Below are 70,717 nucleotides of genomic sequence, written 5' to 3' on the forward strand. Positions count from 1 at the left end.
CAAGAGAACAGCCCAGCACCCAGGAGCCCTCCACCCCGGCCATGCCCTCACATGTAACCACATGAGAGGATAGCTGGCAACAACCGTTGGGAGCTCTTAGTGAAGAACAACTGGGGACACGGTGGTGGTGGCGGCAGTGGCAGCATGCTGGCCCACAGGACAGAAGCCAGAACCATGCTCTTGTGCTCTCCATTTTCCTAGACAGGGCCGCTGCCCTCTGGACCTGTGCAGGTGGAAGTGGTGCAGTTAAGAGCTGATTAACCCTGATTAAAGTCCGCCCTTTGCCTGCTTGGAACTGTGCCCTAAGTTCAGAATCCAAGCAGGGGCGAAAGGCAGGCAGAGCACGGCACGTCCTGCCAACTGTTGGGGCTGTGCATGGCTCACCATTCCCTGTGGACCAGCTGCAGTGGCACAGCACATGGGAGGGGCTCTGAGAGGCTAGGTTTTAAGATGACTGGTTTGCTTGGCCCGCCATGACCAAGTGCCCAGGCTGGGCTTAAACACAGAACTATCCTCTCTGGGTTTGGAGCCAGCAGTCCAAGTTCAAGGTGTGGGCAGGTTTGCTTCTTCGGCTGTGAGGGAGCACGTGCTCCGGCCTCTCTCAGCTTCTGCCGTGGGCTGGCTGTTTGTGGTGCTGCTGGGCTTGTAGAAGAATCACCATCTCTGCCTTCACGCTCACAAGGTGTTCTGCACATGTGTGCATGTCCAAACGTCCCGGTCCTAGTGGACCAGGGCCAACCCTATGCTCTCATTTTAACTTGATCACCTCTGTAAAGACCTGATCTCCTTCTGGGGTCCCAGGACTTAGAACTTCAACACGTGGATTTGGGGGCACAATTCACCCTATGACAAAGAGGGACCTTAACAGGCCTGCTCCCAAGAGCGCTGCTCAGAACATGGCAGGGCCTTAAAGCCGTGCCACCGGACACGCTGCTCAGGCTGTTGGTCCGTCTGTATCGCAGAGACCTGCGGGGGCAGCAGGGTGCAGGGAAGGACAGAGGATGCTGCGGTGTGGACCATCTAAGGCACTGCTCGTGGCCAGTGGGGCTCAGCTGGCCGCCCTTTGTTAAGTCAGCTGCTGAGGAAGCTCCCTTTGCTTTAGACGTAAGGGGACCATCGGAGCCATAGCATTTGTACCCTCGCTGGGCACTGAGCTGAGGCCACCCTCGCGCCTCTTGACCCTATGTCATCTCCTGTGGCTTCAGTTATCTCCTGCAGGAATGACAGGGCTCCCACGTGCTGGGGCAGCAAGTTCATGCGTCACACAACCTTTGCCAGTTGTTCTAGCCTCTGTCCTCTCACTTTGCTGCTGACCACCCTCACACTGTGTGTAAAGGACTGAAAAGACCATCTACCTCAGGCAGTGAACCTTATGGGCAGCATGTGATTCCTGAAATGGGAAGCCCAGCCTGCAGGTTGGCAGCCCCTTGGAGGGAGGGAGTGAGCTGGTGCAGCTCTGACTGGGTGTACCTCTCTAAAGAAAAAACACCAGCAGACCAGGAACACGCTGGTGCTGCTCCCTGAGTGAGAAGTCAGGTGCTATCGTCAAGCCGCAGGCTCAGTGGGGTCCTGCCCTCGGTGACCCTGCTACGTCCCCGTGCGTCTTATGTTACTATGGCCATCCCAGTGGATGGCTGAGCTCTACAACACTCTCCATGGCACTCAGCTGGACCCCGGGAACTGTGTCTCCCAAATGCCCTGGCCGCCAGGGCTCAGGTCAGGGCTGCCACGGCAGCACCTGCTGAGTCTGAGGGGAGAAGGCCCAGTGGCTGGGCAGTCCCCTGCAGCCCCCCAACTGGGTAGCACCACCCCTCCCACCTCTTGCCCCTCCAAACCATCCAGCAATTTTTAACCTAATTCTCTGCATCAAATTTCTCTCTGTTTATAATTCGCACAGTGGCTGGCATTCCTTAGTCAGCTTGTGCTGCTATAACAGAAAGCCCCTGGCTGGGCAGCTCAACGAACATTTATTTTTCTCAGTCTGTAGCCTGGATGCAAGATCAGAGTGCTGGCATGGCCCAGTTCTGGGGAGGTCCCTCGGGCTGTGACCTCACGTAGGGGAGGAGAGAGAGCCAGCACACCTGATCAGGGCCCTGATCCCTCCTGGGGGCCCACCCTCATGACCTCACCTGAGCTGAATCACTTCCTAAAGCCCCACTTGCTACTACCTCCCCTTGGGGGTTTGGACGTCCATATGTGAATGTGGGAGGAACAGACACGCAGTGCACAGCAGTTCCAGGCTGAGATGTTTCGATTCAAACTGAGCTAGTGTCCTAGCACTTCATTCCCTTTCTGGGAAAACTTTCGTTTTCCTTTGAGTTAATAACTGCCTGTCTTTTCACTGGTCAATTTCCCATGTTGCTATCATTAATCCATATCCAAACTCTCCAACAGAAGCATAAGTCTCCTCTAGATATGCCCCAGCCCCACAGCACTCAGCTGTTGTTTGAGCCTCTGCCTCCTTGCTGCAAAGTGAACAGCTGGCCCTCCAGTCTTGCTGCCCAGATGTCCTGGTGTCTCCCATCTCGCAAACTCTGGGACTTATACAAACCTTTCCTCTCTTATTCCCGGGTTCTAGGCTCCCTGTGGGCTGCTTTACCTTGTGTTATCTTGGCAACACCACCACTTGCTTTCAGGTCTCTGCACCACCAGGGAGAAGCCAGGGGTTTGTCTCTCAGAGCCCCTCCCCTGTATGAGTGAGGGTTAAGGTCTGCCCAGGACAGAGTCACAGGAGACGAGGAGGGAGAAAGAGGAGCGAAGCCATTACTCTCTGGCGGTGTGCTCTTGGGTGTGGTGGCCGACAGGAAGTTCCTAGTGGCCTCCTGTGGGCCCTTCAGCCACCTGCTTGGCCTGAGGCAGCTGCTGGGCAGCCCTGGAGTGAATCAACCCAAACCCTGTCTATGCAGCTGCTGCAAAGGTTGATCCCCACCCCCTCTTGTTAAGAAAGACCAGGAAGAGACAGTGTCTTTTCACATGGCAGGGACAGCAGCACACCTTCACTGTCCTGTCTCAGCGTTCCGTCAACCACCCTGCTGTCATTTCTAGTCACATGCATTTGAAGAGAATGTCTGCTCTGCTCTTACTGGGTGAACTGTTGTATAAATGTCAAATAGATCAGCTCAGTTCATAGGGCTTCACGTCTTCTGTGTCCTTACAAAGATTCCATACTCGTTCTGTCATTAGGAGAGATGTGTTGAGATATCCCAGGCTAACTGTGTGCCTGGGTTCTCCTGGTGGTTCTACCATCTCTGCTTCGTCCTGTTGACACTCTGTTGTCAGGTCCTCTCCTGGGGACCAGAATCCTTATCATGAAGTGCCCTTGTTTAGACCTGCTCAATAACCTCTGCTCTGCAGTCAACTTTGCTATTAAAACAGACTCTCCTCTCTTTTTCCTCCTAACCGACTTGTGTCTTCACATGTAAACTGTCTTTTTTTCTACACGTCCTTTCATAACCAATGTGACAGTCTCTGTTGTTTATTGAAGGTGTTTATACTATTTACATTTAATCTGAATATTGAATGGTTGCATTTGAATCTACCATCTACTATTTGTTTTCTATTTTCCAATATGTTCCCTGTTCCTTTTTTTCTTCTTTTCTGCCATCTTTTGGATTGAGTTTTTAAAAATTCTATCCTCCTCACCCTTTGTTGGATCATTAGCCAGATCTCCTTAATTGTGTTATTTAGTGGTTGCTTTAGTGTTGCAGTATGAACCTTCCTTCCGTCACAGTTCATACTGTAGGGATGTCACCAAAGGGACGCCTACTTGTCATCAAACATTTTACCCCTATGTCCTATGAACCAAGAATGTGTAATCAATTTTGTTTTTCATAGTCAATCTTCTTTTGAAGAGATTTAAATAATGAGAAAGCATGCTCACATTGGTCCATGTCTGGCCCTCCTCCCTTGGGTAGACCCAGATTTCAAAGTGCTTCATATTCTTTCTGCTTCAAGAACTCATTTCAACATTCCTTGCAGTGAGGGTCTACTGCTGATGAATTCTTTCAGCTCTCATATGTCCCAAAAAGGCTTTACAGAGCCTTACCATTGTGATCACAGAATATGGTGAATGCTGCTGCCAAGTGCCATCCAACAAAAAGGCAGGATCTTCATTCAATATGGGAAACAGCGTGTTGAACCTTAGTCACAGTGTGTGATAAGTTTCACCTTGTTCAGTGCAGTCAGTTGGGTGTGAACTACGGTTGAGAGAAGGTGTGTTTGAAAGTGTGCCCTAAATCATCCTTCATCATGACAGTGCTCCGTGTCACACATCGTTTCTGGTATGGCAATTTCTGTCAAATAAAAACAGAACTGTGTGTCCTCATTCACCTTATTCACTGGATCTGGCACCGTGCGTCTTCTGGCTCTTCCCCAAAGTCAAAATGATTCAGGACATTGAGGCAGCTACGGCAGTTCAACTAAAGCCACTGTCAAAAGAGGACTTCCAGAACTGCCTCAGAAAGTGGCAAGAATGATGGGGTAAGTGTGTTTGAAGCAAGGGGGAAGGGCATTTTGAGGGGGATTAATGGCAATGTGTCTTTACTATAATAAATTACTATTTTTTTATTTAAACATTCACCGTATTGTTTGATCACACACCTTATATTTCTGTTTGAGTAAAGAATTCTAGGTTGGCAATTTTTTCTTTCCTTGTTTTGCAGACGTTGCCCCACTGTCTTCCCACTGGTCTTGTTTCTAAGGAGAAACCGGCTCTCCCACGTGCCTTTGCTCCTTGTGTGAAATGTGTCTTTTCTTCTTTGCCTGCGTTTCTTTTTGTCACTCGTTTAAGCCTTGATTGCAACATGCCCGGTGAGGTTCCCATCATGGCTCCTGTGCTTGGAGTTCACTGAGCTCCTTGAGTCTGTGGGCTCACAGTTTCTGTCAAGTTTGGGAAAGCATTTCTCTAAATAATTTTTCTGTTTGTCCTTTTCCTTGGAGACTCCAATGACATGTATATTAGGCGACTTGAAGTCCCACAGCTCATTGATGCTTGGTTCAATTTTTTTGTCTTTTTTATTTTGTTTTGAGTTGTTTGTACTGCGTTATCTTCAAGTTCACTTGCCGTCCCTTCTGTGATGGCAAATCCACCTTTACTCTCAACCAGTGCATTTTGTGTTTCAAACATGGTAGTTTTCATGCTAGAATTCAGATTTGTCTCATAAAAGGTATCTCTCATGTCTCTACTGAACGTGTTCAATCTCGGCCCCAGCTGGCTTTCTGAACAAGGTAATTCAGTCATATTGCATAACGAATACCCTCTACTAATTCCATCACCCGAGTCATTTCTGGATCTGTTTTGATTATTATAGATCACCTTTTCCTGCTTTTTTGCATCCCAGTGATTTCTTTCTTTCTTTTTTTCCCTAAGATTTTATTGGGGAAGGGGAACAGGACTTTATTGGGGAACAGTGTGTACTTCCAGGACTTTTTTTCCAAAAAGTCAAGTTGTCCTTTCAATCTTAGTTGGGGAGGGCGCAACTCAGCTCCAGGTCCAGTCACCATTGTTAGTTGCAGGGGGCACAGCCCACCATCCCTTGTGGGAGTTGAACTGGCGACCTTGTGGTTGAGAGGATGCTCTCCAACTAACTGAACCATCCAGGAGCTCAGCGGCAGCTCAGCTCAAGGTGCCGTGTTCAATCTTAGTTGCAGGGGGCGCAGCCCATCATCCCTTGCGGGACTCGAGGAATCGAACTGGCAACCTTGTGGTTGAGAGCCCACTGGCCCACGTGGGAATCGAACTGGCAGCCTTCGGAGTTAGGAGCACGGAGCTCCAACTACCAGAGCCACCGGACCAGCCCCCCTAGTGATTTCTGATTGGATGCTACACATTGTGAATTCTACCCTGTTGGCTACTGGAGAATTTTGCATTCTTGTGAATATTCTGAAACTTTGTTTTGGGCTGTAGGTAAGCTACTTCTAAGCAGTTTGGCCATTCTTCCTACTTTTGCTTTAAAGATTTGTTCAACTCAACCAGAGCAGTGCTTCGTCTATTTCCTCACTACTGAGACAAGACCCGTCAGAATTTTCCACCAGGAGAGGGGGTGAATCCAGTCTCTGTTGCTGCATTTTGACTGGAAGCCAGATTTTGAACTCTTTCGCTTTCATTATGTTTAAAAGAATTAGTCAAAACCCATGCAGCTCTTGACAACATTATGTGGCAGAGACCTGCCCCACTGTCAGTGCTGCTGTGTGTGCTGTCCTCCCCAGCAGACATCGAGCTGGGGGCTGTGCAGCTCAGGCCTGCCCCACACAGGGGCAGACGCTGTTATTTAACTTCATTTTCACAAGGGAACATACTCTGTATGATTTAAATATTTTGAAATTCATAGAGATTTACTCTCTCGCCAAGCATAAGTCTATTTTGTCAACTGCTTCGTGTGCACTTCAAATGGCAATTAAGTCCCTTTGGTAAATGGTGTTGTCCCAATTTTCTACATAATTATGTTGCCCTGGTGGGTCTATCGATTACTGAGGGAATGGATTTGTTTATCTCTCCTTTTAATCTGTCACTGTTTGCTTTCTGCCTTTTAAGCTCTGTTATTAGGGTTACTGTGTCTTCCAGTTGGATCAAACCCTTTATCATGGCGCCACGTTTGTCTGTGACACGGTAATTCTCCTTGTCTTAAAGGTCACTTAGTGTGACGTTATTCTTGCCACATTAGCTTTCTTATCTTATGTTTGCATGTTACATGTTTCCCACTCTCTTACTTTCAATATGTTTAAACAGCATATATATCTATATATATCTATATATAGTTAGGTAGTTTCTATTTGGTGTAGTATCATTTTAGTCTATATCTAATGGAATTACTAGTGTGGTTGGATTTAAGTTTACCATTGGCGATTTGTTTTCCATTTGTGTTATCTGTACTTTCTTTTTCCTTACTTTCTGCTTAGTTTGGATAAAATTACTACTTAAAAACATCCCATTTTATCTCTGCTATTGGCTTATTAGTTCTACCTCTCGGTTTTCATTGGGGAGCTTACAATGCATGTGTTTAACTCATCTCGGCCCATCTCCAGATAATAGTAGTCCTCTGTGCCAACCACTACTTCCACGCGTTCTGTGATAACATTTTCTTTTTATCCAGCTACTTGTAAGATTTTCTCTTCATCAGTCGCTTTCAGAGCTCTATAATGTGCCTTCTGTATTTTTGTTATAGTTATTCTGCTTGTGACCTATCGAACTTCTTGGATATCGGAGTTTATAGATTTGGAAAAATTCTGGCCACTATTTTGCCAAGTAATTTTTGTCCTAATCTCCCCTTTTCTGGGACTCTAATCACATGTGATGAAACACTGATACTTTTTTTGGCCTGTGCTGCACTGGGTCCACATGTTGCTGTGAGCCGCGGCTCCCTGCTGCTTCCTCCGTAACCCCGCCCCGTGCTGGGCGATGGTGGACGGCCTGCATCTTTCTGTGTGCACTTACTAGACTTCACCAAGTGACAATGGAGGGATGGAAATGAAGCAGGGATCAGTCAAAAACAGTCTTGGCTGATGTGGTCACCTCGTCAGAGCAGGTCCAGTTCCTTGGACATCCTGTGGATTACACTGGACCCTCCCAGTGTTGAGGGGGCATTTGTCCCCATTCCAATGCACTTATGTGGATATGCATTTGCCTTCTCTGCCCTTGGTATTTCCATCACACTGTCTGTGGATCTAAGGAGTGACTGACTCACCGTCACCCAGCTCGTTCTACCGCAAAGGAAGCATGGCAGCCATGCTCTTGAACTCTCCACTCCTGCCAAGGACCTCACCTGGAAGCAGCTGGCATGACAGAATGGAGGACTAACTTCTGAAGTTTCAGGTGTGCTGCCTGCTTGGGGATGGTACCCTGTGAGGTGGGGGTGATGTCATTGCATATAGGATGTGCTTTGAATGATGGACTTCCCAGCAGGACATCTGTGACACCAGGGGCGGAAGCAGGAGTGGCTCTCCTTGCCCTCAGGCCCAGTAGCTATGTAGGGTGGCCTGTGCTTCATTTCACGTTCACACATTCTGTGTCACTTCCCAGGGCACACAGCCCTCCTGTGGAGCTCAGTATGGTGTGTGACTCACTCTGGCCCCAATGTGTTTACTCCTGCACAGGAGACTCAACACTAGTGCGTGGTTTGCATCTTCCACAGAGTTCCAGGAGAGGGGCTCGTGGTCAGAGAGGGACACAGGGAAGAGGCGGGCGGAGCTGCAGGTGACCTGCTGGAGGACATGTGAGCTGTGTGATCTGGTTGCTGACCCTGAACCTTCATGCCCCCGTCACCACTATTCAGATGAGCCCACGCTGCCCTGCGGCCCTCTTCATGGTCCCTCTTCTTTCTCTGCAACTTTGGGCTCTTCTGACTGAAAGGGCTGCATCCCCAAGGATGGAAAAGCTTCTGCGTGGAGACAGAATTGCCCATTGCACTCAAACTTCCTATGGTCACCAGCTACTTGGGGCCACTCCTGTGACTGAGCCAACAGGACAGGGGTGTCCCCAATGCTAGCAACATGTGGGGAATGGGGCGCTGACCCTCTGGGCTCCTCTTGGCACCTTCACAAGTAATATCGTGACTAATAAATGCAAGACAGATACTTTGGGATAAAAATTTGAATCCTCTCACTAAAGAACCCTGACCTTCCCAGGTGCTGGTCGGAGCCAAGGAAACGTGGAATGGGGATGGAAGACAGAAGTGTGGGCACGGCGGCACCCGCATAACTGCGTACAGAAAGGAGGACGGCGGGGACCACGCCGACAGGCCCAGCCCCTGGCGCATGTGCGTGTGACACCATGAGCCTGCACAGCAGTTTGCTCACCACTTACCTTCCCCGCCTCTCGGTGTCCACTGCTGTTCTAAATTGGGAAGATGAGTCCTGGCGAGTGGTGAACTGTTTTCATGTCGAACAACGTCCAGATGGCGGCGTGACTATAGTGGAAGGAATGACATCGCCCAGGGAAGGATGTGAAGATGCCACGTTTTGGGGAGAAGGTAAAAGCATGTGTTTGGGGTGTGATGATTGTATCATGTTAGGAGGACACAGCAGATGTCACTCACATATGGGAAGGGCTGACAATGGACACTGAGTAGCTGCAGATGGACAGCGCTGGTCACTGGTCAGCCGCTTGCTTTCAGTGCCCATTTCCATGTCCTACAGGCTGGCTCTTGGTTGGCTCAGCAGAGGGACAGGGGATGTTGCTGAGATGGGCAGCGGAGGGACAGAGATGTCCTTTTCTCCAGATGCTGAGGGGGGCTCTGGGTGCCCCCCAGCCCCACGTGCAGCTGCACCGCCACTGTTCCCGCACCACAACACCCACAGCTGTGGCGACATCGCCGTTCGTTTCACTGGGAAGTTGTGTCCAGCTTTGGGTGTGACATGTTCAGAGCCTGCCTTTCTTTAGTCCTTTTCTTTACTTAAGAGAAATTAAATACATTTAACCAGTTTCAAAGGCAATACCCATTACTCCACTAAAAAGGGCTGACACAAAGATGTAGGTAAAATGGCTGTTGCGTGAATGGTGCCACTGGTGCATGTCCGTGTCTCTGACCAGTGGGGTCAGACATGCACGGGTGGCAGCGGCTCCTCTGACTAATTTCAGTGAACAATGTCACTGAGTGTTCTGGACGCCGGAAGCCAGTGGCTGACCACCTGATCCCCACGTCCAGTGTGCGATCATGACCCACTAGCTGTCCTGGTTTTAGTGATTTAACAGGACTGCAGTGTGTTTGAGGGCTACGTGTGAGCACAGAGAAATGAGACGACTCACCAGGGAGGGGGCAGCCATGTAAGCTCGAGTTCTGGGAAATGTCAGCCACTGTCCACGTGACATCGGAACACTCCAGCCCTTCGCTGGGCTAACTACTGTGTTTTCCAAACACAGTGCTAGCAAAGCACTGAGAGGAATGTCACAGCCTTAGGAACATTCGTTGTCTTTCTAATAAAAACCACACGTAACAAACCTCAAGTACACACGACTGTACGTTTTATTTTATTCATTCCATTGCAAACCCAAAGTTCTTTACATGGCGTCCGACCCACGGCCCGCGTGTGGGGCGGGGCTGCACCTGCCATTTTGTCGTCATGTCCCACTAAAGGGACTGAACTGACATTCAAGGTCTGAACATCGCTAAGTCACTATGAGAGAGAAAGTGGGTTGAGGGGAGCAAACATCCATTCAATGTCTGCTTATCAGAGATTTTTCTCCTGAAAATGCATGGTGGCATTTCGTTCAAAAAACCCTTCATCACAGACCGGAGGGATATGGCCATGTGCTCGGGCCCTCCCCCAGAATATCCTAGTTTGTTCACCTCCTTCACTGGTTGCTGGTACGTTTTTCTCTTTGAAAATGAACCTTGATGCACTTTACGGTTATCAGGTTACCGTCAGCTACAAGGCTGTGTTTGAGTCTATTGTGCCCGGGTCACGGGGCCGGACTCGGCCTCAGTTTAGCCCATCGCTGTTTGCGTCCTGGCTGGCAGTGAGCAGCTGGCACGAGGCAGGGGTGACAGAACGGGACGGAAGGGCTTTCTGATGGGGGTCTACGGGTAGAGACACGTCACAGCCACCTCAGGAGGTCCGTAAACATTTTCTCCCTGTGCTTCTGGCCCGGTGGTCACTTTCAATAGAGATGCCCGAAATACGAAATCCCATTCATTTTAGAAATTCAGAAACATCTCTTTCCCTAAGGAACCCAGAGACTTTGCTTCAGGGCACAAAGGAGAGTCTGTGGCTACAACTGCCTCAGGACAGGTTTGAATCCCGTCCCAAGGAAATGAATCAAGGGGATTTCGGGAGGAGCCAAGGTAACACCGAGGTATCCCAAACCGGCCGGGCTTAGGGAGGGGACCCAAACCTCACGCTGCCAGAGGCGTGCTGTCCCGTCTCAGACCGATGCGACCCTCGTCACCGTGACAGGTGGGGAAGTCTGAATGAGGCTGTCCCCAGACACTCCAAGGTGGTCCCGGCTACCCCGGCCACCCGCTCCGCTGCTCCCCACCCCAGTTCCTCTGTGTAGGGTGCTGCTTTGCCCTAACTCGGTGCAGATGCAGGCAAAGGGTGCGGCATGTCACCGCAGGGCGCAGGCACATGACCCAATACCCACAACAATGACCCGGACTGCCAGCCCTCACCCCTAAGTCAGCCACCTGCGGCCAGCACTTCCCCTGGAGCTGACGCCACAGTGAAGGGGATGACGTCATAGCAAAACCGATACCAAGCTGGGAATGTTTATAAAAAAGGAAGGCTGACAAAGAGTAAGGATGGGAAAAAGCAGCTTGGGGCCCGTGCTTGTGGGGGCCCAAGCGGGAGGGGAGGGGCCTGGGAGAGAGGCCGGGAGGGTGAAGGCAAAACCACAGACAGCCCGCGTCTATCCAAAAAGGGCTGGTAAATAAATACCCTGGAAAGAAAATGAAGTAGAAAAAGAATTTTTTTTTTTTTTTTAAAAAGATGCTCCATGTTCCCTGAAGCTTCTAAATGAAGTTTATAAAATACTCATGAGCTCCCACAGAGATAGAAACATGTAAAAACCAAATGGCAGTCGGCCACGTGGCGACTCCAGGGCTTGGCAGACGGTTTGTGCTGCAAGTGGAACGCAGGACACGTCCCACTTTTCACGTGTGCGTGGAGGCCGCCACTCACCAGAGGGGCTGTGTGGAAGACGGAGATGGAACCCTAAAACCAGGACACCTCGGGGAAAAACAAGGGCCCCTGGTGTCCACCCAACCCCTGAATGCCCGCTGGAAGGGAGACCCTGGAGCCCAGCCAAGCCGGGCCAGGCACTCCCCACACGCAGGGTCTCGCTGTGAAGACTAGGTGCCCAGTGAACTCTCATGGGTGCCCCACAGGCCAGCACCTCACCCAGAAGCAAAGTGGAAACACCCCCAGTCTCTGGATCTTGGGCCTGGGACAGTGAACACGCAGCCTGTGTAGAGAGTGAAACCCGGAGGTGGTAACAGCAGATGTGGCTGGCGGCCACGTGGGGCAGGGTGGTGACCACTGGGAGCGGCCTCCTGATTCCAGCCCCTGCCGTGCTAGTCCAGTTTCTTCCGAGCAGCTGTGTTCCCAGCGTCCGAGTTTTCAGGGCTGAAGTCGGCACAGAAGCCATTGGGGGTGGGAGACAGGGGTGTCTGTGCACAGCTCTCAAAGGGCGGCCGGTCGGGGTACAGATACTCCTCTGCAAAGTCGGGGTACATTTCTGCAAACCTGCTGAAGTCGGCTGGAAAGACAAGGAGACTTGTGGTTACTGGGAACTTGGGGGCAGATGCCCGGAGCTTATGGCCCTTCCTTGGGTCCGCATGGGGGCCCCCACCCCCTCTGGCAGGCTTGGACCGAAGGCAACGACCTCGGAGGGGGGAAGACGAATGGGCAGGAAAATGGGCACTCCAGTTTTCTCCGCTGCACCCAAAATCACAGAGAAGCAAGGAGGTGGTGACTGCATCCTTTCAACTATTCCTCTTTGGGAATTTAAAGAAAGCGTGATTGTGAGTTCAGTGGTACATTCTGGGAACTTGGCGCGTGTGAGGGAGGCACCGCTCATCACACGGTCGGCTCAGGGACAGGACGGGGCATCAGGTGGTGACCGACACTGTGAGGGCAGGCGCTGGCAACGGGCTGAGCTCCGGGGAGACCAGGCGCGCATGGAGGCTCACCTCCGAGCTGTCACAGCACCTGAGTGGCGTCACGCCTCTGCATCCCCCAGTGGCCCGGGGCCCTGAGCTGGGGTGGAAAGAGTCCCTGGGCCCCCACTAGGGCACCTGAGAACAGGTGACACTGAGAAGCCTGGGTGCAGGAGCCTGCAGGCTTCGGGAAACTTGGAGTGGCTTTTACTGGAAAAGCCTGCCTTTGGTCAGCGCTCACTACAAACCTCCGCGACAACCCCCACCCCAGCAGGAGGCACGGCCTTCTTCAATGCAGACACGAGTGCACGCACACAGCTAAACCCACACACATACTCCTGTCTGACATTTAGACACAATTTTAAAACATGTCCAAACAAGACGTGAATGATGACCTTTCCTGAGCAAACGTCTACTGTTTCTGAGCGAGAACACACGTTCATTTGAAATGTGCACACTGGCTGGTGCGCTGAGCCTTCCGGGACCTTGCTGGCCTGCCCCCCCCCCCCCCAAGATGGGTTTCAGGTCCTGGCCCGAGGATCTGTGCTGTCCCACTTTGTGTGGCTACAGGTGATGATGCCAAACCTCCCCAGAGAGGGGCTACCTGGTAGTCAGATTGGCCCCCACACTGGGACCTGACCTGGGGCCCTGATGCAGATGCCCCACCTGGGCCTGGCAAGCCCACAGCCCCAGGATGGTGTCCACTGTGGGCTCTGCGTTATGCGGCTAGGCTTGTGTCACCCGCCTATGGAAATCAGATTTGAAACTGCCACCCATCCTGGCTAGGTTTCCGGAAGGGAAGAACATTCCTCCTGAGAATCTCTGTGTTGCTTGCAACCCAGGCGGCAGGCAGCAACTCCATGTGTGTCCCCACCCCTCCTGGGACGCTCCTGGGATCCTCCTGCACGAGTGAGTGTCCATCATCCCTGCGCCTGGGGCCACTCACCAAACGTGATGCTCCCCTTCTCTTCCTGATCGATGGCCTGGAAGAGGTCAGTCACGGCAAGTCCCGCCACCCCTAAGGCCGTCTTGAGGATGCTGGCCAGGGCGTCCTCGTCTATGCTGCCATTCTCCTGAGAGCCGTACATCTGTGAGGCAGAGGCTGGAGTCACCCCGCAGCCCCTCTCGCACTCCCTCGGCCCCCCCCAGCCCCACCTGTTTCCCCTTGGCCCCCCGTTGGCGTTGACAGCTTCCGGCAAGTGATGGAGACAGTCAATGCAGGACAGCACGTGCTGTCACCCTCGGTGCCAGCTCTCCTGTGAGGGAAAGCTTCCTCAGAGAAATGCTCTGACACACGCTCTGTCCCGTTGGGCACCGGTGGGCACCGTCCTCTCCCGGCGCCACCTCCTGCCGCAGCCTGTCACACCTGCCCCTCAGGCGGGAGCCTCGGCACACCGCCCGGGCTGCCCTCCCAGTCAGGGGGCTAGTGCAGTGGCTGTGCAGGGGGAGCCATGGGGCATGTGGCACTGAGCAGCCCGCCGAAGACCGGGAAGACCCTGTCCTGCGCCCTTCTTGTGAGCGAGGATGACTAATTCCTAGATGAAATCGACTTGAAGAGCTTCGGGCGTGGTTTCACACACAATGGCTGGTCTAAGCTCGGGTAAACCCAGCACTCAGGCGAACGGTTCAGTTTACCCCATAATCAGGGCTTTAAAGACGCATCACAGGCCTGATGTGACCCCTGCGTCACCGCCCCACCCATTAGACTCACGTGAATCCCACACTTGCCTGGAACGCCAGCTGCATGGTGTCCAGGGTCTGGGCCGGCCGGCAGACGACGGACAGCGCGACCACATACTCTCGCGGGTCCATCTCACCACTCCCACTCTGCAAAAGAGAGAGGCCCTCAGGGGCGGCCCAGCCAGCTCCCTGCGGGAGAGCTGGGGGTCTGCAGTGGCCTCTTGTGTTAATAAAGGACGGGCCCACTCAGATGTGAGGTTATGTGTCTGCAGGAGAAGAGCACTTCAGAGACCGCTCACAGCCGACGGGGTCACCGCACAGTACGGCGTTTCCGGCTGTTACAATTAATTTTCAGCCGATGAGACTGTCAGACAGAGCTGCTGAGGAAAGTATGTGTGCCACGACCGCCACCGCTAGGGCCTTCGTTAGAAAACCAGACCCGCCAACAGCACGGCTCGCACGTGGGCTCCGGGAAGCTAGGAGAGCGCGGCATCCACGTGAGTCCCGAACTGGGACGTGACACCAGCGCCCGGCAGCTGCGCACTCAGTGTGCGCTGGTTGGGAGGAAGGTTCTTGGCAATGCTGCCGGCTGCTGCAGTGACAGGATGGGCCGGTGGGGGGACAGGGTAAGGGCGCCTGCAGGGGAGGACATGGCAGGGTCACAGGCCAGCATCGCTGTGTGATGGCACCGGGCCTTACAGCGATCTGATTAAAACCCCCCAAACCACAGCCGTGTTTATCAGCAAACATTAATTGAAATGTGAAACGTTTATGTGCATTTAAAAGCACGGGAGAAAAGTCCCCAGAAGACAGCGTGGGCTGGTGTGAGGGGGCCAGGAGGGGTGCTCTCCCTGCTTCTATTTCCAGAATTGTCTACAGAATGCCTGTCATGAGGAAAACAATTTATACACGAAAGGCTGAGGGTTTTGCCATCAAACCCCTCTCCCCGCCCGTCGGGCGACAGCCCTACCTCGTCAAACAGGGAAAACATGTCGCCCAGCGTGTCTGAGACGGGGACTTCCAGGGACGCCGCAAACTCTGAGAGGCTGACCTTCCGTCCCCCGGCCATTCGAGCACTTTCCGCGTACCTGTCCAGGTCTTTTTCAAGTTTCTCTGGTTTTAGACTAAACAAGAAAAGAGGAAAAATTTTTGCAGTAAAATCACAGAATGCCAAAAACAGGAGGTTTACTGTTATGTTTAAGACCCAACAAAATATTAAATTATTTATAGACCAAGCAGCTAGTTTCCAAGAAGAGGCTTCTGATAACCTGGAGGCACACAGGGTGCTCTGTGGAGGCGTCTCCTCGCGGTCAGTCTGTAACAGGACGTCCTCCGGGTGGCGCCAGAGAGCTGGCACCAACAGAAGGGTTTTAAGACACTGACTCCTGTGTGGACTGAAGCTGGTTATTTGAAAAAGAAAATTCCCCCCACCTCCAGATAAGCACTCTATCTCTGTGACATCAGGGGGCCGTTGGGGGCCGCTGCGACCTCAGCGCAGTCACCAGCACCTGCACAGGGAAGGCCCTACGGGCTGCTGGTGGAAGTTTCCGGTCTAGCTCGCAGCTCCTGACTGAGCTGTCCTCTCACTGCTGCTGAACACAGCACACCTGCGTTGTCGCACGCGCCCACAGCGCTCAAGGGAGCGTCCTTTCTGACCACCTGCTCGAGAAGAGCCAGGGCACTCACCCCAGGCCCCTCACCAGCCTGGCAAATTCTAGGAGGCAGGTGTCCACGGGCAGACGAAGCTGTCCCTCCGCTAGGGCCAGCTGGCAATCCTCGAAGGTGTAGTCGGTCACGGAGACGCCCAGGGCCCTGCAGGAGAGACGGGCCCCTGTGAGCACCCCACTTCACAGGGCCTGCCTTCAAGGACTCTCCCGAGTCCGCTCTGAGGGCAGAAATCCAGGCAGAGGTGACAGAGACTGGCATGTCCTGCTCTGAGCCCCGTGGCACCCACACCACATGGCGATTTGTCCTTGAGAACGTGGGCATGTAAACAGGCGATCCCCTCTGTGGGATCTGAGACGCGTATCTGTACCATACACGGTGCTTGTGCTGAGATTTGAGGGTTTTATTTTGAGTCCCCATAAAACTTTAGTTAAAAGAAGAAACTGACGTGAATACAGGTGTGTCCAGGGTGGACATGCAAATCATGACTAGAACAAGTGTCCCAGGAACAGGGGTCCTCAGGGTGACACATGGAGGAGTAGCTGGAGGCACAGGCAGCTTTGCTCAGAAAGGCCCCTAGTGTGTCCACATCTTGGCGGAGGCCCCGCCGGTGCGAGGCTGGAGGGAACCAAACCAACCGTCCAGCATCAGAGGGAGCGGCATCTGTAACTTTTAAAAGCCGGAGTAAAGGGCCACATATATGAAGACGCCTAATGCAGGCAGACCCTTCTACGCCCATGGTCAGCGGCTCCTTATCCAGCCGGCAGGGGCCGCTCCTCTCTGTCCTGCCGGCCGTGGCTGCAGCAAAGGCAGCTTCTAGCAATTCCAACAGAGGCCGTGCAGGCAGTGGGGGAAATGCATGCTGCAGCACATCTTCCTTAACAAACCGGGAAAGGTTGGACAGGAGGGACACATAATGACACCGCGTGACCCCCACCTTCAAATCCCTCTGGGTCAGCAGGCATGCAGCCCCTGCCCCTCTTTTAACTGGAGGGCAGTCTGGGTTTCTCTGAGCTCTTTACCCAGGGGTAACGGGAAAAGCTCCTTCTCCCTGGTGGGGGCAGAGGCCTGCTCCCTCCAGCCCCCACTGCTGGAGTGGGGTCCCTCCCATCTGTCCCTCCCAAAGAAGGGGCGTCTGGGTGGGGCCTGGGCAGGACAGAACTGACCAACAAGGAAACCTGGAGGGAGGAGGGAGAGGAGATGACAGAGAGGCTCTGACAGGGGACAGGTGGGGCTCTAACCCACAAGTCCCTCCCCTGGGGCTCCCACACATGAAGAAGCCTTGAGTCACTGGGTGGGGAGGACTCTGATCGCAGAGCTGTAGAGGGACCACAGGTAAAGTCCACGTTAGCACTTAACATAAACGCCTAATAGCACGCTGCGCGTTTGGGCCTGAACGGAGACGACATGAGCCCAACACGGTGCTTGACAGAGAAGCTGAATTCTTGGCAGGTGACCAAGGGTAGCTTCTGTCACAGCTGGCACCGCCCTCAAGTCACGGGGACAGAGTCGGGATTCAGCCATTCTCAGAGCTGCACCAGCATTCATGAAAAAGCACCTTTCCTGACCGCTGAAGAAAACATTTCACGGCGGGAAACGTACCACGTACAGAAAACTAAACGGCCCCCATGGCTGAGTGGGCTGTCAGTCCCTTGGATGGTAGCTCCTGTTGCCATGACAATGCTGTGTGCAATCACACGAGGGGAAAGGACTCTGAAATCCTTCTCCACGGACGCTGGGGTTCCCCTCGGCACACTGAGCTGTGATTCTTTGGGACAGAAGTCACAGTCGTACCAGGAGCGTCGCACTGCCCGACAGGAGGGCAGGACTGCCCCACGGGAAGGCAGGACTGCCCCACGGGAAGATAGGACTGCCCCACGGGAAGGCAGGACAAGGCAGGACTGCCCCACGGGAAGGCAGGACTGCCCCACGGGAAGATAGGACTGCCCCACGGGAAGGCAGGACAAGGCAGGACTGCCCCACGGGAAGGCAGGACTGCCCCACGGGAAGGCAGGACAAGGCAGGACTGTCCCACGGGAAGGCAGGACAAGGCAGGACTGCCCCACGGGAAGGCAGGACAAGGCAGGACTGTCCCACGGGAAGGCAGGACAAGGCAGGACTGCCCCATGGGAAGGCAGGGCGAGGCCAGCTCCAGGGCCGCCCGCAAAGCCCTCAGGGACCCTGGGCCATCCCAGGCACATCTGAAGGTGGGACCAAGGACCAGGGAGGCGACAATGTCCGTGTTTCTGGAATTCTCCTGCAGCCGCTGAGGCAAGGGGGTGCTCCATGGGTTATCTGTCCTTTCCATCGACTCTGTCATGCTTCTCCCCTATTACTATGTGCAGTTTCTTTAGGACGCATGTCTTTAAAAATGGTAACGATTAACTTATTTGAACGTGTACTAAAAATATTTACACCTGACCTGTTGCGCCTGCAAGTCCATGGACATTATTTCTTTATCAAGAGGTTGAACAAGGATGTCACGATTTCCCCTAAGTTGAGGGTCATGTGCATCCTGGTGGCCGGTATGTGGCACACAGAGGCTGGGGGAGAAGGGACCCCAGAGGGTGGGTCAGGGGAGGGGCGCATTCCGCTAGACTGTGCCCAGAGCCACCCTTCTGAGGAGTCTGCACAGACCGGACAGACAGCTCAGCGACAGCACCTGGTAAACTGCCTGCGGCCGTGTACACCACTCCATGGTGACACTGTCAGAGCCTCCTCCTGGCACCAAGGTGGCCAAAGTCTGAGTAGAAAAGAGAGGACAGAGGGAGGGGATGGGACATGGAGGGACGAAGGCTGGAGGGGAGGGGTGTGAGCTAACGCTGCCACCACCTGGAACAAGCGTGGCGGGGGAAGAGGAGGGGACAGGAAAACAGGAGGTGGCCATGTGCGTAGCAGTAGCTGTAGTGCACTGGCTGGGTACCGGCCAAGGTATGTGCAAGGCTGAGGGTGCAAACCACTTAACTCAGAAGATGGGGCAACAATATCAACAATCACGAAGGGGGTGAACACTGAAGCTTCGGGAGGCGCCCACCCAGGCCAGTGCCCTCACTGACAGCTCTGCTGCCGGCCACCACGGCGCCCACACACGCAGCACAGGGGTGCCTGGTGGCTGTGAGCACATCCGAAGTTTGGGAAAGTGAGTGATGATTAAGATTCTTCCAAATGCTGAGAAGCAGAAATGTCACCTGACAGAAACAGGAGACGTAAGGTACGTGCCTAGTCGGCAGTCACTGCGTGTTCGCTGGTTTCTGTGAGAACCCTTTGCCCCAACACCTATGGAGGTGGAGGGAGCAGGGTCCGGCAGACCCTCGCCTGCTATGGGGGAGGAAGAGCTCACTCACTCTGCCATGACGCGTCGCACGTTGTTGGCGTACAGAGCTGGGTCCTTCCTCTCCTCCTCTGAGGGGCTGTACACTGGGAGGAACTGAGCACAGAGAGGGAGGTTACTCCCACGCGGACCGACCGCAGACACCCACCTCACCAGCGCCACCTACGTGACAACTGAGTCTGACAAAACTAAGACCTGTCAAAGCACTTTCCATCGAATCATCTTTCAAGTGGTCACACGTGCACACACGTGTGTGAAAACTCATGCACACGTGTGTGAAAACTCACAACCCAATGCCCTCACCAGGAGCGCCCGTTCCCCGATGGGAGCTCTCAGGTTGTTTTTTCTCAGGCTGTTTTTACTGTGTTTCCCCGAAAATAAGCACTGTGTTCACGATTTCACACAGGGGCTTGGTCTTTACACACAGAGAATTACATGTGTGTGTCCCTTTGTGAAGTTCTCACTTGGTGCTGCGGACAGCACAACAGATCATTTCTATGTCAGAAACAGACTCATATTAGCTCTCTGATGTTGCTGCATTTTGAGATCATAATAAATTGTCTCCTGGACATGTGTCTGAGTGAGTGACACTCACACAGCGTTTTAAATGACTAAGTCCTACTGTGCAGGAAAGGAAACCACCACCACTGAGCCCTTTTCTTTAATGTGGACATTTGAGGATACAGGGACTTCCTGAAATCCCGCCTATGCTCGTCGTACAATGCTAGCCTCTCACTCACCACTACATGTAAGAGAACCGTGTGAATCGCGCCAGGTCTTCATGTCAGCCTCGCCCTCCGAAGGGTAACACCAGGGAGGTGGTCTAGAGCGACTTCACAGTCAGACAGTTGCTTTTCAGCTCTCAATTAAATCAGAGACCAGGCCTGACCTGGGAGGCTGGAGCAGCACGGGCTTGTCCTCAGGGCGCGGCCGCCAACAGACAAGCCACAGAAAACGTCCTAAGCGGCAGGTCTGTCACCCTGGGACTCGGGCCAAGGCCCTTTCAACTCAGCCCTGTGTATTACGTAGCTGATGTTCTCCTGTAGACTGGCTCATTTGGAAATTCAGTACTCCTCTCAATATTTATCGAAGGTAACAAATTGTCTCATTAAATACTTAACTTATATATGACTCATCTTTAATTTTCAGGTGCAGGAGTAGCCTATTTAAGAAAATAAACTCCTTTTTAAGAGTTTTTAAGATAATGAACTCTAGCTTTTAAGAAAATAAACCCTTTTTAAGAAAATAAACTCTAGTCCTCATCCACACCTAAACTTACGAGCTGAATGAATATGACTGTATTTAATCTACTGTGTTTCCCTGAAAATAAGACCAAGCCGGACCATCAGCTCTAATGCATCTTTTGGAGCAAAAATTAATGTAAGACCCGGTCTTATTTTACTATAAGACCGGGTATAATATAATATAACATAATATAATATAATATAAATATAATATTGGCTCTTATATTAATTTTTGCTCCAGAAGACACATTAGAACTGACTGTCCAGCTAGGTCTGATTTTCGGGGAAACAGGGAAGCTGAGGGGATGGGTGCTGTGACTTTGTCTGCGACATCCAACAGGATAAAAACCGGGAGGCAGGCTATGTGAGTATTAATCTGACCAAGTATTAAAGAGAGGATGACGGTATGATAACTTTAGCAGTATGAATTCAGCAGTACTAGTAGCAGGTAAAAATAAAAGCCAAAAAATTAATTCATTGTGTATATGCCAATTTTGTACGCCCTTAAGCTATGCTAACCATAATGTAAAAAAATGACAGGTTTATCTTCCTTGTTGATTTAAAAAATCCTGTCTGAATGGATTCAAAATCATACAACAGACGCAGTGATTGATGCAAAAGCCCTGGAAGCACCTCTAAGGAGCCATGAAAAATGGAAAGAGTTCAAAGCAAGACAGATGACGTAACATCGTATTTACACAGACCTCGATGTACCATTGTATCTATATAGACCCTAAGCAACACTGCATAATATTGTATCTATAAAGGTAGACACACCTGCATAACACTGTATCTATAACATTGTATAATACATTGCAATTGCACAGACCCCCACATAACAATGTCTGACAGCACGTCCATAGACCTTGATCCATTGTATTACACTGTCTCTATAACACCCCCAACAAAACACTGGGCAACACTGTATCCATACAAACCTCAATTTCCAATTGATTGTGAAACTGACACAGTGTGAGCCACAGGATTTCCAACCTTAAGAATGAATAGATTAAAAGCACTGGTTAAAACATTCCGTCTAGTTAAATTATTTCCAATTCTGGAGCAGAATCTCCAGAGCCCTTCCCCTGCAGAGGGCACCACTGGGCAGTTAATTCTCCTTCAGGAGATGGATGCTTTCCCCAGCCTGAACCCGAACCTTAACCCAGCAATAAATGGCAAGGCTACTTTTATTCAACAGTGGTTTTCACTGTTCTTATGAAATACACCCACACCTGTGGCTCTGGCTTGCCTTGTGCAAACCACCATTTTCCAAGTTTGTCCTCCAGCTCAGGAAACCCTGTCCACCTGACAGCGGTCCCTGCCCTGGTCATTCCCTGGCGGTGCAGACTGGACAGGCCTGAATCATGCCACCCCCAGACTCCCTCTAGGAGCTCAGCAAGAGCTCCTCTTTCTTTCCCAGGGGTCCCCTGGTCAAGGATGGGATTGTCACCACCGAGCTAACAGACACCAGCCGGAAGAGAAGGGTTCTCATGGTTACCTTCCCACTGGGGTTGGAGACAATTAACTGAAGTGCTGGAACCCGGGGTGAGGACGGCTGGGTTTGTACACTGGTTCTCACAGTGGGTTGAGCCTAACTGCTGGCAACCAGCAGCGGGTCACGCGCTGAGGTTTCACATTTGCTAACGGAACCAAGTGCTTTCCCAGAGGACAGGACTAGGGGACAGCTTGGTCTGACTTACGCTCCAGGGCCTTGCCACGTCCACGTGATAGTGTCCTGGGGGTGAGAAAGGAACAGGTGAAGCGCCACTGGGAGTTGGATGTAGAAATTCCCACAGATGCCACACGGGCACCTCCTTCCATAGGTGTACCTGCCCTTGTGTGGTCCTCATCCCGGCCCGCCTCTGACCCAACACGCTGGCCTTCCCATCCCCCCAAGTCCACTCTGGGGCAGGGGAGAAGGTGGGTGCTCTCTTCCCACAGCTCCAAGGTCACTTCCGGTGTCCACCTAAGTTCCAGCCCCATTCCTTTCTGCCCTTCCCCCCTCAAGGTACCCCTGGCAGCTCCAGCCTACACCGTGGAGCCTGCTCTGTCGGCGACACCCGCCTGCCCGTCGTCATCACCCAGCCACATTCCAACCCCACACCCACCTGCACTCACTCCCAAATGCCTTTGCTCCAACTCTCGGTCAGAGACGCTCTCCAGCAGGTTGGCCCCAGGCTTGGGACGGGGTGGAACTGTCTCCTGCACACCCCCAACCCCATGTGAGCCCAGGGCCCGGGGGGCAGTTCAGACCCTCTCCATCCACAGCCCCAGCAGCTGCACTGGCCACCTAGGTGGGGACGTTAGATGGCACGCCCTGCTTCTATCCTGACACGGGTTACCCACACGGGCTTCTTTCTTCTGCAAGTCCTGACCCCCTCTCACAGGCTCCGGGAAACCCACCGCACGGGCTTCCCCATCACCCAGGAGGCCCCGCTCGCTTCTCTGACACGTAAGTTGAATGTTTCTGGAAAAACTAGTAATGGCATCTTGCTTAAAATACGTTGATGGAACAGACTTAAAAAGTGGAAAACAGAATCCTACACACTGATGACAGATTCTTATTCTCAGAGACCGGCCAACGAACGCACGTCTCCCAAGTTTCATTTGTGCTGTGAGCATAATTGATCTGTCAGTCTGCGTGGCGACCAGTTCTGACTGACATGTATTTACTGGCCGCTCAGAGCCCGTACTGAGCCTGTCCAAACCTGCAGGCGCAGGGTCCAGTGTGCAGACCTGGGACCCATGGGGCTGGCCCAGAAGTAGGCAGGCCAGACTGCCTCGTGCCCACCCATGTCACACGTAATTCTGCTACCGTCTGTACCAGCAACTCCAGACCCCACTATGTTCTGACCTGCGAGTTTCTTTTATTGCCGTCACAAAAGCATGCTGTGATAGAGAGAAGCTCCATGTAACAAACAGATCTGCCTCATGTCGTCCACGGAGAACCACTCCAGGGCACCCAGCACCCAGGCAGGCACCAGGGACACGAGTGCGTGTGGACCTCTCTCGGCTACAAGAGCGTCCATCGAGGCACAAGGCCGCCCACCTGGATGGAGTCACAGCAGAAGTGGGACGCAGCTGGCATGGAAAGAGCGCCCACAGGGCGCCTGGGAGGAAGGGGCTGCGGTGGCTACATGGGGCCCCGGCTGGAACCTGCGCTGAGGCTCGTCCAGGCTCCCCCACTGAGCTGGGGGTCCGTCACGATGGCCCAGGAGCTCTCCCAGGCGCTCTGAGCCCCAAACACCCATTCCTTCATTTTGTTCTTAGGACAAAACCTTCTGCACACCCAGCGGAGGCACGAGAAAGGCACATGAGCTAGTCACCTAACTCCTCTCCTCCTGCTTCCTTTCCTCCAGCCCCCAGAACTTAAATATTCTTAATTTAAAAATTGTCTGGAGTGTGAGCTGGGCAGTGAGAGCTGCTGACAAGGTGGGGTCTCCCACCCAAATGTCAGGATGGATCAAGCGAGAGGAGGGCCACCGCTTCCTGACCTATGAAGGCAGGACTTCCTGCGCAAACACGGAATATTCTAGACTAGCGGCGCATTAGAAACCCAGTGCGCTCAAGGCCTCCAGTTCTCACTCCCAGGCAAGCCGCCTTCACAGGACTCCGAGAACACACTCACCAGCTGATTTGGGTACCGCAAAACCACAGGCTGCACCGGAACTCCCGGAATGAAGGCACCTGCAGAGAGAAGGGACGGGGACGCCGTCTCACTCCCATGGCACAGGCACCCGCACTCTCCTCACGCCGGCCTCGCCTGCGGCTTCCTTCCAGTCCTTCCCAGTCCGCAGCGACCCAGTCAGTGCCTGGAAGGGTCCCTGCACATCTGTGCTGGCGGGAAACACTCGGAGAGAATTCCAGGCTCAGCCCCGCCGGCCGGGAGCAGGCGGAGCATCTCGGCATTCACAGGCCCTTTGGTGGGGCAACTGGGAGGCACTGGTTGGGGGGCGGGTCTCCCTACCTTCTCGAGGAGAAAAGGAAATACTTAAGGAAACTACATACCAGGCTTGAAGGTAATTAGGCAGGTCCTGTTGGTACAAGTTCCCTCTGGAAAAATCATTATCTTGAAAAGAAAAAAAAAAAAGAGTTCAGCAATAAGGGGACATCATTCAGAGCTCACAGGTGCCATCAGTCACGGGCTGTTCCTCTACTACAGATGTAATTTAGATAATTTAATCATTTTCAGTTGAACAAGCTGAAATACGTCATGAAGCATACATTGGTTCTTCCTCTAACTATGGGTTTTATTAAAATCTGGAAGCGACACCAACAGACAACAGCACGTGCTTTCTTGGGCCAGGGACGTGCAGACGGGCCACCATGGGCCCCACCTGCCAGCTGCCCAGAGGACTGGACGCAACCACGCAGAATGCATCCACGGCTAACACTGGCCAGGGCCATGGCGGCAGACACACGCCGGCAGCGGAGCCCAGGACGTCAGACACGAGTGGACACCTTACAGATGAAGGCACCACTCAGGAGCTGGTGCTGGCCGCGGCGGACAGGTGAGCAGCTCTTTCTGACTCAGAACTCATAAAAAGACTCATTGTCAACAAAGGCTGGGGAACTCGAGATGTCAGAATTGTTTCTCCTTATTTCTTTTAATTTTAAAATTTCAGAACCCAAAGTGACTGATATTTAGCTAATTCTTGGATTTGCACACTCACCAAAAATAAAAAAGAAATAAACATGTCCAGCCCCCGGGAAGGCCATTTCTGGCCCTTTTGTTTCTGCTACACGCCCCACCCCCCAAGACCCAAGTAGTTCCAATGTTTTGGAACAAATCCACCTAAATGCAAGCAGGGCTGGTCACCTGTGGCCACTTGCCGTTCGACTGTGCCCGTCTCTTGATCTCCTCCACGGTCCTCCTGCGGGAATCCTGGTCTGACCGGGACACGAAGACCGGCCGTATGTACTTTATCAGAGCTGAAAGAGAAGGTGCCAGGTCTGTGAGGGGACGCGAAGAACTGGGTGAGGGGCGAGACCCCCAGATGCCCCGAGGGCCGCACCACCGGGCAGGCGGGGTCCATGGCTGACCACAAGGAAATTGGGACAAGCACCAAAGCTTTCACTGAACTCAGACGACAGCATGAAGCCCCGCAGCCTGCAAAGTGCAAAGCGTCCACAGGAGACAAATCAGGAGAAAGACGGAAGGAGGCTGAGCCCCAGGGAGCAGGAGCCTCTGTCACTGATGACAGAAGAGGGCTTGGGGGCCATGGGCTCCGAGTCCGAGGGCCCGGGGCCCGGGCACGTGGTGGGCTGACCTGCGGCCCTGCGAAGGGCAGGCTGACATACTAGCCCCCAGGTCTGTGACTGTGACCTTATTGGGAAACATGGTGTTTGCCGATGTAGTTAAGGAAAGGGGAGGTTGGGACTGGGGTGGACCCTAGTCACTGGCTGGTGTCTTTACAGGAGGGAGAACAGACACCGACACAGAGGGAGCAAACTCCATGCGATGACAGAGGCCAGGACAGGCGTGAGGGGCCACAGCCAGGGGCCCGGGGACTGTTGGGAGCCACCGGCAGCTGGAGGAAGGCCGGGGATGATTCTCCCTCAGAACCAGCCCTGCCGCCACCTGGATTTTGGACTTCCGGCCAGAACTGGGAGAAAACCAACTTCTGTGGTTTTAAGATGCCAGTTTGTGGTATGTTGTCACAGCAGCCACAGGCCACAGCACAACCTGGCGTGTCGGGGTCCCTTGACCAAAGCTCACGGCAACCACCACGTTGGGCCTCTCACAAAAGGACTGAAAGGTGGGCAGATACTTTTTAGAAAAGGAAGCTGAACTGACTTTAAAACACAACTGTCCTCAGGGAGGGCTTCCATCTCAGGAAACAGGGTGGAGCCAGTGGCCCTGGCAGACCCTCCTGGGCCGGGGAGGCCATGTCACCACCTGCCCTGCCCCAGGGTAGCCCTCGCTGGGCCCACAGTCAGCTTCTGGTTCCTTCACGGAAGCTTTCACTGCCTGTAAGGAGTAACATCTATCACACAACTTCTTAGAGATCTTCTAAAGAGGAAAGGGAAAATTTACTTTTGAAAAAAACCCAAAATTCTATCCAGTCAGATCCACGGGGTTCATTAGCATCTAAGGCACACGTGGATCGGCGTGATGCTCTCTCCTAGGTCTTGAACATTTTGCTTTTCATCATTTTAGGACCTATTTCCTCCTTCCTTGCCGATTATTCCTGACTCTGCTGAAACAACGAGAAGGAAAGGACGGGATGATGGAGTTGCCTCCTGCCACCCAGAAGCGGGTCCTCTCCGGAGCTGTGAGGAACGAGCGGGACTCTGCGATGGCAGCTGGAAGGCACCACTGATTCTCTTTCATGGAGAGCAGCCATTACTTGGACAACAGCACACGACCCATTGGACCTTCTCTCAAAACGCTCCTCTCATCAGAAAGAAGAACGTTTACACAGCACTCTCTCTGGAACTGTCAAATGAACACTGATGCTGTCAGCGCCAGATGGAAACTCAGGGAAGGCAGCCGCCCCTCTACCCCCGCAGCCCTCGCCCAGCCCCGCCGGCGTCCGCCCAGACCAGCCCTGCTCCAGAATCCACATGAAGGCCCAGCTCAACGGGCAAGAGGCTGGTGGGTGAGGAGGAGAGCAGCCAGGTGGGGCCGGGCGGGCAGCTCCATGGGGATGAGAACCTGGGACAGGCGCCGACCCCATGGGACACCCAGGATAGTGCTCAGGCGCAGGAAGGCTGCTCATCTGTGCAGTGAGGGGACCACAGAGAGCACCCAGGCTCCTTACGTTCCCACAGTATGGTGACTGCGCTCAGGGGTGACCCCAAAAAGATGAGTCCATGTCCTAAGCCCAGAACCTGTGAATGTGACTTTGATAAAAAAGGGTCTTTGTGGACATAATTAGTTAAGAATCCTGGAATGAGATCACCCTGGATTATCCAATGACAAGTGTCTTTATAAGAGACACACAGGGGAGAGACACAGACACAGGGAGAGGCCATGTGATGATGGAGAAAGTTTGCAGTGACATGGCCACCAGCCCAGGGATGCCGAATGCACCAAGAGCTGGAAGGGCAGGGACCCCTGGAGGACCGTCCCCTGGAACTCTGGCGGGAACCTGGCCCTGTGACACCGTGACATGAGCCCTCTGGCTCCAGAGCTGTGAGTGCACATTTGTGCTGTTCTCAGCCCCATTTTGGTCATTTTTCATGCAGTCTCAGGATACCCGTACAGTGTGGTAGTGACCAGTGAGCCAGGACGAGCTACAGAGCTGTCCCCAGACTTCCAGAATCCTCTGCGGTAGAGGTAACAGAGTCTCGTTAGAGAGACTTGCAGAAATACTTCAACACGTTATAATATTCGAGGGCACTAGCGTGCTAATAAAAGGTAAACATCACAACTACTACCACCACAGAACCACAGAGCACATCACACCAAGGGGAGACACCAGGGACGCGAGGCCGATGTCTGTCACGTGGGCATGACCTGCACCGCCCGGGGGGCGGGGCGCGGGGGCGTCACTCACTTCCCCATATCGGGATGTCTCTGCTCTCCGCCTTCATCACAATGGAGGACATGGTCATGGTGACGGGGATGGCGTCGAAGTAGGAGGAGTGCGGCGCCAGGGTGAGGATGGCCGCCTCGGTGGGCAGGGCCTGCCGCCCCTTCACGGTCACCCAGTGGAAGCCACCGACAAACCACATGGCACGCATGATGGCCTTCAGCAGGACGTCCACCACCCTGTAAGAGAAGGCACAGTCCCGTGAGGCGCGTGGGCCCGGCCCGCCAACCTCCTGAGGGGTTCCCGTCACGGGCTGCTCACTCGGAGACCAACGTGGGGTCTCAGTGGCAACCTCGCTGGGTCGCCCAGGCCAGCTTCTACCCGCAACGGCTGTTACTGAGATGCCCCAGTGGGAGACAGAGAGCTGTCCACTCTGGCCACCTAATGTGCGGCAGGGCGGCCTTTTTACTCATTTATTTGAGGAAACTCAGGACCGGCTCAGCTACGTCACTCAGCAGCTTTAAGACGACACGTGGCCCCTGAATACAATAGGACAAGGCACACGGGCCGGAAGTAAGACACTGTAAGTGTCAGGAGTCATTTATTAGCATTCTAAATATATGTATTTTAAATGAAAAAACAAAACCATCAAGACGTCTAAGCTACATAGTAAAATATGGAGCAGAGCTGGCACCTGCCATGTAAAAGTCCCCAGTCTCATGTCCCACAGGTGGCCTGAGGCTCCTAGAATCAGATGTCATGTTATTAGAATGAGCCTTTTCTGGATGAGATTAGATGAACAATAAATTGGGAGATAAAGTAAAAATCAGTCCAGATTAACTGAATTTGTTACCCATTTATTTTTTTAAAATATATGAGAATTGAGGCATTTAAAAGTACGTTGCCTTGCATGGTTCGCTCTGACGGCTACAAACTAGATCACTATTCAACGCGTCATTAAATCCACACGGGAAACGGCTGCACACACGCCAGTCCCCAGGGAGGAGGAGTCACCCTTACAGAGAGCCACGTCTCATCGGCCACCAGGTTATCTGGGGGTCAGACAGGATCAAGTTGCACAGAAACACAAGAGCCCCACACCTTACTGCACTGACCTCCAAGGGGCGTGAAACCCTCAAAGGATTCTGGGAAATAAGGCGCCAGTGACCTGAGTGGGGCCCGTGGCCAGAGAGTCCGCGTATACAGCTACTGTGTGGTTACACACGAGGCGCTGGGGGCCCAGCTCGATGCCCCCCTGCCAGGCTGGTGTGATGGCACAGGTGCACACCTCCTGATCATTTGTTCAACAGCACACGAGTTTTCACAGTAAAAACATGTGCAAAACAGAGTCAACAGATGTCCATTGATGCACAAGGAGGAAGAGCGGGGCTGCGGGAAGAAACAAGGCTGCGGGGAGGAAGAAACAAGGCTGCGGGGAGGAAGAAACAAGGCTGCGGGGAGGAAGAAACAAGGCTGCGGGGAGGAAGAAACAAGGCTGCGGGGAGGAAGAAACAAGGCTGCGGGGAGGAAGAAACAAGCCTGCGGGGAAGAAGAATGGGGCTGCGGGAAGGAAGAATGGGGCTGCGGGAAGAAACAAGGCTGCGGGGAGGAAGAATGGGGCTGCGGGAAGAAACAAGGCTGCGGGGAGGAAGAAACAAGGCTGCAGGGAGGAAGAAACAAGGCTGCGGGGAGGAAGAAACAAGGCTGCGGGGAGGAAGAAACAAGCCTGCGGGGAAGAAGAATGGGGTTGCGGGAAGGAAGAATGGGGCTGCGGGAAGAAACAAGGCTGCGGGGAGGAAGAAACAAGGCTGCAGGGAGGAAGAAACAAGGCTGCGGGGAGGAAGAAACAAGGCTGCGGGGAAGAAGAATGGGGCTGCAGGAAGGAAGAATGGGGCTGTGGGAAGAAACAAGGCTGCAGGGAGGGAGAAACAAGGCTGCGGGGAAGAAGAATGGGGCTGCAGGGAGGAAAAATGGGGCTGTGGCAGAAGCTGCAGTGGGAACAGAACCAGTCCTAGGAAGGCAGGAGGGAGAGGAGAGCAGTTAAAAAACATGGGGATCAAAGCTCGATCTTTCTGTTAGACACACACCCAGCACTCTTCAGGTCAAAAGCTCAAACACTACCCTACAGAAAGGAACAGGGAGCAGGGGACCAAACCTGATAACCAACCCTCTGATGGTCTGGGAGGAATTCTGTCCCCATCCAGGCTGCAGGAAGGCCACATGAATGCTGGCCTGAGAGCACAACGCTGGAGCCCAACACCACTGTCCCCAGGGCAAAGGTAGCCGGTGACACCGAGGTGGCCCGAGCTTTCCCAGGGGATGTGGATCGGGAGACAGCTCTACTTATACACGGCGGGGACCTCCACCCTCCTCTTGCACACAGGTGGACATCTTAGCATCTTGAGACGTGTGGCAGAACCAGCCACATGACAGGGGACAGGCTCTGATCCGGAGGAGGCCCAGTCGTGCTGAGAAGGGGGGTTTAAAGCCCCACACTGCCATCAGCACCGTCACTGACGATCAAGAACAGGGCGCCCAGAAAAGCACAGGGACAAGAAAACGCTCTTGCAGTCAGTGATCTCACTGCAGCAATGGCCAATTGCTGAGGAAGCTGGAAAGTGAGGAGACCTCCCAGGCATGCAGGAAAAAGGGGGCAGGACAGGCTGTAAGACATGAGGAAAACAGAGTCTCAGAGCCGAACAGACACCCAGATTTTCACACCGTGTCAAGGTGCTGAGCACAATGAATATTTTTAAAAATCTGGCAATTTCCTGCAAGATTGTTCCCAAATTACCAAAGACAAAGAGAAGACCCCGAGACCTCCCACGAGGAACAAACAGGTTATCCGAGCATCGCCGTAGGTGTTAGCAGGCATCAGAACCACATCTTCAAAGCTCCCGGACATAAGGTCTGGAAACTTTCATTCTGTGCCCAAATGACCCATCACTCGTATGGGGAAAACAAAGACATTTTCAGACACAAAATGTGCCCGAGTTCCCCTCGCATGTCCTCTTTCTAAGAAAAGAACTTCATCCTCCAGAAAATCTTGGACAACAAACAAGGAAAAAGAAAAAAGGCAGAAACAGACCCAAGAACTAGCTGGCTGTGCCCAAAGAGGCAGCAGACAGGCCGAGAACATGGTTCCAGCAGCGGCCGTGACCGTGAGCCGGACAATTCCGAGGCTTCGCTCAGGGCTCACTGTGATTTTCTACAGACAAAGCACAAGGTATTTTGAAATTCTGTAAAATAGAAAGAAATACAGGAAGTGAAGTTCAAACGCAGAGACAACTGATGTGCACGTGGCCGTGGCTGTGATGGTGACGGCAGAGCTTCTGCCCCCGAAGAGCCCGCAGGCACGGACATATGCAGCTGCCTCCTGCCGTGTGCTAGCCGGGGACCGTCCTCCACAAAGTAACAGCTCTTTCCTTAGGAGCACGGCACCAACAGCAAAGCATAGCCAATGCAGATGAGGACCCCACACACAGGGACCCTGCAGACAGCGGTCCCCACACAGCGGAACCAGGAAGGACAAGCCCGCAGATATGCCTTCCACACCCCCTGCCCCACTACCGACGCCGTCCATTCACCCCGTGCTTACTCTCCGGCAGGCTTGGAGGGCACCCAGACGGAAATCCATGCCTGCCTTGAGCTCACTTTAGGGGGGGAAGTAAGAGTTTTTTTTAAAGATTAGTGAATTATGGAGTAAATCAGAAAGAGGTCCCATCCATGAAAAAAGAAAAAGAAAAGGAGAGCGAAGTCAGCAGGGGGAGGAGCAGCAGAGGAAGGGGCTGCGAGGCCACGGCGCGGCTGCCCCGGGTGGACCCTGAGTGCCGCTGGGTGGCGGGGAGGCACGGCCTGTGCCAGGGTCCCGCGGCAGGGGCATGCACGAATGCTGGGGAGACAGGAGGCCCTGGAGGGAGCAAGGGCAGAGCGCCAGGGCCCTGCAGGTGCTGACGGGCGTCCCCCTTTTCCTGCAGGACCCGGACACGGAGCTGTGCAGGGCTGGGGCTGACGAGAGCTGAGCGCTGTGCTCTGACTGCGCTTGTCTCCTTCGAGATGGAACTCCAGGAGAGCACGTAACAGGCTCCCCTGGGGCCCGGGACCAGGAAGTAGGAGCAGGTGGAGGGTCACATGTGTTCTGGAGGTGGAGCCACCGCATTTCCCGCAGTGTGGATGGGAGGCGTGAGACAGGGTCCAGGCGACTCCTGGGCCTGGCCACGGAGAACATGGAGTCCCATCGACGGAGGCGGGGCTATGGCTTGAACAGGTGGGGAGATGGGAGCCCGGAAGCTCCGCGTGGGCACGTTGAGTTGGAGATCACCTAAGACAGGTAAGTGCAGGGTTGAGCTGGAGGAAGGAGTCTGGGAGCCGCTGGCCTGTGGACAGTTGTCACTGTCCAAGAACCAGAGGGGCTCATCAGAAGAGCACGGGGACTGACCACAGCCAAGGTTGGGAGAGTGAGATGCAGCAAGAGGAAAGGGGCCACGGAGGTGATGGGGGTGACCGGAAGCTGAGGGGACGATGTCCAGGTCACGGGAGCGTCCTGACTGTGCACCCTGGGCGTGACTGCTGGGACCTGGGTCCCTGAGCACGCAGGTGGGTGGGGGTGGGACAAGGCCTGGTCACCCGGGTCCCTGAGCACGCACATGGTCGGGGAGGACATGGGCCTGCGTGTAGAATGGTGCTGCTACAAGAGGAGCCACAGACAATGTGACAGGAGTGCTGAAGGGACCACCCCAGGGAGCTGAGCACTGACCGCTGACGACGGGCAGCAGGGCCCCAGGCCATATCCTGGAGCCTTGAGCGTCCAGCTCGCTGCTGGGCTGCGCTGGCAAGGAGCAGGGACGGTCCCTGGGCAGCAGACTCGAGGGCGTGTGGGTGCTGCTGGCCTTCTCTGGGACAGTCACAAGCTGAGAGCCTGTGTGAGGGAAGGTTCCAGGAGAGCAGAGAAAAACCTAAAGTAGTTCAAGTCCTGGCTCTGGCCGCCAGCGGACACGCGGCACTAGGAGTTGTCATGGAGATGGACTCCTCAGATCGAGGAGCAGAGTCCCCACACGGAGCACTCAGGAAAAGGTGTCCTCTGCTATGGGCTGAAGCGTGTCCCCAAACTTGTATACTGAAACCCCAACCCCCAACATGACTGTATTTGAAATTAAGGCTAAGTGAGGTCACAGGGTGGGGCTCTGATCTGACAGGACCTGTGCGCTTGTAAGAAGAGGGAGAGAGACCAGGGCGCCCGCCCACGAGGACCCAGAGGGGAGCAGATGTCTACAGCCAGGAAGAGGCCATCACTGGGGGCGACCGTGCCGCACCCTGACCTCACCTCCCAGCCTCCGGAAATGCATGTCTGTTGTTTGAGTCTCCAGCCAGCGGCTCTAGGTTTAAGGTGGCCCTGGGCGGATTAGGACACTCTCTTTCTAAAACACAGGGGTCGGCAGGGGCAGCACCGTCTGCCCACCTGCTGTGGCTTGGGCATCGGCCTGGTGGTTGGTTGGGCTTTGCAAGGAGACGCTACAATTTTTACACTGTGTTTTGAAAGTAACTTCGAGAGTCTTTTGTGAAATTGTGTCATGCCTCCCTGCATTGAAGACCTAAGACTTCTACTTTAGGAAGGTTTGAATGACACTAAGTTACATAACGCTCCCTAAGCATAAACGCTCCCTAATCTCGCACCAGGGATCAGAAGCGCACAGCTCGCAGCACGCAACGACTGCCCACATGGCTGCACGGTGCTGCTCCGTGTTGGGCACAAGTGTTGTGTGCACTGGACCCGCTATTTCAAAACCTGTTTCCTCTTAACTCCCCGTGTCCCAAAGCCTTCCAGGAGTTCAGTGTGGGGTGTTCACTCTCCTTTGTTTCCCCTTGAGCACCAGACCCAGCCCAGGGCCGAGCACGAGTGACTTCCCCAAAACACTGCTGCGTGGGGCCCCGAGGGCTGTGCTACGGGAAGTGCATGGGCGATGTGTGCAGCTGGAGCACACGCACACACGTGCATGCTCACACACACATGCAAAGAGACGAGTGGACACATACATGTACACACACACGTGCACGCTCACATGCATGCAGACATGCAAGCACACTTACCTACATGTCACGCATATAATGTACACACATGTGCATGCTCACACACGTATATACACACGTGCACATATGTGCATGCTCACACCTGTACACGTGTATATACACAGCCACAGACCCACACGCACACGCACAGAGGAATGACACCCACCCCAGGCACCAGCGCTCCTGAGACACTGCCAGCCCCCACCTGTCCCTGGTGGCCTTTCCACAGGCCGGGCGTCTGTGAGGCTGGGCTGTGGGCACTGTTTGCTGTGGGCCATTAGTGAATTGTTCACACACAACAAAGGCCACCTGGAGTTAGCTCGCGCGGGGAAAACCGCCCAGAGCCACCGATTTTGAAAAGATATAATCTGCAGGTGGAGGAGAGGGCTGAGAGCGGGAGGGAGGGGGCTCCAGGAGCAAAGCGCCCGGCACTGTCACTTCCCGACCGCTGCTAATACCGCAAACTTTTCATCAAGTCACCTGTAATTTGTCAGAAACTCCGAAATCTCTGCTTTCTAGCTATGGGTCCTCAGCCTCGGGAGATGGAAACCCTGATTCCTACTTGGCCTAGATTTATTTTGCTTGATTATATATTTGATACTAAATTCATATTGTATAGTTCGTAACATTAAAAAAAATAGCACAAGGTGCACTGATCTCTCTCTCAGAGAAATCGTAACTCCTAGGCTAGATGAAGCACCACAGGCAGTGGGGTCCCAGGCCTGGGGGCCACGGCTGACAGGCCCAGTAGCAGCCCCAGGCCAGGCATGGCACTGGGGACACAGTGCGGACACAGCCCCGGCCTGCCCTCAGGTCTTCTGGGGAGGTAGAGAGACCGGGAATGTGAAACACCATGAGGAGAGCACAGAGGACCCTGTGGGAAGGGTCCCCTGGACACAAGGCCCGTCCCCAAGCCTGGACGCACCACGGTCAACACCAGCATGGCAAACCCTCTGAACTTAACGTCTGCCCCTGGCCTGCATGTGGGCACTGTGTCTGCAGGGTGGCGACCCACACTGAGGACAGAGCCCAGTTCCCACAGGAACCCATGTTTCTGTGGTTCCCACTCTTTCTAGACAAAGGACAGCTGAGCTAGTATGTCCCACCTGTGAGGGGCCAGGGAGCACGTGTTGGGCTCTGTGGCTGCAGGGCCTCTGCCACCATCACTCTGCTCTCCATGGCAGTGGCCAGGACAGTGCATGACGCATGTGCATGCCTGTGTCCCAATAAAACTTTATTTCAGAAACAGGTGGCAGCCAGGTTTGGCCTGGGGGCCCTTTGGCCAACCCCCGCACTAAACAACTCATGTTTCTGTTTCCGAATAAGCTGTTTAAGGACCCCTTGTGATTGATTAGCAATGTTAAAACATACCGTGTTTCCCCGAAATTAAGACCTGGCCGGAAAATCAGCTCTAACGTGTCTTTTGCAGCAAAAATTAATATAAGACCCAGTCTTATTTTACTATAAGACTTATTTTACTATAAGACCGGGTATAATGTAATATAGTATAATATAACATAACATAACATAATATAATATAATATAATATAATATAATATAATATAATACGATATATTAATTTTTGCTCCAAAAGACGCATTAGAGCTGACTGTCTGGCTAGGTGTTATTTTCGGGAAAACAGGGTAGAAGGCTGGCCAACACTTTGGTTTTTGGTAGGAGTGATACCTTCTAAGACTGAAAACACTTATCAGAGCTCTTAGGCCCCCCCCGCCGGTTCCTTTACTCCAAAGCACACAGTGAGGCAGAGAAGAGCGTGAGGCACTTACACGGGAAGGCGCAGTGATTTAACTTAATTCTCTGAGGTCCATGTGAGTCTTTAGTTAAGACGTGTTCACAGCAGGCCCATCTACAGAGTGCTCGGTGCTAAAAGCGAGGAAGCATTTAGGGCTACGAAGCCAGAGGGGCACCGAGACCAGACTCGGGGCAGGAGGCAGCAGGTCCGGGACGGGCAGTGCGCCCCCGGGACAGGGACTATTCCACGCTGGTGGACAGGAGAAGCTGTGAGGGCGGACACGCGGCCCGGTGCCCCCCACGCCACCGCGGACGAGGACTTACTTCCGCCACAAGGCCAGGGGCTGCTCAGGGTCCCGCTCGGTGGGTCCCAGCGAGGCGACGAGAGCAAAGGGCCAGGCAAGCAGCATCATGAAGGCGGCGAGCAGCAATCGGATGGGGAAGAGCGTCAGCGTCATGGCCGCGATCTGGGGAGACAGGGGCGGGTCACTTCGGAAGTCTCTCCTGTGGGCTCCTTGCATGGCAGTCACCCAGGAACCGGCGCCGGGCCTGCCGTGCCCTCGAGGACGGCTGGGTGTGTCACCGGCCACCTGTTGCCCCACCTTCCCGTTCCGTCCTGATGTCACCCTAGGGATAGCCAAGGAGTGGGGTGGGGGGCTCCCTCCTGGAGTCGATGGCACTCGGCCCCTGACTCACACCCCACAGGCAGCCCTACACCCGGGCCTGACGCGACACGAGGACACGTTCGCAGCACTCAGCTGCCATGTATGGAGCTGGCCAGAGTGGACCCCAAGGACGCCCAGGGAATTCGGGTGGCTGTGCAGCCCAAGGTGGTCACGGCGGGAGCCCAGCAGAGAATGGGTCACTGTGGATCTGGTTGGGAGGACACTGGGAAGGCAGGTTGTGGCTCCAGGGAGAGGGGGACAGGCTCCACAGGTGACAGGGACAGTGCAAACACGGGCTGGGAGTGGGAGGGACGCACACGTGGGGTCCAGCAGAGCGGCCAAGTCAGGAAGAGTCCTGGGTGGACAGACGGCTGTAACTGAAATGCAATGAGGTTCTGGCTTGGCACCTGGCACATCACAGGCGCGGCCATGAACCTGACCTCAGGTGCTCAGCCAGCATGGGGCGGGGAGGGTGACAGAATCAGAAACACAAAGGCTCCGTGATCAACACGTGCACTTTCTGATTACTTGCAATAACACACACTTCAAACATGTCAGTGAAGAAAAGACAGACGAGAAGGTCCACGGTGACACAAGCCCTCAGTGGCCGACCCTGACTGGCCCCACCCCACCTCACCTTGTTGGGTCTGTCACCTGCAACTGAACTCATGCTGACTGTCCCCCGGGTCTCTGCAGTCTCTTGGGTTCCCTATCAAGACCAGCACTGCCCAACAAGATACTTGTAAACCATGTGTATAATTTAAAATTTCCCAGTAGCCACATTTTAAAGGAACACAAAAGTGATGAAATTACCTTGATAGTTTATTCAACCCAGTAGGTATGTCTGAAGTATTATCATTTCTACACGTGCTCAATGCAGAAACGGTGAGCTTCCCCACACCTGTGTCACTGTGTCCCCCAGCCCGGTGGCAGCTGTCCTTAGAGCCCCTCAGCCCACAGTGGCCACATGCTAAGTGCCCAACAGCCCCCATGGCATGGCGTTGGACGCTGCCACAGCTGAAAACCACACGTTCTGCAAACGAAGCAATGTTGACTGGTCCTGTCTTTCCTCCTCTGTTGGGGGGAAGGGGCATCCACGCCCCAGCTGGAACCTCCCGCTTCAGCCTGAGGTTGGACAGGAGCAGCGAGAGCAGACCTGCCGTGTGGCTGACATTGATGACACTGCTCCCTATCACGTGGGCGCTGGCTCCAGGCTTCCTGGTGAGAACACACCTTCCGTCCCAGGCTCTCCGAGAGCTTTGCTTTGCTTTAAGTCATGACTGGTGCTGGACTCTCACAGGTCTCCCTGCGTCTGGTGGACAAGCCTGCGCCTGCCCTCACTCACCGTCAGTATGAGGTGCTCACAGCTTCTCCCACATTCAAACCTTGGCTACAGGGCTGGGCAGCTGCCCGTATGAGGTCCTTTTTCAAGGACTCGCTGGGTCTGCTTCTAGGACGGAGCCGACGCTTCTGGGACGGAGCCATCGCCGAGTCCTCGGGGAGGCTGAGTCCCCGGCCCCGTCCCAGCGCTGCCTGCTCTGGATTTCACTTTTCTCTTCATTTCATTTCAGTGTTTTTGTCAGTGAGGAAACCTCTGGAAGTCCTCAGCAGGTTTTTCCTCCCCTACCAAATTTCCCATCGTGTGTGATTTCAGGAAAATTGAGTGAATCCACCCAGGACCTTCCCCTGTGGGTTTACAGCAGTGCTGACCTATAGTTTTGCTGCTAATAATATTTCTGTCTCTAACCTTTTTTATCCTATGCTGACAGATACTCTATTTTATTTAATCTGCTTACAGAACCAGTTTGACGTGCGTGGTCCCCTCTGCGACCTGCTCAATCACACTGATTTCAGCTCTTCCAAGAGCCTGTCCTGCACTGTGACCAGACTCTAAGGGCCCGTTTAACTCCTTGTGGTAAAAGCCTGAAGCACTGTTTTCAGACGTGCCTACTCCCCAACGTCCACCGTGAGAACAGGCAACTTGTCTAAGCAGCTCCTTAACTTGACCCCACAGGTCTGCAGCCTTCCCTTTATTTGTAACACTTGGTGTAAAACACTATGTCCTTTCCCCCTTTGTTACTATTTTATAATTTTGTTGCGGAGGGAAAAGAGGACGCAGTACGGACAACACTTCCTTCCTGCTCCTGAGACGGCGCCCTTCTCGAGTCTGGAGGGCTGGCTGCCCTCACCGTCCAGGGTGCCGGCCCCGAGGGGACGGCCCTGGGGCTCATCATCCTGCTCCGCTGTGACAACGCCAGCTGGCCGTCTCCTCCCAATGTGCAGAGACATCCAGCTCCTGGATAGCTCACTATTGGTTCCCATAAATCGCTCCTCAAGCCTGGTGCCTGTGCTGGCAGAGTGACAGGCCACAGAGAGCACAACGGCTCAGCCAGTCCACACACGCGGATGGCACAGCATTTGCACCCCACACACACTCTGCAGCCACTTTCCTTCAGGTACCAGGATGGTTTCTACTACAAATCATGGACAGAAGCAACAGAATCTCACAGGGTTCCAGAAAGACCACACGGCCGCCCCACCCCTTGCATCGGAGGCCTGCAGACTGGGACGGGTCTCCGAGGGATCCCAGGGGTGCAGGGCCCCATTCCGTGTGGACCAACAGGGAGGAGCTGGACAGACGGGATGGAGGACCCACGCCCGCCCCGCACCTCGAGTCGGGGCACGAGCGCAGCTGTTGTTAGGCTGGTCGGCAGCCACGGGGTTCACTCGGCCATTGCACGTGGGCCACATATTTGAACTGGACATAACGCACCAGTGCTCTGGCTGCCATGTGCACCGCAGAGGGCACAGTCCTGGTTTCTCAGTTTTGCAGCAAGAAGGGAAGGATGTGTGAGTGACCAGCACAGGCTCTGACTCTCAGCAAACAGACAAGCTGCCGATGACATGAGGAGCAGGAGGGTGGGGACCGGACGTAGCCTGAGACAGAGCCCCACAGACCTGCAGTGCACCGCCTGGCACCGCCTGGCACCACCTGCAGGCTGGGAGAGGCGGTTCTGTCAGTGCACACACACACATGTGTGTGTGTAGATATGTGTGGATGTACGCTATGTACGCATGTGTGCATACATGTATGTACATTATGTATGCATGGGTGTACATTATATATACTTATGTGTATGTATGTGCACACACACACTGAATAGATATAGTGCTGTGTAAATCACACCCCTACAGGGTCCGGGGAGGTCCCGGCTTCCCGGGCTGAGAGCCCACGTATTTTCCAGCTGCTTCACTGGGTTCTCACAGCTCTTTGTGCTCTCTGCTGGGCTCAGCCTTGCCCCAGAGGAGGCAGAAACTATCCCCAGGACTTGGAAGGCCTGCTTCAGCTCCTTCCAGAACCATCTGTGGGCTCTGGCCACTTGTCCTGAGCACAGACTGCCCCTGGTTGGACCATCCCGTCCTGTGCCTTCTGGCCCCCCTCCCCTCGCATGCTCTATCGCCTGCGCCCTTCCCAGGCCCGGCCACCAGCCTCCCTGCATCCTCACCGTCCCCCATGCCCTGTGCATACCGGCCACGGGCCTCAGCCTGTGCCAGCTGACCTGGTGCTGCGGGGCCACAGTGACGACAGCGGGAGCAGCTGTGACAGCCACATGGGTGTGCACAACTCTGGTGGGGGTGGGGCTGAGGGAAGAGCAGTGTCACTGCAAAGATGGTGTTAGAAAATCCTGGCCAGACTGGAAACACAGAACAAAGAGTGTCTGATGGAGTGGAGCCGCCAGGCCACTTCCAGGCAGTTCTGGCCGAGCACTCGGAGGGTACAGTGGTCAGGTACCGCGTAGCGGTCGGGTACCGTGTAGCGGTCAGGTACCGCGTAGTGGGCGGGCTAGACATGGCCATTCCTTCCCGAGGCGGCCCTGCTGCTTTCCTCTGCTGGCCCAGAGGGTGAGCCTGCGGCTTTGAGGAGTCCTAGTGTTCTTCCCCATTAGGAGCTACAGGGAGGGGCGGGGATGCCCAGGGAGAGAGGGCAGGTGTCCACTCCCCACACCCCAAATGAGCAGCTTTGTGCTGGACACTGGCTCAGAAAGCCTGGTCCGGGGAGGGTCCCCTAGGACCTGTTCACACCAAAGCCCCTCTGATAGGGGCCATTCTGCCCAGTGGGTGGGGTGGCACCCGGCAGATGACAGCTGTGCAGGCGGCACTTGGGGGGCAGATGGGGATGGAGGTCCAGAGAGGGAGGTTCTTGCTCCCAAGTGACGACTGGCCGGGGCCCCAGGGCCTGGAGGCCAGTCCCTAAGGAGGCAGAAGTCTCGGCAACGGGGACAGGGAAGGGAAAAGCCGGCAGTGCCAGGACCTGCGCCCTCTCCAGATGTTGCCAACAGCTGCAGCCTTTGTTACCAGGAGCCCCAGTCACCCTCCCACATGCCAGGCAGTCACCCTGCCCGTGAGCTAAATGAAGGTTTGTGACACAATCCTGAGAGGAACGACATTTAGAGTCCCTGCCTGAGTTAATTTAACTACTGAAAATCGGCTACGATAAACCGTCCCATTCCAAAGGGGTTTACCATGACTGAGACTGACGTACACGTCCCCATCACGTGGCTGATTTAAACTAGATCGGAAGGTGAAGCACCCGTTCCAACGCGCAACTTCATCCAGAGCCCCCAGTAGAGCGGGTCCCCGCGGTGACATGCCCAAGGGCCAGGGGAAATTTGTGGGCTGCCTGTGGCCTCAGACACCATTTACGTCCACAGGGCCCCGAGCGAAGCTGATTCCAGGTCGGGGGAGAAAGCGCCAGAGGGGAACCTTGAAGTCAGTGGTGCAGCGAGATGCGGAGAGCTGGCAGAGGCCCAGACACCGCAGGTGACACGGTGTCATGACGAGAGCTTCACAGACGGTTATCACGTGACCCACGGTCTCAGGCGCACGCACACACACACGTGCACATGCGCACGCCAAGGAGAGGCCTGATGAGAAAGCAGCCCTGGCCACACCTGCAGCTCACATGTCCAGCCTCCAGGACCCGGAGAGAGAGACTCATGTTCTAGCCGCCACCTGGGGTACCATGTTAGGACGGCCTAAGCTGACACGCTTGGAGTATGTTTGAAATGTCCCACGGTGAGAAGTCTGAAAGTGACAATTCTCATTTCACATGGGAAATGTTCACCAATTCACAGCGAATTCACCTGATGCACCAGTCGGTCCAGAGCTCTCAGTGAGGCAGCTGCGGTCACAGTGCCTGCTCTGACTCACGGGCATCACCCCTCTTCTCTGCCAAGGCCACAAAGGTCACTGGCATCGCCTCAGGCCCCCTGGTCCAAGTGCCTCGTGTTTCACAAGCACCAAAGAGCCATGGCCCCGCTCGGTAAGAGGCAAGGATTTTCAGTGTGCACACGTCCCTCTCATCCGCACGTTCCTGTCCCTGTACCGGGCTGGGTCACTGCGGGGAAACACACCCTCTCTGGGAGTGGATGGGCCAGCCAGTGCGCCGTGATAGCATGTGCACACCGGGCATGCACACTGGAGTGACGCCACGCTGAGGGACCCCAGTCAGCCGTGCAAGCCTCTAACAACACCTGCGGCCAGGAGAGCACGAGAGGAGGAGGTGTGGCTGCTCCAAGGGGCCAGGGTGCCAGCAGCTGGCAGAGGTTCTGGAAAGGACCACGACTCAGGTGGGTCTCCCCGAAAGCTCCCTGAGAATAACACCGCAGCCTGGCGGCTGCAGGTGAGAACCCAGGTAGGGCCTGAGCATGTGTACCTGGCAGCGGGAGGCCTGGCTCCCCAAGCGGCTCACATAGGTGCAGGTGACTGGATGGACAGCTGATGCCAGCGTCGCAGGTGGCATCAAGCTGGATGACACCCAGGGGGCCACCAGGGGACAGGTGAGCTGAAGGTCGCCTATGTGACAGACGCGGGCCAGCCAGAGGGAGGAGCTGCGAGTTACATGGGGCACTGAGGACTGGTGCGGAGGTGACAATTATTTCCTCATGTCTTATAACAAACAAAATGGGACTCATATCTACGCCATTTAGACGCCCAGCATCTGAATGAAGCGTTTGTCAAGGACGGCAGGCCCAGGTGAGACCCAGGAGGTGGAAAAACCACTATTGAGGATGGGGCCTGGGGAATGGGGGGAGCCTGGATGAATAGGGGTGCTACAGCAAACACTTGGGGTCCTGGGAACCATGGGCACATGGAGCGACAGGTCTGCCCACTCACCAGGATGGGACCCCAGGGCAGTGAGGCGCTGGGGCTTACCTGCTGGGCCACTTGGGGAGCTGCCAGAGTCCAGGAGGCCCCCTGTTGCTCACAGCCCAGAAACCCAGAGTTGGGGGGCAGAGGGTCCCCCCATGTGGGCAAGAACTGAAGGGAACTGCTTATCAACTCAATGGACACCTCTCAGAATGAGGGTTGCCGTGAGGCCACAAAGAAGCAGTCCCAGGAGCGATGCAACAGACGAATCAAGTACCCCAAGTCAGTTAACACCCCCAAACGGCTTGTGCAGCACGTGAGGGCATGGCTAAGTGAGATGCAGACAGGCAGGGCCGGCCGCTGGAGAGGTGGGCAGGGACAATCCTGCCGGGCTGCAGGGTGTGGTCCATTCCCCACAGTGGGTGGGCCACGACAGGTGGGGAAACTGAGGCACAGTCAGGGAGGTGGGCAGCTTCCCGAGGTCAGCCGGCTGGTCAGAGCAAAGGCCAAGTTCAAGGAGCAGCAGGAAGAGACGGGGCTGGCCACCCCTCCTCCATGCACCTCACGACCTTGGACGCGGCCTGACACTGGGACGGCACTTGGCTGCTGCCCAGGGCTCCAGGTGTGTATTGTCACAGCATAACCACCATCCCACAGCCCACCGGCTGCTCCCCTGCCCGCCCTCCCCACAACGACAGCATCCTTCAGTTGGTCCGCTCAGCGGACACACATTTGGGAGTCACATTTGCCACCATCTTTCTTACCAGTTCCTACTGCTTCACCTGCAGAACCCAAGACCCACCCTCCTCCAAGATGCAACACGGCAGCTCCAGCCAGGCCCCCCACACGCAGCCAGAGCACAGCGCTCAGTACTCAGAGGTCTGCATGGAGGCCAGGTCACCCTCTGAGCCCAGGTCGCCCTGTCCAGCCTCTGCAGGACACACTGGCCTCCCTATTCACCCAGGCACCCCAGTACCTCTGCAGGGCAGGTACTCCCCGAATCGCTGCAGGGCTGGGTCCAGAACCCTCGCTCACCCCTGGGCCGTACAGAATGGTTCATGCTGGAGCCCAGAGGGGTGCATCAACCCGTCCCCAAACACAGTGGGGGTTGGGGGGCACTACGGGACAGGAGCTGTGATGAGGGCAGACTGGGGAGTCTGGGGTTACAGGCTCCTCTTTGGAAGGACACGTGCCCAGGGTTCTGGAGTTGCCAAAGCAGTGGTTTCTGGGGCTGAGGCTCGTGCATCCCTGCAACGTACCTGGGGGGCTGGCCAGGGTCACCTCTGTGCTGGCTGAGTAGATTAGACATGAAGTGTGTAAATTCTGCAGAAAGCTGTCCAGGGCAATGTGAGATCAACACGAAAACCCTGCCCAGGGAATCAATCTTGGTTTTTTGCTGTTACTTATAAAAACACATACAAAGCAAGCGTTTCAAGAATCCGGTTTAGTATAGACAGAATACTGTAAAACTGCGGAGCTAGCACCCGAAGCCCTGGGAGCTGTGGCCCACAGGCAGCCATGTCCAGGCAGGAAGCGGTTCCCCAGGACCACGGGGAGACACTGCAGTCTCCCGGGGCGGCTTTTTTTGTTAGACACAAAGTCCAACAGGCCCAAACCCTATGCTGCAGCCAGTGTGGACTAAACAGGGGTTTCCACACTCAGTCCAACACTCAGAATAAAGCAAAAGTGAAACGAAAGCCTGCAGTTCTGAAAGGTCGGTTGGTCTTATCTGGTCACACACACCACTGCTCTTACGAAAAAGCTTCCTCTTTATGAAGAGACAGACACAAAGGTGGCTAGAGATCCAAGGTATCAACATGGGGGTGGAAATGGCTGTGGGAGGGGGCGGGGGGGTGCAGGGCACGTCCCGGGGGCCCCTGCATGGGGATGCACACACTCTGCGCTGGGCACCTGGGCTTCTCCTGTGTACTCGCCCATCTATAAAAATGCTGCACCCCAAACCCGAGGACTTCTTACTAGCGAGTGAACACCAACTGCCTGCTGACCTCAGGTGGCGCCTGTCCCCCTCTGAGGCTCCCTGTCCACCCATGTGACCGTCAGAATAGCCGGAGCCTCCGCTCGGGGAAACTCCCAGAGCCCGTGCTTACCACGGCCCACATGCCCGTTTCCTCCCAGCTCTCCCACTCAAATCTAAAATTAAATATAGCTTCTCTAAAACAGCTATTTTTGTCTCTCAAGCCCTCAGCCAGCCCTGCCTCCCCACCGTCCCCGTCACCACTATTCACGAGCTCTCCAATCAAATCTCACCACCCAGCGCGCAGTCCGGACGCTTCTTCAAACTGAGTGTTTCAGTAACTCCCAGAGCTCACACTGTCCCACAGTCGGGAGCAGAGCCACCTTCCCGGACAACCCACGGGTTCTGTGAGGCAGCCCTTCGTGGTCAGCCCAGCTCGGCCTGAGCACGACAGCCCACACCCAGGAGCCCCCACGGAAAGCGCCCCCAGCAGCAGTCTGCCTGCCTGCCCTGCGGCCAGTGCCTGGGGGTTCCGGGCAGAAGCTGGGCCCTCGAGCCGCTGACCCCGTCAGGCTCGGTCATCAGAACCGAGGGCTTCACAGGCCCCCGGCACCAGGACCTGGGGGCAGCCTGAGACGTGGGGCCCATGGTCCATGTGGCAAAGGAAGTATGAAGCCAACCCCTCGGTCAGCGGTCAGCATGGTGGGCAGCGGGGCCTCCAGGTAAAGCATGCGGGGAATCACAGCACCGGGAGCCCTGAGGACACGAGGGCCCGGGAAGCGGACCGGCCGTCGGGTCCTCAGCAGCCACCTGCCACATGGACTCGGGCTCCAGGGAAACCAGCACCCAGACGCTGACGGCCAGAGGCTGGGCCCAAGGTGGGAGGTGGGGGTGCGACACAAATAACAGATGACAGGTGTCGGAGAGACGGGCACGCCTGTGGGGGGAGCAAGCGAGCACCCCTTCTTCAGGGAAGCTGGGCAAGGTCTGTACAACGAGTGGGGGGCTTCAGGCAGACAGAGGACGTGCGTGTGGGGGCCGGGGGCAAAGGCTCCGGGGCCAGAGGGCAGGGCCCATGGGCGGGACGGCAGGCGGGCAGGGGTAAAGGGCACAGGCAGATCAGCCTCATGGATGCAGGGCCCCTCCCCTGCTCCCGCCGGCCTCCGGTCCCCTCCCCTTCCTCTCCTTCCTCAGTTTCTAGAAGAGTTCACCTCTGGGTTTTCAGGGCCCATCGGCTGGAGCCCGAGTCTGTGCCTGTGGCCCCAGGATTCTGGTTACTCCTGCACGTGCACATATGGAATTCCACAATCAACCAAAACGCAGGTGGGGGCCCTGGGGTGGGGGTGGGGGCTGAAACGCCGGGAAGTGTAAGCTTCCTGCGCTGGACATTGTACTCTGGAAACAGGCCTGGCCTCCAAAGGCAGGCACTAGCTCCACGTCCCTACTGAGATGCAGCAGGGACGGTGACACCTGTGGGGCAGGACACCCTCGTTACCCGTCCACAGAACACGGAGCTCTGCTTGCAGAAGAACACCCGGACGCTGTGAGCCCCATAGGTGGTGGAGCAGCCTGGGAAGGGGCCAGGACACAGGGGCTACTCCAAGAGGACAGGTCCCTCCGAGGGGATAAAACACTCAGGAGGACGGGGGGCGGCGGGGGCCGCACGGGCCAGGCACAGAGAAGGGCCGTCCTGCTCTGGGGACCAGGGGACGGCAGAGCCCACCACGAGCGTCAGAACACCAGCAGAGCCAGCACAGCACCTCGAGTGCACTGCTGCAGGCACCGGGGGCCAAGAGACCATCTGTGCACTGACCGGTGGTCCCAGGGCCGCTACGGGCCCCGGGCTGTGTCCCTGCCCTCACAGGCCAGAGGCGCCTCGGTGAGGAAGTGAGGAGAAGGCCCCAGCCCCTCTCGTAAGTGCACGTTCCCATCCTGACTGGCTGAAGTCAGGCGCGTCCTCCCGATGGCAGAGCAGGGTAAGCGGGCAGCCCTCTTGGCATCACGTGGCAGGGTGCGCCGCAGCCCAGGGGGACGGCAGGCAGGGGCAGGAAAGGTGGGAGGGGCGCAGACCGCAACACGCCAGAAGCGGGGAGAGCATGCTGGGGGCGCAGGACAGACCCATGGCCCCTCACTGCCCCCAGCTCGGCTCAGCTCAGAGCTCAGGCCCAAGGAAAATGCCTCACCTCCAGGGCCGGACTGCAGGGTCTGAACAAAGGAATCTTGAAATTCAAGAATGGCAGCGTTCCCATCTGCGTCCATTTGTTTAGCGAATACCTGCTAGCCAGCAGGGCCTGGTGACAGCTGTCCTAAGTGCTCTTGTGGGGGGTTGTCCTGTGCTCCCAGCTATGGGGAGAGGCCTCCACCTGCAGGCAGCCCCACCTGGGCACCTCCTGTACCCCAACCTCAAGTACAGAAAGCACCCCAGAACATCGGGACTCTGTCCCCCCAGCTGCGTGGAGCCTGGCCGACTGGCAACATTGGTGGGTGAGGTGGGGCCTGGCAGTGGGTCTGTGTTGCTGGCCAGCAGAGCAAAAGTGGACAGGAGCCTGGGGCAGTCTGGCCCCTGGCCGGGGGGCCACTCCACTGAGCACAGTGGTGAGCAGGCTGACTGCTCCTTGGAAGGAACGCACTAGGATGGACTGAGGGGGTGGGGGCGGGCGGCCAGCTGGGAGAGGGGTTCTGCACGAGTGACAGTTCCCCCACCCCCGGCCAGGGGGAGCCTGGGAGGGGAAATAGGCTAAGATGGGAGACCCACCGCCATCCGGGGTGGGCCATCAGGGCCCTCAGCCCGTCTGCACTCCTGGCTGTCTCGGGCACCGAGCAGCAGGCCCTGCTGGGAGCCCAGCGCTGGTCCTAGACCCACACCTCGGGGACCCTGCGTGGGACACGGCACAGAGAGGCCCAGTTCTGTGTCCGCATCCCAGGGGTCTGAAACGTTAAAGTTGTGAAAGATGTTTTTTTAAAAGTTTTTATGTGGCAGGTAATTTTTTAAGGAAAATAAGTCACCCCTCAGACTCTGAAACGGAAATAAGAGTTTTCAGAGTGGTCCCAGGGCACCTGTGACATGTCCCCACACCAGCAAAGGGCGAGGCCAGTGGCTCCACCCATGACACTGGGTGGTGGCCTCCTGGATGTCACGGTCACATGTGCAGAGCCCAGGGAACTGTGCCTGAAGGAAGACAGAAGCCCACGCCAGCAGTGAGAGCAGCATTTCAGCCTTTCAAACACCCGAGCTCACAAGGCTGCTCGAGACTGTAAGGCGGTTAAAATGCCAAAGGACAAGGAACTAGTTTTACTTCTGCAGAATGTGGGGGCGCCGAGGGCTGCACGGCAAGGGGGGTTCTGGAAGGACAAACTGCGATCCCATGTAAACATGTTATTTCCAAACACACACTTTCCTCTGGGCTTATCTTCAAAATACCTCACTTCACAGCTAAAGGTTAACAGAACACAACAAACTTAGGTGAGGCCAGGTCGCCCTAACTCACCCCTGCAAACCCACGGGAACTCCCAAGAGCGATCACGGCTTCTGCTCACTCTGGGGACAGTGGCACTTTGTCTGGCTGTGTCGGTGAAGGACGGGGAGTAGAGTGGTCACCAAGGCTCCCAGTGTCGGGTCAGGTGGGAGGGGCAGGCGCCAGGCTTCGCGGAACATGATTTAGTGGAGGCGTCACCCAGACGTGCTGAGCAGGGGAGCCCAGGCCCCTCCTCAGAGGTGCAGCACTGGGGGTGCCTCCTGGAGCCCTGGCACCTGTGAGGCAGTGGGGGGCGGGGGGGGGCAAGGTGCCCGGCTCCTACAGCTCAGCTTTCCAGGGGCTACTGTTTTGGGGACAAAATCCTGATTATTTAAGATGGGAAATAATGTTGACTGCGCTTTGCTCAGTCCTAAGACATTACAGAGCTTGTAAAACAAAACTGTGTGTACTTCTGTGTGTGTGAATGTCTGTGTGTACTTCTGTGTATGTGTGTGTGTGTCTACAATGTGTGTATACATACTTCTGGGCACATATGTGTGTATATATGTGTGTGTGTGTATACAACGTGTGTATATACTTCTGGGCACACGTGTGTGTACATGTGAGTGTCTGTATGTATACACACATGCATAATACACACACACACTGAAAATGCAATCGCAGGGCAGAAGAGCATAAAAACCGAGAAGACAAGCCTTTTCGGCCTTGAACCCCCAACATGAGCCCCGTCTAGTGCCACGTGTGCACCTCCATAGATTAGAATTGGTGAGTTAGAAGGGACATCTAGTTCCCTATGGGCCAGACTCCCTGCGAGGCGTCAGACACGTGCACTGAGCCAGCCCTCCAGCACTGGCAGGGCACTGTCACTACACGTCCACCGCCCGGGACTCCAGGGACGGCACTGTCTCCTCACCTGGGACACGGGGACAGGCCGCCTCACTCCCTACCTGACCCTCCCCCACCCTCCTCCCAGGGCTGAACTGAGTGACCAGCACAAGGACGCCCGGATCTCCTGACGTGTCACCATCAGACTCCCAGGTGGTCAGAAGGTGGCCAGAGACGTGGGGCCTGGGGTATGCTAGCAGCCTCAGCCTCCCAGGCCTTCTTTCTCCCACGGGACACACGCTGTGCTGCAAATCCCCACCCCCATGTTCCCCTGGGGTTTCTATTACCAGCAGCCCCTCGAGAACACCAGCTTAGGGCCGGGCCACCTCCTGTTTATCCACCCCTCCACACCCCCTGGCAGAGCACTGGCTGGCAGGAGGGGCTGGATAAAGAGCTGCTGCTGTGAAGTGTCAGGCATGGGGCACCCAGATACAAGAGGCAGCGGGGGGGGGGGGGGGGGGCCGAGCGAGGGAAAGGCCAGGCCCTCTGCGTGTGTCTGTGTGTGTGTGGGGGGGGTGAAGCACTGAGGCCAGTGGCCCAGGTGGGCATGGGACCCCCTGCTCCAGAATGGCCACCCCTAACTTGGGATCCAGGTTGAGACCAAACAGGGAACCTGTTTTTTTGTTTTGTTGTTGTTGTTGTTTTTAATTATCAAAACTCAAGCATTTGGATAAGGACTCGTAGAAGATCACCCACTTTTGGGTAAATTCCACAGACACCCCCCACCCCATGCAGGTCGGCTGCGTGTGAGTCTGCAATCCTCTCTGGGGATTAGGCTGGGGGAAGGGTGCGCTAAGCTGCCTCATCCCACAGTTAGTTCCAAGGTGTACAGGAAGCCAGTCTGCTTCCCAGGAAGCAAGTTCCCACGGACACTAGTTACAGGGAGTTCAAAAACGGGGAGACTTCACAGCTGGACAGAGCCGTGCCCACACCCATGGGTTCCAGTGGGAAGCACCAAAAAACCCGGGCACTACGAAAGCACTTCATGACTTCAGAAGCAACAAATCTCCACGTAATTACCCTACAGCGTACTCCCCAGTCTTCCAGATCCTACGGTGCTGTTTGCTGTCCAAAGAGATGCTTAAGCTCCTTGCTACATCTGCAGCTAAATGACAGGCGGACTGGCCATTCATCCTCAGACACGTGGCGGCCCCTCGCGGGCAGCGCATGCTAGCAGGTCCACGCAGGCCCCTTGCTGCTTCATCTTACGGGAATGTAGGTGGGTTTCCCAACGCCCCGGTGTCTTGGGCATTGCTGAATCCATTTATTGATTGATTTGGGAGGCAGGCATTCTTTGGTCGATCGGCTAGTTCACTGTGCCAACTGCCCGAGCACAGTAGATAAAGGTGAGAAGCTTGGCAGACAGCACTGCTTGTGCAAAGCCAGCTGTGTGCGGAGAGCAGTTCTTGGAACCTGGATGGCATTTCTGAGCTACAAACTGTCAGCCACACACCGTGGGCATCTGAGCATGGGGACGCCTCTGTTACAAAGGCACAGGGCAGTTCTGACACTGCAACAAGGCGTGCGTGCGCAGAGTCCTGCCCGGGAGCCTGCGGCATCCCAGCACCGGTCCCATTTCTGAATGTCATCCCGATGACGCCTGCCCACACCCAAAACCAGGACCTGGCGGCTGCCTGGCCAGTCTCACTGCAGGGCAGCCCGAGGGCCTTGGCTTCACAGCCCTGGACCCCAATGGAGGGCAGCGGGGACGTCTGCGTCTGCTCTGACAGCCTCCCCCTGCACCTGCTTCTTCACTCAACAACTAGCTGCACATCTGCACTAGGCCCAACCCAGCTGGGCAGTGAGTGCAGTTTGGGGCAGAACAGACCTGCTGCCTCCCGCCCCCCACCCCCGCCTGTACGCGCAGTAACAGGGGCTGCAACAGTGACAGGGATTTGGAGGGAGTCGTCCAGGGACCTCAGGGAGGGGGGCGCTTCTTCCTGGAGGTGATGCTTCACCCAAGAAGGAGGAGCAGAGAGGTCAGGGGAGAGTGGGCAAGAGGAAGACCGAGAACCCTGTGGCACCTGGGGCCAAGCGTGACAAGCCTGGGGGTGGGCAGGGCCCAGAAGGGACCGTGGGAAACACCTGAAGGAGTCAGGGCTCGGTCCCCAGGGCACCTTCAAGGGTTCTAAGCAGTAGAGCAGTGGGAGGAAGGAGGCCCTCAGGACCACAGACTTGGGGGGAGAAGGCTGGTGGCTGGGGGGGCCCACTTAGGAGTTCAGAGGAAATGACTGTGTCCTAACGCCCTAGTGCCCTGGGCACAGCACCTGGCAGGTGATCAGCACGACGCTGCAAGTGAACAAGGCGCCCCCAGACCACACGGTCGGCAGATGCTGGTGTCCGGCTTGGGACATGCAGAGACCAGGGACAAGGCCCAGGAGCCTGGGGATGAGGCTCAGAAGGCTGGGGCAACCTTGCCCTTTCGTGTCACCAGAAGGGACGACACCTCTCCATTCTCTTCACTCTGCTCTGTCTCTACACACCCTTTCTTCTCCCACGTGCTAACTGAACCCACCAAGAAGGTGCTTCGAGAAAAGACAGGAGCCTCAGAAAATGACAACTTTACGCTGACTTCTTCAAGAACTTTCACTTGAGTATTATTTCAGATGAATTACTTTACACATTAAAAAATTCTCAATCTCCACCTCCCCAAAAAAGTTTCATCACACACACATGGAAATACCCTCCCCACCTACTGGACACCGCCGGCCCGGAGGCTGCGTCTGCTTCTGTGGACAGTTCTGGAGCCAGAACAAAGGCCCACTTTGAGCGATCTCACAGACACGCACACACCCAGCATGCAGCTCCCACACAGGGAGTCCTTCCACCAGGTCAGAAGCCACGTGAAGAAAAGGGACAAGTGTGGAGGCCCACTGCTCCCGGCCGCCACCCACCCTCAGCCAGACCAGAGGAGGCCACAAATGACATACGTGGACGCACAGTGCATCCTGGTCCCTCCCGGGCTGGACCGCTGTTGCAGACAAGGGATTCTGCTTACACCCACCCCAGGAAGCATCCCTCGCACACGCCCCAGAAAACAATTTGCAAACATAGCGGCGTAAATTCTCCCGCGGTTCATCTTCAAGGGACCCCACGCCGCCCGCCCCCCACTGTCCGTGGCACTCCCTCAAATGACCAACGAGGTCCCCACACACTAAGCTCATCAAGTGACAAAGTCACATCCAGGGGGTCCACTCCAGCACCGAGGCGGGGCCTGCACGCGGCGTGAGTGGACAACCGGACCAGGGACCGAGCCGCGTGGACCGAACGCGGGTGTAGGTCCGAGATGGGGGTGCGGGGATCAGGGAAAGGGGGCGCGGGGATCCCGGGAAAAAGGGGCGCAGGGCGGGGTGCGGGGGCCTAGGGAAAGAGGATGAGGATCTAGGTTCGGGAAACAGGCGGCGGGAACCTGGGAGAAGGGACCCGCATGGGGTGAGGGCCGCGGGGACTCGGGAAGCGGGGTGCAGGCTGCCGGCCGCAAGGCAGTGTGGGGGTCGCGGGCCGCGGGGGCCTGAGGGCGGCAGTCGGGCTGGGCCGCGCCCGAGGCCCCCTCCGCGGTTCCCTCCCCGCCGCGCATCCCCGCCCCTCCGCGCCACGCGCGCCGGACATCGGGGGGCACCCACCTGGGCCTTCTGCAGGGCGCTGAGGCGCAGCTCGTGCACGAAGGGGTTCCGCCCCGGGGGCGCCAGCCGCCGCGCGCCGTCGGCCCCCGTGCTGGAGGCGGCGCCGGAGGCAGGGGCGTCCCGGGGACCGCGTCCCCGCAGCCTCATGGCCGCGCCGCCCTCCGCGAGGGGAGCCGCGGAGCCTGGAGGTCCGAGCACGGAGCCTGGAGGTCCGAGCGCCGAGCGCCGAGCGGGGAGCGGAGCGGAGCGGAGCGCGGAGCCGGGCGCGGGCCGAGGATGCGCGGCAGCTGGAGCGGGCCCGGCGCGCGGCCGCGCAGGCGCGGGAGGGGCCGCGGTGTGACGTGGGCGGGGGGCGTCGGCGGGGCGGGCCCGGGGCGGGGCTTCCCTGCGAGCCCCGCCCACCGCGGGCCGGAGACGCGGCCCCAGCCCTGCCCCGCTCCTGCACCCAGAGTTAGCCGGTGGCTGGCCGCGAGGGGCCGCCGAGGGGCGCGGGGGGCGGGGGCCGCGGGTCCGGAGGGGCGCCCAGGCTCTGGCCCGAGCGCTTCTCGCAGTGGCCGGACCACAGGGACCGGCCGGCTGGTCCTGGTCCCGGGAGAAGAGGAGGTCCGGTTCCTAGGGTGGTGGCCCCAACCACATCGTCCCCTTCCGCCACTCAGCACAAGCACTCCTCCGGGATGTGGGTGTGGAGCCCAGCGGTGTAGGTGCGAGGCCGCCCCACCTGCCCAAATCCTGAGGCACTCGAGGAGCAGGGCCTGGCCAGACCCCACGTGTGAGAGGCCCACGCAGACTCGGTTCCACGGGAAGGCCCAGACCCAGCTCGCTGAGTGTGAGGCAGACCTCATTCCAGACACGTGGGGTCCACTCAGACCGCGGGGACCAGTCGAACCACCCGGCTCACGCAGACGGGCAGGAGGGGTCCACAGAGGCATTTTCTGTCTGGGACCCAGAGGTTGGGGAAGGGGGTGATGGGAATCATGATTCCTTCTCCTTCCCTAATTACTCTAGTTCATGGAATTACTCCCCAGGTGAAGGGGAGACACCTGGGGAATCCCTAATTTATGGCACAGAATTAACTAAGGAAAATAGCTTCCTGTTCAAAATTCATAAATTTCAAAAATTCACAAACCTTTTGTAGTGAGAACAGCTAACTTTGCACGCCTCTGCTTGGGCCCCTGAGCCATGAGATGCAGGAGCAGGCAGTGGGCAGTGAGGGAGGGAGGACGAGTGGGACACCGTCCAGCAGCCCCTCAGTTGACACATAGGCGCCCCAAATCAGGGGAAGGTGCCCCAGCTGTTCCTGAATTGCTCTGGGGTGACCCCACTGGGGGCTGCCCGGCCAACCTCTCCAGAGTACTGCTCGTGGGGGCTTTTTGTGCTCATTAGGCTCCTCGGCCTTGTCAGCTCCTGGGTCGTGGGACAGGGAGTGACTTGACCCTCTGGTAACCCAGCTGATCCCCTCACCGCTGACACAGGGAAGTATCGCCATGCTGGGCCCCTTCCTGTTTTGATGGAGAGAGAGAATTGGGAGCAAAGAGAGCCAGCCTGGCAGTTCCCCTGCAGTTTAAGCTTCCTGCACAGCATCACTGATCAGAGAGGGAAAGAGCAGGGCTGGTCCCACACCGCTTCAAAGCCATGCGCGTGACCTGGGCAAGCGAGCTGTCCTCGAACTCTGGTGGGCACGTCTGTGAAAGGCAGCTAGTGGCAGCATTGCCCTCCACAGTGCTGTGGCGACACGGGAGCATTGTTTGCTGGTGGACACTGTGCTGATCTCTGGGTCATTCAGTTGGTAACTGCTCTGACCTCAGACACAGGCGCCCAGCTGGGAAGGCTGGTGGGACCCTCGAGGGGCTGTGTACAGCGGAGATGGACAGGGAGGGCAGCTCCACTCATTCCCAAGCTGTGGTGGAGCCTGGCTTGGGGGGCCTGTGACCAGGAGAGCAGCGGGGAGAGCGGAGGGCCCAGAGGGGTGAGTCCAGGAGTTGCCCCTTGGGAGGACTGGCCAGGACAGAACTGAACGGCTATCCAGTTGCAGGAGACGGCAGTGGGGACCCCCGTGCAGTGAGCCGCGGTGCCCGGGCTGGGGAAGCAAAGCAGGAGGGGAGTGTGCTGATGTTTGCGTATTCAGACAGATCTGGGGGCCCTTTCACACCCTCTGAGTGTGCCTCCCTGCTGCTCTGTCTTCAGCCCGTGTTGTTTCTCATCTCAGGTTCTACAGGACCTTTCTCCTGGCCGCCTTCATCCCACTGTCCCTTCAGGAGGGTCTCTAGCACGTCGGTGGTGACACCCCCAGGGCCTGCCTAGTCATGTCCTCACTGGTTCCAGAGCCCAGAGGCCCTGAAATATGGTGGGAGATCAGATGTTTCCCAAGGTGTCACCCTTGGCTGTAAAGTCCTGAGACATTTGGGATGTATAATAGTCATTGTCTGAAAAAAGGAAAGGGAACAATTCATTTGGAGCACGAAAAAGTTTATTCTAGAAGGATGTAATAGCAGAAGTCCTCATATTCGTGATGTAACCTTCCTTATGTCCTAAGTTCTGGCTGGGAGGGGGACTTGGTGGGCTCTGCCCCAGCTGGAGATTAATGCCTGCGTTGGTTCGTACAGCTGGGCCCTGTGGGGGCTGTGGGACAGACTGAGAAAGGTGGAGGAGATGTAGGAAGAGAGAAGTAACTCCTGCCGGGAAGATCAGGAAGGTCCAGGAGGAGGTGGCAATTGGAAGGTCTGGGAAGAGGCTCAGGAGGAGAGCAGTGCACGAGGTGAAAACACCAGTGCCGTTTACAGAGGCTCGTCTTGTGAAGTCCCAGAGCTGGGACCACTTGGAGGAGGGACCGAGTCATGCGTGAGCCCACTCTCTCCCGCCCCTCCCCCTCTGTCTCTGGGGACAGGGCTGCTGTCCACTGGGTCCTCCGCAGGGCTTCTCACACAGTTGGCTGGTATCGCATCCTACACTCATCTTCGGAGGTGAATGGGCACAGCAGGTATGCATGGGTTGGGCAGTGGAGCCACAGGCACCCCTGAGTGTGCTGCTCACAGCCTGCACCTGCGTGCTCCCCTGTACCTGAATGCCCACCAGCACACACACCTGCACACAAACACCGGTACCTGTGCACACACCTGCCCTCTTCACTCCACACGTGTACTGACACCCCAGCTGCATGGCCCGGGGGTTGCTTTGTGCAGCAGTCCTGCTTCGGCAAACAGGAGGTCATCCTGAGTGGAAGCACCTGGTCTCTGCCGACAGACGCTGAGAACCCCTTGAGCTGGCTCCTCAACTTCAGAACATTTGTCATAAGAGGTCCTTGTACATATTTTCAATACTTGACTTGATGAGGCCGGGAGCTCTTACTGGACCAGAGGCCTTGATAAGCCACTTGAGTTTAAAGCCTCCATTAAAGAGGGTGTGGCTCTTAAGACAAGGGGCAGGAAACTAGCGTTTGCGTTTGAGGAAGGACTTTGAGAACATACTGGGGTGTGGTCCAGGCCTCCCTGAACGTCTGTTTAGTCAGCATTGAAATGGCCTGTATGTCACTTTATCGTGTGTGTGTAGAATGATTTCTGTTTAGAATGTGCATTGATAACTCAAAAGGAACCCAATTTCTTTTGCAGTGGTATTTGTCGAGCTGCAATGATACATTTACCGATATACCTACATACCCCTGAGCTGTGCCAACGCCTGCCGATACGGCAAGCACGTCGAGCTCCAGCCTGGCTAAGTTGTTCTTTTAGACACAGCTGTATATGGGCAACTCTGTTTTCCACCATTCTCCTTTCCTTGGTGGATTAAAGGATTATCCTAGAAACCCATTTGGAACCAGCCTCTGGGATGAGTTGACACAAGTCCTAGGTCTTTCTTAATCAGTCGAGTCACACCCCTGACGCAGGAAGGAGTGAGAGAGGGGTTAGAGTGTGGGGCCTTGGGTGACTCAGCTGCTCTCTGCTCCCTGTCCTGCCTCATACGTGACAGGGAGAAGATGGTTCTTGTCAAGCTCAGAGTGCAGGTGAAGAGCCAGGAACAGAGTGGCCCTGGCACGTGCTCCCTGAGCCTGCCACCTGCAGGGTGTTTGCCTTCACCCACGGACAAGCATCTTCACCAACAGGGGTCTGGGGTTGCCAAGAGCACGTGCTGAGCTCTCGGTGGGGTTTGATTTGACATGGCCAGCTAAATATTAGAAAGCCTCGCCTTTTTTCCGGACTAGGGAACTAGTCCCACTTCTCTGAGAGTTGGATCCTGGATTGCAGACGGGGTTTTGTGAAAAGCTGGGTGTGATTTTAGCGACTGAGTAGGTCGCTGGGGAGAAAAGCACTGGTAATCCAACGTATTTCAGTACCGCTCCAGGTTTGAGTGTTTCCAGGTCCTAGAAGAGGAGGAGATGGCATATTCTGTGGGGCCGTTCACCACCTTCTCTCTGAACAAATGGTTCCTTCCACACTGAAGCTGCTGAGCTGGGCCCAAGGACGACGACCTGTGATCCATTCTCCATTCTGACGGTTTGCACTTGTTACTACTCAAAACACACGTGCACCTCTCTGGATATAAGTCCCTAGTCCGTGTGCACAGTGACGTGATTTAAAAGGGCACATATGCACACAAAGGGCAAGAGGTCAGGGCTGTCCCCACGTCCCCTCCCCCGGGGCTGCCAAAGGTGGCGGGTGGGGCGTGGGGCAGACCTTAGGACTCTGGCATCATTTACCAAGAGCAGAACTTGGGACAAGTTGCTTTCACTTCTGAGCCTTGGTGTTCTCCTCTAGCAGAAGGGGCTAACGAAACAACCCATCTCAAGGGTGACTGCAAATAGCACCTTGATTGGAGCCTCAGCACAGGGCTGGCTGGCGGAAAGCTCTGAACAACCGTAGCTGTCAGTGGTAGCGTGAAAGCCACTTGTCACCTAAACATTAAATTCTGGTATTTCTCACTCACTGTGCCAGCCGTGTGGACTTTCTTCTTTTTCCATTGGCATTTTTGGTTCGGGAGTCTGCTTGGTGTTCCTGACGGGTGGGTCCACGCCCACATTGTGTCCTCGGGAACCAAGTGGGCTGATATCCTTCCTGCAGGACTTTTACTTTGTTATCGTCACTATTGTCATTCTACGTCAGCGAATGTTTTCGCAGTTGGTTTCATGTCTCCAACGGCAATGTTTAATTTTATCAAACGTGAACATTATATTAAACGTTAACTCACATGCCTGGTGGCCACAGTGGTGCTGTGCTTTGTGGAAAGTGCGAGCTGACGGGGCACTCCAGGTAACTGAGTTCTAATTCCAGGCCTTGTTTACCGTACTCCTGTGAGGGTGGTTGCCTCCAGACCGTGTTTCTTCTTTATCACTGTTCGAAGAGATTTACAGAGAAATAACTAAGTAAATGGTCCAACCTCCAGGCTTGGCCGGCACCCGAGGAAGTCAGCCAGGTGGGCGGGTCTGTGAGCCTCTGATACAGACCAGAGGGACCCGGCTCGCCCATATGGAGCCAACCGACATTAAATCAAACTTCAAGAGGGAATAGATCCAAGGAAACTCCATCTTTTCATTTTTTTTTAACAGGAACCTGGGGAAATGCTGCATGTAGCAAAGCAGTGTACTTTGAAAGGAGCTCATAAAGTCTTTACGATGTTGCATTTTGTTCTATACGGTTCCTGTGACTCATCCAGTGCCTTCAATAAAACGATATGAGCACCATTTCCTCTTCCCAGGCACCCAGCACAGTCTTCCCCTGGGCCCGTGGCCGTTGCTCCACAGCACTGCCTGGGTGTCCATGGCAGGGACACAACCCCCACCCCGCTGAGCATTTCCAGACAAGTCCTGCAAGTTCCCATGGGGGACGGTGACGAGACACCTGATTCTGTGGAGCGAGTGTGGCTAAATGTGCAGGAATGCTTGTGTAGCTCTTGCGACTGCTCCCCCAGTTATTTCTGCAGACACGGTTGTAATTAATAGGCATGAAAATGGGGTTCCTTGCATGGGAATCCACATGGGAAATTGGATGGTTCCCCCAAAGGGTGCCAAGTACATTTAAATTTCAATGACGTAAAGCAGGTGTTTGCTTGTCCTGCTGTCTGATGAATTATGTTTTCAGGGTTAGGGCTTGGAGAGGAGAGGACAGGACGCCTGGGGACTGGAGGGGCTTTCTCCAGTTGGCTGGGTGCTCAGACTACGTGGTATGTTAAACAGTATCACACTTATATCCAAAGTCCATCCAGAGACGGTTTCTTTCCTTAGCCTGTATGCTACCTTACCACATAAAACTCGCAGTAAAGTCTGTGGGCAAAACAGACTTCCATATTTACACTTGTAACATTTGTGCAATTACTTCCTTTTTTGACAATCCCTCAAACTGTATGTAACAAGTTTCTTATGCTCCAACTTAAATCTTTAAGGGGTGGGGGTGGGATGTGGCCCCCAGTGCAGGCAGGTGGGGCAGTGGGGGCCAGGCCTCCCTCCTCCCGTGTTTTCTCTCTTGTCATGCCGCTTTAAAACACATGTAGCATGTTGTCATTTCTTTCTTTCTTAAAGATTTTATTGGGGAAGGGGAACAGGACTTTATTGGGGAACAGTGTGTACCTCCGGGACTTTTCCAAGTCAAGTTGTTGTCCTTTCAATCTTAGTTGTGGAGGGCGCAGCTCAGCTCCAGGTCCAGTTGCTATTGTTAGTTGCAGGGGGCACAACCCACAATCTCTTGCGGGAGTCAAACCGGCAACCTTGTGGTTGAGAGCCCGTGCTCCAACCAACTGAGCCATACGGGAGCTCAGCGGCAGCTCAGCTCAAGGTGCCATGTTCAATCTTAGTTGTGGGGGAGCCCACCATCCCTTGCGGGAGTCGAGGAATCGAACCGGCAACCTTGTGGTTGAGAGCCCGTGCTCTAGCCAACTGAGCCATCTGGCCACCCGGGAGCTCAGTGGCAGCTCATTGACTTCATTCTAGTTGCGGAGGGCGCAGCTCTCTGGCCCATGTGGGAATCAAACCAGCAGCCCCGTTGCCCAGAGCCTGTGCTCTAACCAACTGAGCCACCCGTCCGCCCCTGCCATTTCTTTTCTCATCTAAATAAATATTCAGTTTTGTACCTAATCTATTATTGTAACTTTATACTATTTTTCTTAAAGAAAGCACCTATAGTCTTATGCTCTCCAGTCCCATGAGACGTGGAACGGCCACCTTCTCCCGGGTCCTTTGCCACTTTAACTGAGTGCTGTCACCTGAAGGAGGGCACCCTGAGACGGGTTCTGCAGGGGCCCCAGGAGCCCCCGAAAGGTTACTCCCAGTGGCACGGGCTGAGCAAACCCCGTAGGAACCCTCTTGTCTCAGCCACGTGCTCTGATGGCTTTGTCATGCTCTCCGAGGTAGCTCGCCACTGGGGAGAAGACACATTGAAAACGGTGACGGTGGGTGGCAGCCTGGAGGGGCATGAGTCCAGACCAGGCCGGTGTGAGAGCTGTAGCACGGGGAGGGGAGTGAGCCTGTCTTGTCCTGGCTCAACCAGGGGTGGACGAGGGTGGCTTTGCTGCCCACAGCGGGCCTGGCCAGTGGGCTCTTCTCAGGCACCAGGAGTTAACACTGAGATGTCCACTGAGGGCTGTGGAGAGTGGTCCTGACCCTTGCTGCCACGGTCATCCATCCAGGGATGCATTCTGAGCCGGGGTTTCCCCCACTGACAAACTCTGGGGCACCCAGGGCCACTTTGGCCCCGTCCCTTCTGGATACACCTGTGATAAGGCTACCAGGTAGCCTGCCTGCTGAGGCCCCAAGGGGACGTGCCTTGCCTTTCTCATGTCCCCTTATCTCCCCAGAACCCCTAGGATGGGGCTATCCTCAGAGCCACCCCTCCTACTGCCCGACCCCGGGGCCAGGGCACCCGTCCTCCTGTCCGAAAGCCTCCCTTCCAGGGGAACCACACAGTCACCCTGTGCCATGACAACTTCCTTAAAGGTTTACACGATGGCCCTTTACTCAGCTCCCTGGGTCCCTTCCGTACCAGCTCACGCTGTGTTGTCATCTCCACCCCAGAAAGAGAAACGCTTACGTCGATCGGCTTACCTTCTGCTGCACAGATGCCCGTCTACCACAGCGGGTGCTGGCTTTTGCCTCCGGGCGCTCTCACAAGCTTCCATGGAGACTCCTTGAATGGGGAGCAGTGTCCGTCTGGCGGGCTAGTGTGAAGGCTCAACAGGTGGCTCACAGGTGGTGGGGGTGGTGCCTGGAGGGGGGGCAGAGGTGGTCGGGGTGGTGCCTGGAGGGGGAGGCACCCCCGGTTCCTCAGAGGAGCCACTGGCCCCGCTCTCCGTGCTCAGGTCTTGTTCCCCACCACTGATTTGTGAGTTTGTTGTGTGGGCCAGCCTCCTTCCCACATGGTCAGCCCCTGGGGACAGGGGACTTTGCTGGGTTTGCTCACTGGCACGTTCCAGGACATCATACTGGACACTTAGATGGTGCTCGGTAAGAGTCTGTCCAAAAAATTAATGAGAACGTGAACGAGTCTGTCTATGGCTGGAAGAGCTTTGGGGACAGACGGTGGTGGGGCTGCACAGAGTTGAGACGTAATTAATGCCACCGGATTGTACACTTAAACCAGCTAAAACGTCAAGTTTTATACTATATACCTTTTACCACAGCAAACAAACAGACAACAACAAAAAACACCACACACGTGAATGACTGATAAACTGTGGAAAGCGTAACCTTAAAGTTAAATTATACGAGATTATCTTAATGACCTGAGATAAAGACAGATTTAATAAACTCACCAAAAGCACAGGCCAGACAGAAACACTGAAACACTTAAATCAGATAACATTGTAAAAGCCGCACCATAAACCAACTGACAATACAAGCCACAAAAGGGGCCAGAAATCGTTACAATGAATGTCACTGGCAAAGGGTCAGCATCCACAAAACATAACTTCCAGAAAGCGCTAAGAAAGCAAAACAACAAAGCCCGAGCAAAGCACCTGAACAGGCCATCCCCAGAAGAGGAAGCCACAGGCAGGAAAAGCGGGAAAGGGTGGTTGACTTGCTGGTGCCCAGGAAATGTGAACACCACCCCGGAGACGCACCCCCGTACCCCTCGGCTGACGGCATGAGAAGGTCTGACAAGGCCTAGTGTAGGGAGATACACAGTGACGCCTAGAAGGGGGATGAGAGCAATGTGCCTAGTTAATAAGTGACACACACTCCCCGTGACCCAGGAATTACGCTCCTCAGAATGTGTCTCAGAGAAACCTCCCATGTGAGGAGAATCTTGATTTCGGAATTGTGAGAAACTGCAAATGTCCACCAGGAGGGAAGTGACAAGCCAAGTTTGCGTCGTCATGTATGGAGCACTGGACATTGTCAAATTAACAACCAAGAACGAAATGCAACCACTGCTGTGAGTCTCCAGGCACAGTCTGAGAACCACGGCAAATGCTTTGTTTTCTTTTTTAAGAATCACTGACATAATCACAACATAAGACCAAACGCAGAGGCACAGAGGGCGAGGGGAATTCAAAGCTGCACTTTGGGCACTGAGGAACTTTCTGGGGGGCAGAGTGAGATGCCAGGTGCTGAAACACCATTTTGAAAGTTGAAGCAAATGGCTGAAAATGGGGACAAAGCGGGATGCAGACAGAACAGCGTTCACTGCAGCAGCCGCGGGGCCGCTTCGCAGAGCCTGGGGTCAGGAGCCAGGCTGAGGAGTGGGTGTGAGTCTAAGAACACTTACAAAGGATTAATTATGAATGCAAATTTTAGGTGTTGAGTTTTATTTGATAAGGAAACTACCAGTTTTGATATTTTTAATTTTAGCCTCGGTGTTTCTATTTTACTCCACGTCTGAGAGTAACACTGTTACCCTAATAATAAGTTCTTTCACTGCTCACAGCATTCACGCCAGTGTGGTTTTATATGCAGCTCAGCGGCCAAGCCCTTTCACTTTCAGAATGAAATTAAAGAGAACCGTCTCGTTTGCCCCGCTGTGCGTCTGGTGGCGTCAGCGCCTGTCCTAGACTCTTTCACAGGCTTCTAGTGTCAGCAAAGGGATTGTTCCTGACTGACGCTTGGCACAGAAAATCCCTTTGCTCTCAGCCAAATGCGTGTTTGAAGGGTAGGATTTGGTCTCCGTTATTCCATTTAGCTTTGTTGAAGGGGGGTAAGAAAAAAGGAACTTACCCCAGCTTCTAATTCGGCAATACTTTTATTTTAAATTTAAATGCTGTAACCTTGGCAGGCAATGAGCTTTCAGCATGGACGGGCATTTTGGCTACTTGGGAAAAAGCAAACCTTATTCCCACAAGTCAGAGTTTCATGAACGGCCGCCCCACTTTCCCGCCATGGCTGTGCTGTGATGTTGACCCAACACGACACACAGATCCCTCTGTCCCCCACTGGACTCTGGCCAGACGTCTTTGGTCGTGGAGCCAGATCACTCAGCCATGGAAATCCCAGGGCAACAAAAAGCCTCTGTTCATTCACGAGGGGCTTTGAACGGAGAGGGTCCAGCCCCTGCCACACCGCGGGGGGTCTGAGTCACAGGTGGGGGCCCTGGGGACAGTGCTTTAGTTAGGTGAGTCCACGGGGGGGTGGGGGTGGGGGGGAGGCGCGGAGGGTCCGCCCTCTGCTCAGTGTGTGAACCAGAGGTTATCCTGCTCTTTGAATTTTTTGGGCAATGTCATGCATTCACTGGACCCTCACGACTAACTTTCTTTCCACTTCCTAAAGTGCATGGATCCCGTTTTTAGTTTTTGGGAAGTGGGGGTTGGCCCAATTCAGCACTCGTCTGCGTCAGTGAGGGCACCCCCAACTTAGACTAGGAGCTGCATTCTGGGAAGGAGACCCCCCATCAGTGCAGATTTTGTGGGACTATTGGATTGGGTCTCCATCAGCATATATATATATATTATATAATATATATATACAGAAAACATATATACACATTTTAAGAAAGGAAAACTATTAAAATTGTCATACTCAATATGTACTGATAACAAAAGATGAACACAGGTCAAGCTTGACTTCTGCAATTACAAGAGGTGCTCAGAGTGGTTACCGTCAGCGTCCAGACACACACGTGTATATATATATATATGCTTTGAAACCTGAGCTGCTTGTCCCCTGGAAGGAAGGGGGCCCCTGATGCCCAGGGCCCGAGGGGAAAGCCTGTCCAGGGAGACTTCCTGGTGGGCCCAAAGCTGGGCCGCCATAGCCACATGGACTGCTCTGCTCATCACCTCTATTCACCCCACTGGCGAAGGAGGGACCCCACCTGCAGTGGGGGTGCATCTGGCGAAGGTCAGGGACTCACAGTTAGGCCTTGGAGACACTGTGAGCCTCCAAGATGCCACGGCCACACTTGATAGGCCAGGCCCTGGATACAGGGCTCTTGCCGGCCACGGCGCAGCCTTTGTAAGTTGGTTTGTTGTTTCAGTAAGTGAACCGGGTTCCCGTTAAGTGACAGTGTCACTCTCAGTGTCAGGAAGCTGCTGGGCTCCAGTCTGAGAAACCAGAGGAGCAGAATGACAGCAGAGGCCACGGCCCCCCTTTCTCCTCCTTGCACAGCCCTCGAAGCGACACTTGGCCCAGACCCCACGGAGCAGAAAGCAGGCTGACACCCCAGCTGGCGGAGTGCCAGGGAGCAGGAGCGCGGAGGGCTGGGTCTCTCTGGGAGTCGTCTGTCAGGCAGACCCATTACACCGATGGCTCCCCGTGGGGGTCTCCACCCCAACGGAACCCCCATTCCTCTCCTCTCTCCAGGTAAAGTTCTGGGGTGCTGCTTTAGACTTCCATAGCTGCAACCTGCAAGGCTGGCCTCCGGGGGATGGGGTGTCCAGAGTGTGGTTGTAGTGACTCCGCCACATCTCTGTGCATCTACGGATCCCATTGCTCCCATCCCTCTGTCTCCTGGCGAGTCCCCCACCCCCACATGCAGAGAGGAGCATGCTGGGAAAGGCTGACAGGACAGGCAGTGAGGTGGGGGCGGGGCGCCCCCTCTTTCACCCGGGTGAGGGGCGCACTGTACCACAGGAGGCGTACGCCCCAACTCCAAATGCCTAGGTAGCCGTGGTGGGCCTCTGCTCGGCTTTCAGGCGTGCTCATGTGCACACGGATCTCCGTGGTGCCCTGCAGGCAGGCGGGGTTGTGTTCTGAACTTGGCGAGACAGGCAGGGAAAGGGCGGGAGGTTCTGGAGGCTGGTGACGGCTCAGGGTTTGTGTGCCAAAGGGAAATTCTGCAGACCCAGCCGGGCGTGATGCCGGAGTCCCGCCTGGGCCCGGTCACTGTATGTCCTTGACCACGGCCGGCTCTCGGCCCCTCAGCTTCCTCCTCTGTGGCGTTTGTGCCCCAACTCTAATGCTTCCATGAACTGTAACCACGTCTCTCAAGATCGCAGTAAACACAGGCTCATCCAAGGCTCATCCTGAAGGCAGCACCGCGAGCCCTGTATCACCTGGTGCTGGGGACGGACCCCGAACGAGCTTGATTGTTGATTAGCCCTTCCCTCTACCGTCCCACACTGGTCACACTGCAGGGAGGCCGCCCTGCACCCCAGGACAGCTCAGTATGTAAAGGCTTTCAATTATGAGACGTTAACTTGGAAACTGACTTTTCTGTTAAAACGAGGGTCATTCAGTCTTGCTGTAATGGTTTCCTAGTTTTAAGTTTCTTGTTTTCGGTCAAGTGCTACTCTTACGTGTCTAACCACGTCTTACATTGCGAGGCGTCCTCCACAGTGCACGGGAAGCAGGCTGTTGCCCAATGTTTGTCTTTCTGAAGAATTTCTAGTGGTTTTCATGACACCCAGCAGGAGGGTGTGGGGGCAGCATCCAGGGCTCTCAGCAGGCCTGACAATGTTCCATCAGGTTCCTCCACGCACCAGAGAAGAGGGGCACCGGGAGCCTGCAGCTGGGCTGGTGGGGACGGCGAGGGGGCCGGTGCTGGCCCTGGGGGCTGTGCCCTTGGGCAGAGCGTGCAGCGCTGCGGGAAGGGTCCCTGTGGCAGGCGTCCTGCTCCCACCTCGGGCAGGCTGACTTTGGGGCTCCTTGTCCAGCTCTGCATCCGGCCGTGCTAATATTTACTGAGCCGTCGAATCTTCGCTTCCTTCCTGAAATCGGCTGTGAGGTGCTCACTCATGTGAGAGCAGGGGGCCCCCCACCCCTACCCCCATCCCTCACTCTGTAAACACCACCAAGCTTCCCACAATGCCTTTGGTGACCCACAAAATTACACCTGCACTAACGACAGTCCTCCTGCCCTAGTGTCATTCTTCTCACAGTCACCCAGTTTTTGGTGCTGCTTTGGAGAGCTGACGGCGTCCTGGGTCTGTGAGAGGCAGGAGAAGGCGCAGGTGGCCGGGGAGCCCCTAGCTGCAGGCCGACATTCAGGCAGCGTCTGGCCCACTCTTGGCAGCTGTCCTGGAAAAGTGGGTGTCAGTCAGTGGACCAGTGGCTTACCGTGAGCTATGAAACCCACGACCTTGCCTGTGTTTTCTCAATGGAATGAAGCAAATTACTTGACAGTCATGTCACTGCAGGGACAGGGTCAGGGTTTGGGTGATTGAGGACCCCGAGGAGTTCACACAGAGGAAGAGGGCTGGACTGCAGGCTGTCTGCTGCATGGGTCATTCTAGTTCCAAATTGTAACCCAGGTGTGGTCCCAGTGGAGCCAGCTGCCACCTGCAGGGCGGCCCTGGAACCAGTGTGTGCTGGTGCCCCGTGGGGCGGGGGCGAGAGCGCCTGTCAGTGTCCTGCTGGAGACATCCTGCCGTCGGATGTCAGCGTGTGCACACATACACGTGGAATCACTGCTTTTTCCTGACAGCCGCGCCCGCGTCTCCAGCATGCTCTGCGGCTATCCCAGGAGTGACCCTGGGTCAGCGGGGTGCTGACAAATGCCGGGGGCCCTGAGCAGCCACTGCGTCAACCTTGACGGTCACACACAGGCAGGTTCCGGCCGAGTGGTGGGCTCCTAGATTGGCTACTTCAGGGACCATTCAACATGGGGGCATTTCGAGAATAGCAGAGGGAAAGTGGGGTTGCTGACTGAGGTCTGGGGGAGGGCAGCGGGTAAACAAACGAACACTCCCACCCACAGCCAGGGGGAGTTGGTGGTAGCAGGTGGTAGGACAGAGTTGCTTCAGCTGCAGTGGGCAGAAAACCAGGAAGAGCAGGGACTTCAGATAAAAATGAAACTCAGGAGGATGGCCCTGGCCTGGCTGCATTGTGGCTCATGTCAGGCAGACACCAGACCCATGTTTTGTGGCCCTGCCACTCTCAACCCGCAAGCCCAGCCTGCGTGCAAGCTGCAGCCCTCATGTGCCTCCAGGACTCAGCCAATAAAAAGGAAGAAGGCACGTCCCCTGAAGTCAGTCACCTGGAGATCAGTCCTCCGTCCCACTCAGGAGCCACTGCCCGGGGCTGGGCCACGTGGCCTGTAGGTGCGGAGACACACGTGGCAGGACCACCAGGTCTGACGCCTATCCCCACCTCCCCGGGGAAAAGACTGCAACCTGAGCAGCGAAAAATGGCTACTTCAACTTGCACTTCGTTGCATAACAGAGTCTGAGCATTTTCCCAGCTGTTACTGGCCATCGGAATTGTCTCCTCTGGGAAGTGACTGTTTTCCTGTGGGACGTTTATTCCAATTGCTGATTTTCCAATTCCTTAACATGGGCCGTGTAGTCCACACATTGTCCCAGGCTGCACACCTACTGTCTCCTAACTCAGAAGTTTCAAAGGTTGATGCCGTCAGCTTTACAGCCATTTGTGTGTTGTGTCTGGTTTAAGGAGTCCTAATTCCCAAAGGTCGTAAACCCTCCGTCTTACATCTGCTTCTCATACATTTGTAGTGTTTCAAAGTTCACATCTGAAAGTATTTGGAGATCACTTTGGGATACAATTTTACGGTTTTCCTCAAATGGACAGTCATTTGTCCAAACATAATTCATTGAAGGATTTTTCTTTTTTGCATGGACTTGGAGGCCACGGAAGTCACGTGATCATGCTTCCACACGCCTTGTGTCCCATTGACTGTTGGGCTACGTCCGTGCTGGCACGTCACCATTTCTTTGCTATAGTTTCATAATATTGTTTTATTCTAGGTGGGAAATACCCCTCATCGCCCCCTTATTTGCTTTTGTAAAATATTTTGCTTTTGTGAAATCCATTTGTAGTTTATTCTTCTACATGCATTTCAGAGGCTTCAATCTGTGGAAATTTTCATTAGGATTACAGTGAACTTGTAGAGCTGATATTTTTACAAAACTGAGTACTTCCATTCTGAGTATTTCCATGGTGTATCTCTCCAGTTATTTAACAATTTTTTCTGCCTTGGAACTTCATTTTTATGTTGTGTTTCACTAATGCACAGAAAAAAATTCACAAACAGAATGAAATTAAAGAGCGACTCGTGTTTTATGCACGGAGGCTGGAGGTGAACGCGGTAAAAGGAGCAACACGGCTGCTCCTTCCTTCCCAGAGGATGGACATCGTCTACCATCACCGCTGCCTGTTGTCACTTGTCCTTGTGGTTTGGGGCTGGCGGGGTCTCAGGTTCTGCCTCACACTTGTTTCGTTTGCACTTCCAAGGCCTCCAGGTGGCTGTTCCCACAGTGCCCAGAGACACAGAGAAAGGGACGTGCGTTTTAAGAAATAATAAATGCGAGCACTAGAGACACGTGACTTAGGCACTAAGATAAAAGCAGGTTTTGAAGACCGGCTCTTACCGTCTGTGGGTTTCCTCCCGTCTCTGCAGCCTGGTGGTGGGACCTCAGCGTTTGCAGAGCATGGCTGTGTCCTTTGGTTTTCTTGCCTCTGATCCCCTTCCTGTGTTTTGGGGGCTCGTGGTGCAGGCATCCCCCTGGAAACCAGGATGACAGAAGCACCTCCTAGTGGGGCTCTTGGACCCCACTGCTTGGGACCCCACCGTTCAAACTCCTGGGGTCAGTGGTCAGCAGAACTGAGCTCTGGTACAGGATGACCCTGGGACAGCCGGGAAGGCCCCAGGGGGGGTGGGGTGGGCCGGCTCGCCAGACATCCCTCGCCCTCACGAGCTGTTCTCGGCTGCATGGCTGGGGTCCTGCACACGAGGGGTCCTCAGGTCTTCATATCCTGGGGCTCTCATTCCTTACAAGTGAGGGACGACTTACCCCTAACCTGTGCTCTGCCTTGTCAGCTGAACATGGGACCACATACTCTCCGGTCAGGAAGCCCCTCCTGGAGGCTCCCACCACGAAAGTTCCTGCACCACCTGGGGCATCACAGGGCTCAGGCCCTTCGGCTCACCACACCCCAAGGGTGAGGCGCATGGCAGAATCCATTCCAGGGAGAATGGCGGATTACTGGGGACCCCAGGATCCCATGGCTGAGGCAGGACTCCCACCCCAGCTGCTCCTAGGCTTAGACCTTGGTGAGTTTCTGGCCTCCTGCCTCCTCTTGGTGCCACTTCCTGAACCTCCCTTTCTAGCCTCCCTGAGAAACTGGAGACTCCTCCATGTCCCTTCTGTGGCTCCCGCACTTCTGACGTGGGGTGGAGTGGTCACTCTGTGCTGTTTGTAGCAGGATGGACTGGTACAGCTGTTCTGAAACCTTGCACAGCTCCCCACCCCAAGGTGGGTGCACGGCCATGGCCGCGTCCTGACCTCCGAACCTGTGAATGCGACCTTTCTTCTGACAGGAGACATGTGATTAAGTTCAAGATCTGAGCTGAAGCAATTATCCTGGATTAACCGGTTGGCCCCAGATGCACCAGCAGCGTCCTTACAGGAGAGAGGCAGAGGTGATTAGATACACGCACAGGAAGAGGCCACGTGAAGAGGAGCAGAGACTGGAGTGACACGGCCACAAGCCCAGGGATGCCTGGGCACCAGCAGCTGCAAGGGGCAGGACAGTCCCCTCCGAACCCTTGGAGCATCTGGACTAGCGAGCGGGATCTCAATGCTGGACTTCCGGCTTCCGGAAATGGGAGAATAAAATTCCGCTTCTGTGTGTGCTGCTATGTTCCATGGCCCCCAGACACTCAGACCCAGCACCCAGGTGACTGACCTCTCAGGGATGCCGGCCGGCCCCACACGCTAACCTTTCAAGGGCAGTTACACCTGGACATGTGACACGGACATGCTGGGGTCCTCAGAGCCCCAAAGGTAAACTTGGGTGTTGGCCACGCCTGTGCCAGGCCTCCTCCGCCCCCTGTGTCCTGGACACTGAGCCCCCCAGCTGACTGTCACCTTCTCACTCCCATTCCGGTGTTGGTGTTCTCGTCCTCAGTGTGAGCTCAGGGCCACGCCTGCCGCCTGCCCCTTGGAGTCCTGGCTCACACCAGGAGACCAGGGGTTGCTTTCTGAGCACTGATTTGGGGTGAAAACAGGTCAGGTGAGGGAGTTGGAGGGCTATGCCAGCGGCACCGCCTCCTGCAGTCAGTGTGCTCGGCAGCCAGATGCCTGGATTGTTCCTCGAGGCCTCGGTTTCTCAGACGCGATCGTTATCTCTGAGAACGATTCAATTTCACAACCTGACTTTCTGACAGGCGCAGGCGAGCTCTTCTCATTCTGAGCATTTACAGGTGTTCTGATACATTTAAATTGGGTTCAAAACAGGCAAATCGTGATTTTTTTCTAACAACAGAAATTGCATGAACACACATGGGTTCCAGCGTGTCAGAAAGAGGGGAGGCCGAGGAGGATGAGGGCCGAGCTCCAGGGAGCCTCCCAAACTTGGTGACTTTGACAACCTTGCCATGTCACTCATGGGTTTGTGGGTCTGCCATCGGGAGGTTCTGGGTGGCTCTGGCTCAGAGTTCCAGTGGCCATGGTCAGATGTTGGCTGAGCTGGAAGCCGGGGGGGGGGAGCCTGGAGCAGCTGGGGGCTGGCCAGTATGTCAGGGCCTCCCCAGCTGGCCCCCCCGCTGCCATGTGCCAGGGGGCTCAGAGCGCTCATGGCCTGAGGTCCAGTCTCTCCAGACACGGACACACCTTCCTCGATCTCCCACAAGCCCCTGAAGCCTCAGCCTTCCTCCAGGGCTGCCTTCCACAGAGCCCTCCACGTGGACTTGTCACAACAGCTACCACACTGCTGTAGTTTTTATGTTTTAATCAAAGTGTAGCTAATTTCAGACAGCACAGCACACAGACTCTAAGTGTTCACCTGTGTGTGCAGACCTGTGCAGTCAGCACCAGGTCAACATATA

The 70,717-nt window shown here is 55.3% G+C and overlaps 1 protein-coding gene across 1 annotated transcript; it reads right to left on the reverse strand.

Moving 5' to 3' along the window:
• Positions 1-11,789: 11,789 nt before the first annotated feature.
• On the reverse strand, positions 11,790-52,836 carry LPCAT1 (lysophosphatidylcholine acyltransferase 1). The gene is made up of 14 exons (XM_033110285.1): positions 52,581-52,836; positions 36,131-36,273; positions 28,013-28,227; positions 25,330-25,442; positions 24,519-24,579; positions 24,139-24,197; positions 22,211-22,245; positions 21,449-21,503; positions 19,280-19,362; positions 15,957-16,082; positions 15,241-15,394; positions 14,319-14,417; positions 13,537-13,678; positions 11,790-12,190 (listed from the first exon to the last, which is right to left on the reverse strand). Exons 1-14 carry the CDS (start codon positions 52,725-52,727, stop codon positions 12,006-12,008), a joined length of 1,617 nt encoding a protein of 538 aa, XP_032966176.1. The 5' UTR covers positions 52,728-52,836; the 3' UTR covers positions 11,790-12,005.
• Between the last annotated feature and the right edge of the window lie 17,881 nt (positions 52,837-70,717).

The sequence above is a fragment of the Rhinolophus ferrumequinum genome, chromosome 7 (genome assembly GCF_004115265.2).
Source record: "Rhinolophus ferrumequinum isolate MPI-CBG mRhiFer1 chromosome 7, mRhiFer1_v1.p, whole genome shotgun sequence".
NCBI lineage: Eukaryota > Metazoa > Chordata > Mammalia > Chiroptera > Rhinolophidae > Rhinolophus > Rhinolophus ferrumequinum.

Coding starts and splice junctions, on each gene's coding strand:
- LPCAT1 (XM_033110285.1), bottom strand. CDS start 52,727: ATGAGGCTGCGGGGACGCGGTCCCCGGGACGCCCCTGCCTCCGGCGCC. Junction 22,246..24,138: donor TGCGGTACCCAAATCAGCTG/GTGAGTGTGTTC, acceptor TCTCACCCCCAG/GACACTATCACGTGGACGTG. Junction 15,395..15,956: donor AGGCTGGTGAGGGGCCTGGG/GTGAGTGCCCTG, acceptor TTTCTTGTTTAG/TCTAAAACCAGAGAAACTTG.